Genomic DNA, 72,089 nt, shown 5'->3' on the forward strand with positions numbered 1-72,089 from the left:
CATGCATTGTGTTATGGTGAGAATCTACAAACCACAAGGGGAGAATAAAGATTTCTAGCCATGGAAAGGCATAGAATCCGAAAAGTAGAGAAGACTAAGAAGAAAAAGAGGTTTAACCATGAAACTATGGAAGAAGATGTTGTTGTTTACCTTGGTTTTGACCTTGAGAGAAGTAAGAACACTTCAAGGGCTTCACAATCTCGAAATTTTGCAGAGAAATGAGAGGATTTTCGTGAGTTTAGAGAGAGGGAAGAAGAGAGTGAAGTGTGTGAAGAGAGTGAAGTGAGAGAGTGAAGAGGGAAGAGGTGGAGTAAGGGTTTAAGCTTAATGATTGTGTTTTGGGGAAGAGAGAGGGCATGGGGAGAGGTGATGGCCGGTTTTTGCATGCATTTTGGCCTCCTCTCTCCTAAATTTTAAACTTTATAAACTTCCCTCCTATATTTTATATAAAAACATTCATTTTTATAAAATGTTTATTAAGCAATTTGATTTATTTAAAAATCTTGTTTTCAACAAATAATTTATGATTAATACTTGTAATTTATATTTCTAGTTCATTGGTATAATCCATAATTTGATTAATAAAATTTGATATTATGAAGTTTATAGCCAAATTTTATAAAGTTTTTAAGCTTTATAATTTATAACTTTGGATTTTTGGCTCTTTAGGGTTTTTGGAATATTGTTTGATATTCAACAACATGTTGAAGTATAATTAGAATGTTTTAATTTATTTTTAGAGTTTTATACCCTATTTCAATTATAACAAAGCTTGAAGCTTTATTCTAATTATAGTATTGGCATTTCCTATTGTAGCTAAGCAACTTACTAGAATTGTAAGTATCAAGTATATTAGTCCTAGACCTTAGTTGGATCCTAGTTTATGCAAGATTTTTGACCTAATTTATACTACTAGGTCATGGCATGTTGTGCATGAATGGTTATTATAAAGATGCATGAGTCCAAGAATGACCTGAATTGGCAGTTGTCACATGTACTCACTCATCGAATCACACACAACAATAAGTTTTATAACACCAAGTTACTGGTGTGTTTACCTATCATCAATGTGCAACTGACCAACAAATAACAACTCACAAGTCTCAGTTTCAAAAATATACAATATTATCGACTCACAATCACTCGTGATAAAATCCATGAAGTGAGTCTTATGAGCGTAGGTTTAATCTAATGCTCAAAATCATATTCATAAGCACTCATGAACTTCGTAGCAAACCTTTGCTATGTCTAATACACTTTAGACAATCTACAAACCAATTCATGACAGTCTTTATTCATACCTACTTCCAACATATGAACGACTATGGACCATTCGAATAATTTGATTATTCTGAAATAATTAATTATTCAGGAAGTCAAAACATGCAAAGTGAAATACAAGAATAATACTAATCCTATATGGTCCCAAACCTTTAAGTATAAATAAAACACCTTTTATTTATCACCATATCAATTACTCATTATATGTTGTTTCTGTTAATTAACTTATTACTTGAATTATTACTACAATTGTCCCATGCTCTTAGCATGCACACAATGTTTACTTATGGTCATTACTTTGTGAAATAGATCAAATGAACACATTTCCAATCATACTCATTTCACAACTCCTAATTCTTATCATAAGTATAAGAATATTAAATTCTTGTCACTTAGAATATGCTAGATTCTAACATTTTATGCAATGATCCTTTCGTAAAGTCATAACTCAAAATCATCAAGACTTGGCCAATCTCTATCAGAAACAATTCTATAGATATGATCTCTCTCACTCAAAGTACATTCCTTTGAACATCCTTCTTGCATAAAAGTTTATAATCTAGACATAAATTCTTAATTTCCAACTCCCAATTATGGAAACATTTCCATATTTGTCATATGACAAGTCATTCTAAATAGAATCTTATCTATTCATAATAATGTCGATATAGTCCATCCAATACTATACTTCCAACTACTCACAAGCGACCAATCCTCAACGAACTTTGGATCGTCCTTTGATAGTTTTTTAATTATCTTAGTCAAAACCGATTCTTGTCCTTTTTCCCTCTTAATGCGCTAGACATTTGGAAAATTTTAGAATGGTCAAATATTATAGCACTTGCAATCGATCCTATACCCGAAGTATATGAGACACGATGTATAATGTCTTACATAAAGATACGATACTCTATCAATCTCCTGCCATAATATTTTATGTGTCATGTTCTTACAATTCGAACTATGAAGAGGGATGCCGTAATCATAATCGAAATTTAAGAACACCCTATGTATCCTTTGACTAAATTTATTAAAATTTCTCAATCTAAGCTTTAGATTTTGAAACGAAGTACAATATTCTCTCCCTTAATTATAGCAAAACAACTTTTCAACCCTTACGACTTTGCAAAGTATAACTCTTATTTTATATAATTAATATTGCTAACTTGCAATACTTGCCTTAATAATCATACAAGCATAACATTTATGCTCCCACTATCATGATGATTACTATCATATAAGCATAACACTTATGCTCCCACTAGCTTTGACATGTATTCAAAAAATAGCTGAACTTCCAGAAAACAATATCTATTGAATTTCTTAAGTTCATATTTCTAATACCCAATTGCCAAATCTCACAATTCGAACTATGGAAAGGGATGCCGTAACCATAATCGATACAATTTTCACAATTGCTATCTTATTAAAATCTCTCTTAGTGAAAGCATTTCCTCACAGTCATTTTCATGAAGGAGGGAATCTTATGACACTTAGATTTTATGGTGTATGTATTCCTATCCATGTGAATTTGAAAAAACCAAAGTTTGCGACAAATCCAAACTCATATCGACCGAACTTTCTCAATCTTGATTTCCTGCCTTATGGTAACACGAGTTCCCACCATGTCTTCCAAGTAGTTTAGCAACTTATCCTTACATATCAATGTACTTTCCATTGATCAAGGTGCTTTTTCTTTATGCATTCAAATGAGAACTCATAGAACTCACATGCATAATTAACTCAATTGGAATGGCACAGAAACAAAATAATGTCAACACGATATGTTATAAACCTCAAGTTGTGTGCTAGTGATGATTAATTTGGTTTATTCTTGATTTGTTCTCGAAACCTTTCAAGACCATCATTAAGACTCCCACTGACTCCTTGACATATAAGGTTCTCTTGTCAAGAAACTTTTTCTTGATAAACAAATATTCAAGAGTTAGTGTAGCTTTTATCAAGACAAAACATTTCACAAAATTGGTCCTAGTTGGTCTTTGTCTTATCCAAGACATCACAACTTACCAATTTCAAATGTGCAATAATAAGAAATTTTTTTCCAAATTCCACATTTGATGAATGTTATAAACCTTGTTTAGAATTGTCACTCAATGTCACAATCTTAACTCTAAGACATGTTTTTTGGAACGAAGTATGACTGACTTCTTGATTTAACCATTTCTTCAGTTCTCAATTCCTCTTCTCAGACATACAATTGCACTAAGACTCACTTAGAGGATTAATTGAGATATGGTTCTTAATCATTAAGACCTATCATAAAACATAATAAAAGGTACTCTCCCTTCTTCTTAGAATAGAGAAACTTTTATCTTGCCTACTTGATTCTTCTTATTCGTTCTGTTATTGATTGAAACTCTTTCAATCAACTCAGAATTATACTCAATCTTTTAAGTATAACCATATTCACTAAACTTTAGTAAATCATGACGAATATCTTTGTCACTCTTGTGGTAGACTTGATCAACGTACGACCTAGTGTACTTGATCTCCTAGTCCTTCAATTGACACTTTGTCAAGGAATTAGTTTAAATTTCCCAAATGTGAAAGTTTTTCATTCATCATACAATACTCGTTACATGATTCCAAGTTTCTGTCCAGTTGAAACTTGGGCGATGAGAAACTCTTCCTATTTGGTAAATTCTTGTCATTTCCAAAAATAACATAATTAAGAATCAAATCCATTATTGCTAATAATAGACTTAGTTCTTTCTAAACTTCCGATGTTGCCAGTGTCCATTGCAGTTTGGGAGTTTGACTCACCAGACAAATTTGCTTGACCAGCACGCCGAATCATTGCTGATTCAGCGACTATAAGCAAATAGGTGAGATAATGAGGGTCACATCGTTATCCATCATATAGTACTCTCACTCGTACTCACTATATGATTCAGGAAGTGACTGAAGAACCCAGTCAACAGCCAACTCACCTAAAATCTCGACACCCAACATCCTTAACCTATCAATGTATGACTCTGTCTCTAAGACGTGTACACACACATGCTTCCCATCTTCATGTTTACTTACCAAAAGGGCTTGAGTGAGCTTGAACTTTTCAAGCCTTCGAACTTGTGGGTTAGGGAGAACAATTGGAGGAGGTGGAGGAAGTGAAGCATGATCTCTTGTTCCTCGATCATATCATGGAATATCATCTTCATGTGGAAAGCTTGTTCTATGGGATTTGGGAAGACCATAGTTGTCAGACTTTGACATCTACAAAACGGGAGAAAATTCAAGTTAAGTTGATTAGAATCCTTGATGTGACACCCAAATGAAACATCGAGGCTAGGATCCAACACAATAATCTACAACCTAGAAGAGGGATGATGTAATCCAGTTTCAGGATATTTGAAGGTAGGTAAATGACGATTTACCAATTTCCACCATGAAAAACGAAAAGGAAATTTAAGTTTCAAATCTATTGAAAATTCCTAGATCTTTTGAGATTCATTGAACTTTTCAATGGCATGTTTAAATCTCGATATGCCCCTCTAGTTTGTGATTGGGATACCGAGGATCACAAAGCGGGTGTAAATAACCATGCAAACTTACATGGTGCCCCCACATGTTCCACTCACCTATTCGATGTGCCGGTTAACCACACATGCTCCACCGAACTATGACAAAAATTGAGTCACCCTTTGCTACCTTTGCTTAAAACCATTTAGTGTGTCGGTTAATCACACACGCTCCACTAACGTCTTCACAAGGGCACAAAGTGTAATTTCATGGAATCGCACAAATTCACTTTTGCCTAAAGTAACTAAGATTGGGAATTTTGTAAAACTTTTAGTTACTTTATACTTCATTATACTTTTAATGGAAATGATTTGCCCTATCCTACCCGTTCGGCTAACGACCCTCCACCAATCAAGGAAGCGGTGGGTGAGAGTGGACACCCATTAAACGGCCATTTTATAGGCCATAACCTTATACCCCCTTATAGATCGGCTTCGTGAATGAGGCCTACTAACGGTAAGACTAGCAGTTTAAGTTATACATATATGATATTAAACTTTTAATGTTATATATAGTATAAGGTGTATTTTACACTTTTAAAATACTAGATGGTCTAATTTAATATATTATACTTTTAATTTAATTAAATGTAAACCAAAACATTTATGGGTACTCTTTTAATTATACACTTTAATTAATTAATAAAACCATAAGGGTGTGATTTGAATTTTTCAAAATACTAGGGTTTTAGAATTTAAAATTTCAAAATTAAACTTTTTAATCAAACAATTTAAATTCCAAAACTTGAGGGCAAGTTTTGAAACTTTTCAAAACATAAGCAAGAACATTCTAGATCAAATTACAAATAATAATAATTAACCAATTAATTAGTAATTATCTAAATATGACCTAATTCAAATTCTTGCAAGATAATCTATCAAATAATTCAAATAAATCAAGTTTATCACATAAGGAAATGATTATCTAATTAATTTGACAATTATCTTTTATTTTGGTAAGGATATCCTTAAATCCCCTAGAATTTGAAATTATGGGATGGGATAAATCAAAATCCTTAATTACCAAATTTAAACATTTAAAGGATAATTACAAGATATGGTATTATCCAAATCCCTAAAATTTAGGATCTAATCTTGGGGCAGGAGGAAATCTCGAAATTCTAGGGTTAGACAACCCTAAAATTGAAATCTTGGGGCCAAAGAAAAAGGTTTAGGAAATCTTACCAAAAATTTCGAAATCTAGGGTTTATAAACCCTAATTTTGAAAATCAAGCCTCTAGGGTTTATTAGCCATAAACCCTAATTGTCATATTCATACATTTGTATCAAATCTAACTGAAAACAAAAACCAAAGGTTTTGATACCACTGATGGGTTATGCACAAACAATCATATGTGTGCATGCAACCCTAGAGTTGGATCTATGGTTTCACTATTAGTTATACAACTTTATGAACACAAAAAGAAACCTGACATGCTAGTACTATTTTCGAAATCCACATAGAAGAATAGAGTACATACCTTTTGTTGTTATATAGTAATAACAACTAGTTCCTTGAATCTCCTTAGCTTTGAAAGCAAGTACCACAAGTGTAGTACCTCTAGTGGCTCACAAACACACTAGGTGAAAGGATGAATATGAGAGAGAGAAGAGAAGGGTATCTTGCCCTAGAATTTGTCCCTTTTAGGGTTTCCCAAAGCTTGGACTAAATCTTAGTGCCTTAGGGTGCTATTTATACTTAAGGTTAACTAAGGTTTCAAGGTGTAAACCCTAATCCCTTAGCTTAGGGCCTAAGCAAGTCCATGGACTCCTTTCCTTAAGCCCTTGGATGAAAACTCCTAGATCCTTCTAGTATTTTAAGGTGATCCGATGGCCCAAAGCCTAAACTATTGAATAATTACAAAATAGCCCCTGCACTTTCAGTCAGTTCCTTTAATCCCAAAATTAATTCTAAATTAATTTCTGATTAAATACTAATTAATAATATGATTCCAAATTAATATGTTATACATATAATATATTAAAAAAATCATATTTATACCCTAATTTATTATTTTTAACAATAAACCAGCCTCTCTCCTCAACAATCATCATGTCTAGTCACCAGTGTGAAGGCAACCAAAAGGACCATGCACAATCGGGTCAAGTACATACCAAAATAGTTATGGACTTAGAAACTAATTCAACATTTTGTTGTAGGGGTGGTGTTTCGGGAATTTCTTGGCGAGGTTCGGGGCAAGAACCGGGTTCCGTATCACTTGATGAAGCGGTTTCAACCTCCAAATCCCCGTGTGGATTTGAAGTTTGACCACGTTCTATTCTCTTTTCGTTCGCCAAACGTCTTGCTTCTTTTTCAATTTCCATATTATAAATCAGAGTACATGTACGTCGAGATCTGGGCATAGAGAAACAAATTGATTAAAAATAAACCAATCTCCGGCAATGACACCAAAAATTTTGTGGTTGTCGAGGCTAAAAACATAAATACCCTAAATAAAACACACCAAAATAGTGTATAGTGGTAAAAGGATCGTATCCATGGAGATTGGTTCAATTTAAATCTCTATGTAAATCACATGTTCAAGTACTTGTAAATCAAATGTAAAAGTAAAATGGGGGGCGGGGGGGGGGGGGGGGTGTTTAATTCTTTTTGATTATTTGACAAAATTAAAACTAGGTCGAATGTAGATATGACAAGTAAACAAGTAAAAGATTTGATTAAATTCAATGAAGTGAAATTGGTTGATTTTGGGATACACCACAAGGATGACATAGTTGACTTATCATTAGACTAAATGGAGTAAATCTTGTGAATTATTTTAACTTAGTTATAGCAATTCATAAGCACAAATTACCTCAACTCTTCATTGTTATTAAAATGGTTAGAAGAGCTCTAAACACAGTTCCTTAATTAAAGTCACTAAATCAATGAAACATGTAATATTGTGAAAATCAATTAGCTTTAAGCTCTAAGAGTTACCAAGTCCCAAAGATAATCAAATGCTTACATTATCATTACGGAGGAAACATTCCCATGGTCTAAATGAAATGAAAACAAACATATAAACCAATTGTTTCTTACTAATTTGAGGGTCCATTACTTAACCAATAAATTAGTCAACAAAAATAAGCATTCATTCATCAAAGCTCATGATCAAAGATAAATAAACATAATGAGATGTTTGACTATAAAACATTTCCATAAACTTCAAACACAAGATAATAATAAGTCTTCAAAGCAACTAATCATCCATAGGTTAAACCCTAATCAAGAAAATATGAATCTAGCCAAGCATGGCCAAAATAAAAGAAGTACAAGACGGTTTAGAGATAACAAACATAATTCAAAGTGCAAGATGAAATGAAATTACACCAATCTTCAAAATCTTCAAGTTCTTCTAAAGCCTTCTCTAGAGAAAATAAGTGATTCTCCAAGGTGTTGATAATGAATTCCCTCTTATAATCTCTAGAAAAAGGGCTCATTTCTAGATTCAAAAGCTCTCCAAAAGCCATCCACCAACCTTCCCAAAATAGAGTCAAAAAGTCAGAACTCTGGTTCACCACAGAACGATCCAGGTGGACCGTTTGTGGATCCACGCGGACCATGCGAGTCTCACTGATTGCATGCCTTGGCCCATTTAAAATACAATCCAACATAATTTTCTCATTCATCCTTCAGCCCACATGCACAACTCTTTGGAGCCCAATTATGTTATTCTAAAGCCTCTAATGATGGTCCAATGCCTTCTTAGTTTTCCTTAACTCGAATCCTCGTCCAAAGATTAAGTCCAACGTGCTTCTCGCTTCTACTGACACCAAGCTCAATTGCACCACTTCAAGCCCACGAACAGATTGTAAACCTCCAATAGTCCCGCACTCCTTCCATACCTCCAATGATAAATATTATTCTTTAAATCCTGCAAATAAGATAAAAAGACTGGAAAGCACCCGGCAAAGGAGAAAAATAATAAAAAGAGAAAATATGTATGAAGATTAACTAAAATTAGATGGTTTTAACTAAAAATAAACTATGAGAATTAATTAAAATGAAACTATCAAATCACCTTATTATTAAACCTTACTTGTCCTCAAGTAAGACATGACTAAAATGAACACGGGATGAACTATCCTAAAAAGAAAAAGAATGAACATCTTAAGTAGAAATTCACGAGACACCTTTAAAATAAAAACATATAATCCATTTTTAGAGATAAGAATCGCTTTGAGGGACGAGCCTTTGTTACCTTTCTAGCAAGGGATACATGTTGATCAAGATGCAAAATGAGAATGCATACTTCACTATTATGGTTTATGTGACATTGTTTCATGGTCCGATCTAGCCCACAAGCCATAAGAAAGTGTCCCTCGGTTAGAATGTTCCTCACTCCTCACAACTTTAACCCCATGCTAAGAAATAAAAGCTAGCAAAGGATAAATCAGACCAAAAATGGCAAGGATTGAGCTATGTAAAAAGGCTGGCAAACCACCATCATCTAGAAGAATAAGTGCTTCCACCAAAATAAGATCATGTAGAATGAAGAATCAAGCACACGATGAGAAAAGGCACCAATGTAGTTGCCAACCAAAAACGAAATCTAACAAGAAAAACATCAAACTAGAAACAAATTACATGAAATAAAATCCATAAATGGCTAAAGATCTACCAAAGAAAACAAATGGTTGCAACTCTGTGGCCCGACCTTATTCATATATATTTTTCTTTTTCTGTTTTTTTAATAACAACGAAACTATCACGTACCAAGGTGGTATGCATGGCAAACCGAAGAATGAGGGAATACAAGTGAAGATGGGTCGGGTGCATAGCCTCAAACGCGAGGCATACGTGAAGGTACATTGTGCGTACGAGGTTCAGATTGAAAAACCCTAATCCAAGGGTTGTACCCTATATAAGCATCATTATCTCATTTGAGCTTCACCCTAAACAGCCTCCTTAACTATAACATCCAAACTTTGGTATGTCTTATGACCCTAGAGAATTCTCATTTTGCATTTTTGGTACCTTGAGTACGCTGGGCGTACCTATGGGTACGCTTAGCGTACTCTGCCTAAGTGATCGCGGAGGTGCCCCACATATGTTGGGTGTACGTGGGGGTACGCCATGCGTACGCTTTTGAAAAACTAAACCCTAAACGCCTTTTGGCCTCTTGGGTCAAACCTTATCAGTTTCTTTAGCCCAATTTCTTCCTCCTTCAGCTGAGTTAGAGTGTGTGAGAGACTTTTGGAGCTTAAGAAGAGGTTTTTGGTGGTTACTTTGGACTTCTTTCAAGAAGGAGAATGGTTAAGCAAGCTTGGATTAGTTGGGAGCTTCAAGGATCTACTTTTGGGTCACCTTACAAGGCTTCTGGAGGTAAAAAGCTTGTACCTTTCCTTGAAATCTTTAGATCTAGATAGGGTTTTCTTGTTTGGCCCTTTTGTGGGACTTTAAACCTCTTTTGGCAAGATAAGCGACTCCATGAGAGGAGAATGGCAGATCTGAGGTCCCTTAGTCGTTTTGAAGTATACAAATGGAGTCTTAATGGATTTATTGGTCCCATGCATGGATTAAGGGCTTTAGAAAGGTCTTAATGAAGGTTTTAGGTGTATGGGAGGCATGCAAAGGCATAAAGTTGGCAACTTTATGCCTTAGGACGTATTAATCAGTTCAGATCTAGCTTTTGGACGTAAAGAAATGGAATATTAAGCACTTAATGGAGAAAGTGCTTAGTTTGGAAGGATGCTGGGCGTACTCAATGTACATTGTGCATACCAGAAAGTGCTTAGTACGTCAAGCGTACGCATTGCAGTTTGGGCCGGATTTGTTTTGGGCCTTTGTGCTCTTCGGCTTCATTTGGGTTAATGGGATGGTTGTAGTTTGTGATCTATGGTCCATTTCTTCTGTTATTGGCCATAAATACTTTGGGTGGGCCTTTTTGAGCCAAAAGGACCATTAATGACCTTGGACTAGGACTTTGGGCCCATTAGCAAGGGAAGGGTATTTTGGGCCTCTTGGAAGGATGTGGGTTTCGGTTTTCCTGGATTAATTTGAGATCCTAACATTGATTAATATAAATTGTCTAGTTTGAGAGGTTGCAGATTGTTAGGAGAGCAGTTGTGTGTTCAGCAAACTGAGGTGAGTCTTCTCACCATACCCATGGGTCTATGGCACCAAGGCCGACCCATTATGTGTTTATGGTATATGTGTAGTCACTCTGTTATTTGATATGATATGTGATTGTGTGTTTTGCATGAAGAACATGTGGGGTAGCCCATGGCATTGGATATAAGACCATGTGGGGTAGCCCATGGCAGTCCTAGGTAAAGATCTTGTGGGGGTAGCCCATGACAGTCATAGGTAAAGACCATGTGGGGTAGCCCATAGAATTCTTACTGGTTTTATGTATGCATGGCTTATTTGATATGTGTTTAGCTTTATTAACTACTAGGATATATGTATGTGTGATGTGTGGTGTGCTCTTGGGAACTCACTAAGCGTTTCGCTTACAGGTTGTTGAATTATTTCAGGTACATCGGAGCCCAAGGGAAAGGCCAAGGCGTGATGGCGTGACATGCACTTTATCTTTCTTTCACTAATATGTTTGGGGACACTTTGATGTTTTATATAATGTATGGATGATGATTTTAAAACTAAATGTGGAATCTCATGGTTTTATGTAATTGTGTTTATTAATTTAAATGAAAATTTTTCTTAAAAATTTGGGTCGTTGCATTTTGGTATCAGAGCCTTGGTTTGAGGAATTCAGGCACACTCTTGAATGTGTCAGGACTCAAACTAAGGAATGGTAGAAATTGTTTTCAAATATTAACATAAAAAGGGGGATTTTTAAAAGAAAATGCAAAGATGAGAGTGCAACGCGCGTGATCAGCCGAGCCAAGTAAGTAGTTTCCCAATATGTTAGCCATGTTATACTGACTGTGAACCGTGTTGATTATGTGGAACTTGCTATGTGTATGCTTTTAAAATTGTATACAGTTAGGAGCTTATAGCCTCAGAATGATTGATTTGGCCTTATTTCCTGTTCCTTGTGTGGTTGTGGTCCTTGGGTAGAATCTTTTTTTCGAAAGTCTATTTGATCCCTTCTTTGTGTACAATTTGCATGCATAAAGGCAACCTGTTATGATGAACGTGATTGTTATGAGTAGAGGAAATCATAGGATAGCTTGAGATTGAGATGTGCGGTAAATGCAGGGTATGTTTTGGTTGTGGGACAAATTGGAGTTATCGGATAGAGCAGTGGGGAAAGGTACAGGTAGGTGAGGAAGGTAGTATTGGGCTCGTACTACTGGAAGCACAGGAACTGTACCCGAAGCACTATTGGATCTGACAACCCCAAGGAGGACCGGTGTGGAAGTATCCCTTATATGGAAATCCTGATCATTACAATTTATGAAATTTTAGTTAGATTTGTGGTGATATGATTTGGAGCAGGAGGATCAGGATCGGGATCGGGATCCAGGGTGGGATCTGGAGACACTATTAATGTCATTGATGAGAGGCTGCGAGAGCTCATTGCAGCCGAGGTTACCAGGGGTATCCTTGACGCGACCCCAGTCATTTTTTGGACGTTCAAGGAGGATATTATGGAGATTATGGAGGAGACACTTAGATCTTTCAGGGCGGAGTTGGTAGCAGGACAGATTGGGACCCGAACTCCCTCATTCCAGGATTTCAAGGCGTGTGGGGCACCGGAGTTCTTTGGGGTCAGGGACCCCATTGTCTGCCGACGCTGGGTAGTAGATATTAAGAACGAACAGTGCACGAGCTCATGCCCGGAGATGGCAAAGGTTGGGTTTACTTCATGTATGTTGAGAGACAGGGCTCGTCATTGGTGGGGTGAGGTTACTAGCCAGAGTGGCTGAGATGACGTGGGATGAGTTTGTTCAGTGGTTTGATTCGAAGTTTGCACCGCCTATTGAGGTGCAATGGTTAGTGAGGGAGTTTCATGACTTGCAGCACACCACCGAGACTGTAGCGGAGATCACTGCCAAGTTTTGGGAACGAGCTTTACTGATTCCACAGTATGCTACCGATGAGGAGATGAGGCAGACCTGATATCATTCCATGTTGAAGGACGATATCCGAGAGTTTGTGAGCTTTACAGGGTGCAAGAACCTGAATGAGATGGTGGAAAAGGCTCGTGAGGTGGAATTAGAGTTAGATACCCGCACGAAGCAGAAGACTGAGCAGGCGCAGGTAGCAGGGGGTTAAGCTAAGAAGCCTAAGACCTCTGATTCTTTGGGTAAGGACCAGTAGGGCCAGGGGCGATGTGTCAAGTGTGGGAGATTCCATAGCGGGGTGTGTAGCATGACTGGGATGCTAGGATGTTACTCTTGTGGTCAGCAGGGCCACATGTGTAAGGATTGCCCCAAGAAGGGCTTGATATGTTTCCACTACAACCAGACAGACCATAAAAAGGCTGAATGTCCAAGCTTGTAGGGAGGAGGAGGAGCGGTGGCGATGCCTTCACCCACCACCCTAAGGATCACTGATGGCCACCCTGCTAAGGCGGATACCCCAGCGGTGAGGAGCCGCACATTTCAGCTGACTATCAAGAGGCTTGGGTCGCGCCAGACGTTGTGACTGGTATGTATCTATTACTTCTCTGCTTATTGTGATTGTATGGCTTATGTTTATATCATGTTTGTATAGGGATCTTTTTAGTCAATGGTATGTCTGTGCATGTCATGTTTGACCCGGGTGCCACCCGATCGTTTATGTCTCTTGCACTTAGCTAGAAATTCCAGGACACGCCGAGGACCTTGGATTTCCTAATTTATGCGGGTCGTGTAAACGTAAATGCGGGTTTTAAAGCAGTTTTTCACCATTTTTAAAGGGGGGAACCGACTTTTTACTCAGGGGGTCGACTTTTGGAGTAGAGAAGGCGAATTTCTTGAGGATTTTGAAGTTGATTAACACTTGGGAACATTTGATTTCATTTTGTAAGAACTTTAATTTCATTTTCTAGATTTGTGATCTTGTTCTAGCCATGAGTGGCTAAAACCCTAAATTCTCCAACTTTATGTCTTGACATTTGGATGTGATTTCAATCATATGACTTGATGTTTGCTTTCAATTTTCTATCTAGTGAATTTGATTTTGTCTCAATTGAATGTTTGATTATAATTTTGATTCTTATTGGCCATTTGGATTAGGGTTAGATCATTCAAGTTTTCTAATTGCAAAATCCGTAATTGTTTTGTAAATTGGACTAGGTAACAAGCACTAATATGATTTCTATTGAATGAAATTAGTGTAAATCTATTCACACATTCTTATGCTCCCGAGCTTATGAGGAGTATTGATTATTGTTGGGAACATTCACATAAATTATAATGCAATCTTTCAACCTAATTCTAAGAGCTTGTTTAGATTAGATTGGTAAGGTTAGGATTAAACAAAGAGCTTGTTTTGGTTAATTATTGTGGTGAATGGGAAGTGTTAGAGCTTGTTAACACTTTCAAGTACCAACTTAGATAGAATTAAACAAATATCTTGTTATCCATGGAATCACATTGCTAATTTTTCTTGCATAGAGTTGGAGTTCTCACAAATCCTGAATTTGTTTCATTTAGTTGATCATTTACTTATTGCTTTATTCTTTTGTTTAAATCATTGCATACCAACCCCCCATTTATGTGACCATTATTGTACCTTCCGCAAAAAGGTATAAACATTTGTTCCGTGTCTCTGTGGATCGACCCTACTTACCTTGTATTACATTTCTAGTACAAAGTAGTAGTGTTTAAGGAGTTATTTTACCCCTTTATTTGTTGGGTTTGACACGCTTAACAAGGGTCGTTAGCCGAACGGGTAGGATAGGGCAAACCATTTCCATTAAAAGTATAATGAAGTATAAAGTAACTAAAAGTTTTACAAAATTCCCAATCTTAGTTACTTTAGGCAAAAGTGAATTGGTGGAATTCCATGAAATTACACTTTGTGCCCTTGTGAAGACGTTAGTGGAGCGTGTGTGGTTAACCGGCACACTAAATGGTTCTAAGCAAAGGTAGCAAAGGGTGACTAAATGTTTGTCATAGTTCGGTGGAGTGTGTGTGGTTAACTGGCACATCAAATAGGTGAGTGTAACATGTGGGGGCACCATGTAAGTTTGCATGGTTATTCACACCCGCTTTGTGATCCTCGGTATCCCAATCACAAACTAGAGGGGCATATCGAGATTTAAACATGCCATTAAAAAGTTCAATGAATCTCAAAGGATCTAGGAGTTTTCACAGATTTAAAACTTAAATTTCTTTTTCGTTTTTCATGGTGGAAATTGGTAAATCGTCATTTACCTCACTTCAAATATTCTGCAACTAGATTACGGCATCCCTTTTCTAGATTGTAGCGTATTGTGTTGGATCCTAGCCTTAATATCTCATTTGGTTGATTTATTAAGGACTCAATCAACTAACTTGAATTTGGTTTCTCCTGTTTTGTATATGTCAAAGTATGACAACTATGGTATTCTCAAATCCCGTGGAACAATCTTTCCACACAAAGACGATATTCCATGATTTGATCGAGGAACAAGAGATCATGCTTCACTCCCTCCATCTCCTCCAATTATTCTCCCTAACCCACAAGCTCGAAGGCTTGAAAAGTTCAAGCTCACTCAAGCCCTTTTGGCAAGTAAACATGGGAAACCTGTGTGTACACGTCTTAGAGATGAAGTCACACATTGAAAGGTTAAGGATGTTGGGTGTCGAGATTTCACGTAAGTTGGCTGTTGACTGGGTTCTTCAGTCGCTTCCTGAATCATATAGTGAGTTCGTTAGAGAGTACTATATGATGTATCATGACGTGACCCTCATTGATTTGACCTATTTGCTTATAGCTGCTGAATCAGAAATGATTTGGCGAGTTGGTCGAGCAAATTTGTCTGGCAAATCAAACTCCCAAACCTCAATGGATATTGAAAATGGTGACATTGGAGATCTGGAAAAGGTAGATTCTGAGATAGTTCCATGTGCCATTCCAAGGGAATCCATTTTCTTTTATTGCCAAGAGAAGGGGCATTGGAGACGAAGCTGCCCTATTTACCTGAGAGATCTAAGAGATGGGAGAGTCAAACTGTATGGCTCTGCTTTAGGTAAATTCCATTAACTAACTATTTTAAGTCCCTATTCTAGATTCTTAATACATGATGTGATAAGATTACATTTGATGTTTTGTAGAATCGAAGAAAAGAGGGGAAACTTAAGGGAAGAAGTGAGCAGAATCTAATCGTGAAGAAATGGATTTCGATCACATTACTTGAAGATTAGATTCTTGAGCTACTACTTAGAGTTAGAATAAGAGTGCTAAGAAATATGTATTAGCATAGTTTTTCAAAGAATTGCATTGTAAGGACAAATTTTTCCACAATAAAATAAAATATTGATTTTATATTATTTATTTATCCTTGCGATGGCGTGTATGAAAAATTGATGTTTGAATGTTTCTATTATTAGCAATAATGGATTTGATTCTTAATTATGTGGAAATGTCAAGAATTTACCAAATAGGGAGAGTTTCTCATCACCCAAGTTTCACTTGGACAGAAACTTGGAATCATGCAACTTGGTTGCATGATGAATGAGAAATTTCATATTTAGAAATTAGACTAATTCGTTCACAAAGTGTCAAGTGAAGGACTAGGAGATCGAGTACACAAAGTTGTGTGTTGATCAAGTCCACCACAAGAGTAACAAAGATATTCGTCATGATTTACTAAAGGTTTAGTAAATATGGTTATACTTATAAGATTAAGTATAATTCTGAATTTTTTTGAAAGAGTTTAAATCAATAGCAGAACAAATAAGAAGAATCAAGTAGGCAGAAAGATAAAAGTTTCTCTATTCTAAGAAGAAGGGAGAGTACCTTTTATTATGTTTTATGATAGGTCTTAATGATTAAGAACCATATCTCAATTGATCCTCTAAGTGAGTCTTAGTACAATTGTATGCCTGATAAGAGGAATCAAGAATTGAAGAACTGGTTAAATCAAGAAGTCAATCATACTTCGTTCCAAAACAAGTCTTAGAGCTAAGATTGTGACATTGAGTGACAAGTCTTAAGAAGGTTTATAACATTCACCAAATGTGGAAAGTTGTGATGTCTTGGATAAGTCAAAGACCAACTAGGACCAATTTTGTGAAGTGTTTTGTCTTGATAAAAGCTACACTAACTCTTGAATATTTGTTTGTCGAGAAATGTTTATTGACAAGAGAATCTTATATGTCAAGGAGTCAGTGGGAGTCTTAATGGTCTTGAAAGGTTTCAAGAAAAAATCAAGAATAAACCTTATCGATCATCACTAGCACACGACTTGAGGTTTATAACCAATCGTGTTGATGTTATTTTGTTTATGTGCCATTCCAATTGAGTTAATTATGTATGTGAGTTCTATGAGTTCTCATTTGAACGCATAAAAAGCAAGGACCTTGGTCAATGAAAAGTACATTGATAGAAAAGGGTGAGTTGCTTAACTGCTTGGAAGACATGGTGGGCACTCGTGTTACCATAAGGCAAGAAATCAAGATTAAGAGTTCGGTCCATATGAGTTTGGATTTGTCGCAAACTTTGGTTTTGACAAATTCACATGGATAGGAACACATACACCATTAAAATGTAAGTGTCATAAGATTCCCTCCTTCATGAAAATGACTGTGAGGAAATCCTTTCACTAAGAGAGATTTTAAGAAGATAGTGATTGTGAAAATTGCATTCTTAAATTCAATTATGGTTACGGTATCCCTTTCCATGATTCGAATTGTGAGATTTGGCAATTAGTCTAAATTGTTTAGACACGCATATGAGCTATCTAAGGCAAAGGTGTATAAGCTTAGATAAAGGATTATCAAAGCATTAGGTATTAGAAATATGAACTTAAGAAATTCAATAGGTATTGTTTTTCTGGAAGTTAAGTTGTTTTCTGAATACAAGTCAAAGCTAGTGGGAGCATAAGAGTTATGCCTATATGATAATAATCATCATGATAGTGGGAGCATAAAAGTTGTGCTTGTCTGATTATTATGGCAAGTATTGCAAGTTAGCAATATTAATTATAGAAAATAAGAGTTATACTTTGCAAAGTCACAAGGGTTGAAAGGTTGTTTTGCTATAATTAAGGGAGAGAATATTATGCTTCATTTCAAATCTAAAGGCTTAGGTTGTGGAATGTTAATAAATTTAGTAAAGGATACATAGTGCGTTCTCAAAATTTTGATTATGATTATGGCATCCCTCTTCATAGTTCGAATTGTGAGAACGTGACATATTAAATATTATGGCAGAAGATTGATAAAGTAGCGTATCTTTATGTAAGACATTATGCATCGTGTCCCATACGCTTCCGGTATAGGATCGATTGCAAGTGCTATAATATTTGACCATTCTAAAATTTTCCAAATGTCTAGCGCATTTAGAGTGAAAAAGGACAAGAATCGGTTTTGACTAAGATAGTTAAACAACTATCAAAGGACGATCCAAAGCTCGCTGAGGATTGGTCGCTTGTGAGTAGTTGGAAGTATGGTATTGGATGGAACATATCGATATTATTATGAATAGATAAGATTCTATTAAGAATGAGTTTCCATATGGAAAATATGGAAATGTTTCCATATTGGGAGTTGGATATTGAGAATCTGTATCTGGATTAGAAACTTTTATGCAAGAAAGGATGTTCAAAGGAATGTACTTTGAGTGAGAGACATCCTATCTATAGAATTGTTTCTTATAGAGATTGGCCAAGTCTTGATGATTTTGAGCTATGACTTTACAAAAGAATCATTGCATAAAATGTTAGAATCTAGCATAAGTAACAAGAATTTGATATTCTTACACTTGTGATAGGGATTCGGAGTTGCGAAATAAGCATGATTGGAAATGTGTTCAATTGATCTATTTCACAAAGAAAGGACCACAGGTAAACATTGTGTGCATGCTAAGAGCATGGGACAAGTGTAGTAAAAATTCAAGTAAGAAGTTGATTACCCGAAACAACAAATAATGAGTAATCGATATGGTGATAAATAAAAGGTGTTTTATTTATACTCAAGGGTTTGGGACCATACAGGAATAGTATTATTCTTGTGTTTCACTTTGAATGTTTTGACTTCCTGAATAATTAATTATTTCAGAATAATCGAATTATTCAAACGGACCACAGTCGTTCATATGTTGAAAGTAGGTATGAATGAAGACTGTCGGGAATTAGTGTGTGGATTGTCTAAAGTGTATTAGACATAAGCAAATGTTTGTTGTAACGTTCATGAGTGCTTATTAATATGATTTGAGCATTGGATTAAACCCACACTCACTAGGATCACTTCATGGATTTTATCACGAGTGATTGGTGAGACGATAATATCTTATATTCTTGAAACTGAGATATGTGAGTTGTACCTTGCGAGTCGGTTACACATTGATAATACGTAAACGCACCAGTAACTTAGTGTCACAAAACATATTGTTGTGTGTGATTCGGTGAGTGAGTGCAAGCAAGCATTGAATCAAAGTTTATCCGTTCCTTTTATCCAAAGTGGGATGAAAGCGATATCTGCGGGCCCCTCGATGATTTAGTGATGACACCTAAGTGCTTGGCCAAGCCGAGACTAATTTGATGTGTTCAATTGTAGTCTGTTGTCAGTCGTCGTAAATCGGAAATCGGGAAACAACACATAGACAGAGAGAATGATTTAAATCCATGTCTCAATCTATACGATATCTAGAATTGAGGAATATATGATCTCTTATCTAAAGGAAGCGTAATCGATAAGATTAGAGTTGACAGCGGATTTTGAAAGCTACGATTGCAGATCAGGATCTGAAGTCATACGCAGAATAGTTATTAGACTTATCCAAGTGGGAGACTATTGGATTAGTGTCTAAGTCCATAACTATTTTGGTATGTACTTGACCTGATGGTGCATGGTCCTTTTGGGTTGCCTTCACCAAAGCAACTTGACATGATGAATTATGGAGAGAGAGGATTAATTATGATTTATTAATATATTATGAGAATAATATATTAAAGGAGAAATCATATTGTTTAATTAATATTATTCAAGAATTAATTGATAATTAATTTTGTGGCTAAAAGACATTAATTAAACTTAAGGGACTAGAACTGTCAATTGTATGATAGTTGAATATTGGGCTAATGGACTCCATATTGGAGGGGTGGACGAATTCTATGGGAAAACCCATTAGAAATCGTCCTAGGCCTCTAAGGAGGGAGTCCATGGGTTGCTTAGGGCTTACGCAGTCAAATTAGGGTTTCCTTGCTAGATAACCCTAATAGCCTCACTACTTAAGGATCCCTAGAGCACCAAAAACGTGGCCAAGAGTTTCCTTAGGGTTTCCAAACCTTTTTGGGTGCCTCCTCTCTTATCATTCTTCATCCTCTTGCTCTTGGTGTTTGTGAGAAATTAGAGGAGTGAACTTGTGACTCTAAGCTTTCTGAAGCCATTACAAGGAGGATTTGAGTTGTTATTGCAATATAACAACAAGAGGTATGTAATATAATCTTCTTGGTGAATTTTAAAAATAGTATGATTCATTAGGTTTCTTTTTGTGTTCATAAAGTTGTATAACTAATAGTGAAAACATAGATCCAACTCTAGGGTTGCATGCACACATAGGATTGTTTGTATAAAACTCATCAAAAGTTTCACGAGGAACTGGGTACACAGCTACACTTCAGTACAACATATCACCCTCAGACCGATGGTCAGAGTGAGAGGACGATCTAGATGCTAGAGGATATACTTCGGGCATGCGTGCTAGATTTTGGAGGAAGTTGGGATTCGTATCTCCTACTAGAAGAGTTCTCGTGCAACAATAGTTATCATGCTAGTATTGACCGATCACCATTCGAGATGATATATGGTCGGAGGTGCCAGACTCAAGTGTGCTGGGACGAAGTTGGACATCGGGTCATGGGGAGCACTGAGGTGGTGCTCAAGACTACCGGATTGATTCAGCAGGTGCGCGACCGGTTACGAGTCTCGTAGAGCTGTTAGAAAAGTTATGCTGACCGATGGCGTTCGGATCTCAAGTTTCAGGTGGGATTTAGTTTTACTGAAAGTGTTGCCTTGGAAGGGGATTATCAGGTTTCGGAAGAGGGGTAAGTTGGGGCCTCAGTTCATAGGCCCGTTCAAGATTACAACCTGAGTGGGCAAGGTGACATATCGCTTAGACCTGCTAGAGGAGCTTAGACAGATTTACAACACCTTCCACGTGTCTCAGCTTCGGAAGTGTGTCGCTGACGAGTCTACAGACGTCTCCTTGGATGACATTCAAGTGGATGGGAGCCTGAATTATGTTGAAAATCCAGTCGCTATCTTAGACAAAAAGATGAAGAGCCTTCGACACAAGGAAGTGAAATTGGTAAAGGTGCAATGGCGGCACCAGAAGGGCTCCGAATGGACTTAGGAGTCGTAGGAGGAGATGCAAGAGCATTACCCTGAACTGTTTTCAACGGTGGACTCCGAGGGCAAAGTCTAGTTCAAGTGGGGGAGAGTTGTAAGATCCGAAAGTTAGTATGTATTGTGACCCTAGAGAATTCTCATTTTTTCATTTTTGGTCCCTTGAGTACGCTGGGCGTACCTATGGGTATGCTTAGCATACTCTACCTAATTGATCGCGGAGGAGCCCCACATACGCTCAGGGTATGCCGGGCATACGCGTCTGAAGGACTAAACCCTAAATCTCATACTTGTTCCCTATTTGAACGCCTTTTGGCCTCTTGGATCAAACCTTATCAGTCTCTTTAGCCCCATTTCGTCCTCCTTCAGATGAGTTAGAGTGTGAGAGAGATTTTGGAGCTTAAGAAGAGGTTTTTGGTGGTTACTTTGGAGTTCTTTCAAGAAGGAGAGTAGCTAAACGAGCTTGGATTAGTTGGGAGCTTCAAGGATCTGCTTTTAGGTCACCTTACAAGGCTTCTGGAGGTAAAAAGCTTGTACATTTCCTTGTAAATATTTATATCTAGCTAGGGTTGTCTTGTTTGGCCCTTTTGTTTGACCCTTAGTCGTTTTGAAGTAGAAAAAATGGAGTCTTGATGTATGTATTGGTCACATCCATGGATTAAGGGCTTTAGAAAGGTCTTAATGTAGGTTTTGGGTGCATGGGAGGCATGCAAAGGCATAAAGCTGGAAACTTTATGCCTTAGGACGTATTAATCAGTTCAAATATGGCCTTTGGAAATAAAGAAATGGAATATTAAGCACTTAATAGAGAAAGTGCTTAGTCTGGAAGGACACTGGGCGTACTCAATGTAAGCTGCGCATAGTCCTTAAAGACCCGGTACGTTGCGCATACCAGAATAGTACGCCGAGCATTGTAGTTTGGGCCGTATTTGTTTTGGGCCTTTGTGCTCTTGGGCTTCATTTTGGTTAATGGGATGGTTGTATTCTGTGATCTATGGTTCATTTCTTTTGTTATGGGCCATGAATACTTTAAGTGGGCCTTTTTAGGCCAAAAGGCCAATTAATCACCTTGCATTTTTTGACTTCCCAAATAACTAGGTTATTCAAACCATCCACAGTCGATCATACTTTGGAAGTAGGTATTGAGGCAACACTGCCATGAATGGGTCTGTAGTTTGTCTATGACAAAGTGGCTGAAGTGTTCATGAGTACTCCTGGAATAAGATTCGAGTATTTGATTCAACCCACACTCATTTTGAATCACTTCATGAATTTTATCATGAGTGATCATTAGATGATAATATCTTATATTCTTCAAACGGAGACATGTAAGTTGTAGTTGCGAGTCGGTTGCACCTTGACATATGTAAATGCACTAGTAACTTGGTTATTATAAAACATATTGTTGTGTGTAATTTGATGAGTAAGTACAAGCGAGCATTTGGGTCGAAGTTTATCCGTTCCTTTTACCCCCATGTGGATAAAAGCGATATATGTGGGCCCCTCGATGATTTAGTGATGACACCAGGCCTATACTGATTTGATTTGTTCAATTAGTCAGTCGTCATAAATCAGAAATTGGGAAACAATAGAAGGATAGACAGAATGATTATAATCCATGTCTCAGTCCATATGATATCTACAATGAAGGAATAAATGATCTCTTATCTAATGGACGCGTTATTGACTAGGTCAGAGTTCGACAACGACTTTTAAGAGCTATGATTGCTAGTTGGTGTTGGATTCATACTCGCAATAATAGTTATTAGACTTATCCAAGTGGGAGACTGTTGAATTAGTGTCTAATCCCATAACTATAATTGGTATGTACTTGAAAAAGGAGTAGCATGGTCCATTTGGGTTGCATGGCACCAGAACAATCTGAAGGATGGATAACTGAGAAGAGGTTATTTATGGTTTATTAATATATTATAAGTTCTAATATATTAATATGAAATCATATTATTTAATTAGTATTGATCAAGATTTAATTTGGAATTAATTGTGTGATCAAAAGAGACTAATTAAATATAAGGGTTTAATTTGGTAAATCATTATTTTTATAAAGTGGGCTTATGATCCATAGTTCTTCATGTTGGGCTAAACCCATGTGGTAACCCATGGATACTCCATGGAGGTTTTAACCTATGGAGCATGAGGGATATGGAAAGTCATTAGGGTTTACATGGTGTAACCCTAGTTTGCCATACTATATAAGAACCTCTCTAGCTCATGAAATTGGCACTAGTGGAAACACAAGAGGGCTAGCCAATTTTATGAGTGCAAGTGACCTACTCTCTATTTCCTCCATTGTTGGTGGTGTTGTGTGATTCCATTTGAGGTACAACACTTGGGGAACTGAGTTCTTAAAAGTCCAAGGCTTCCAACTACAACAAAATTTATGCCATCTAACTTGTTTTATTACCCAAGTATCGAAGTTTAATATGGTAGTTAGGGTAATACCTTAGAAAGTTCAAGTTTGCATGTATAATATAGAAAACATAGATCCAAGGTATTTAGGGATGCATGTACACCTTAGGAGTGTTGGAATGCTCAAAACCCATCAGTGGTGTCAGAGCCTAGGCTTGTTTTCAATTATACTTGATGCTACTTGTTGTTTAATCTTTAAAAATCGATTTTCTAATGCTTTGGACAGTGGAATCTCCAAGTCCACTGGAGGACTCGCCGAGTCCAAGCACAAACTCATCCAACTTGCTGAGTTAGGCCGCAAAGGCTACAACACGGAAGGAGGACATGGAGAGCAAGATTTAGTACATGTATGTTCAAACTTGGTACATCAAGCACTTATCCTTAAGTGGTAGGCGTAATTGGATCTTCAAGAAGAGACAAATATGGATAAGAACACACACATAGTCAAACCAAATTAGGTTGTGAAAGATGTCTAATCTTGAGAAGTTCCTTATGGACAAAAACGAGCATCTCGCAATTCACATCTTTATTTCAATGAGAAATTTTAAAAAAGTTTGAATTTCAAGAAATGAAGATGAGTCATACAATTGTCAAAGATAAAGGGAGTAATTGGAATCTTTGTTTCAATGAGAAAGTTCAAGAAGTTTTAATTTTGATAAACATAGATAAGACATATATATATATATATATACACACACACACACACACACACACACACTAGTGGGAGAACTTTTCCATCCTTGTATTATACATAGATATTATACGATTCATAGGAAATTATGCTCTAACTTAGAAAGTGTAAAATATTGGTTTGGTATGAGAATTGTTTCACTATGATATACATGGAAGATACATAACACGTGCAAAATATAAGAATCTATGGAGATAGATCTAAGTGATTCGTCGGATTAAAGAAACATACATGGAATCTTAAAGAAACTCGACATGCATAACTAAAAAAGGAGTATGTGCTTAATAAAATATGGCATGACATTGAGCAATGCTAATGTCCTAGTTCTACTATTGAGTTAAAGCTAATTAATCATGTACCACATGTTTCTACTATGGGATCGATCATATATGCCACAAAATATACCAAATCTATTGGATCGTATGCCTTGTGCACGACAACTCAGATTAGATCAATTTGGAAAAAAAATTAAAGAATCAAGATTAAGAACATTCCTTAGTGTCCTGCGAGGACAGGTGAAAGGATCTTGTTAGTATAGAAGATATCAATGTAAAGGTTAAACTGATGCTAATTTCAACACTGATAAAGACGATTCTATTTATAGTTGGAATTCCTGCTATTACTGAATGGTGAAGTATTAACTTGTAAGAGTACCAAGTTAAACACCATAGTGGATTTAAAATACTTAGAATAAATTGAAGTTGGTTAAATTACAAATAAAAATAATGTGACTAAAAGAAATTCATTAGTAATATCATTGTTCATTGATGGTCCTTTTGATGGTTCTTGTGACTATAAGGGTGAACTTACCTTGAGTATGGATTCCAAGTCACAAAATCTCACAAGACACATACTCAGTAAGTACCAACACATTTGATAGTAAGTCAAATGTAAATACATCCTAGTCAATAATGCATATCGGAAGATAATCTTGTCGATCCATTCCCTAAGTTAATGTCACTGACCAAGTCTGACAGTCAAACAAACATCAAGATACATTAGATTTGGAAATAAGTTGTCTTGAACACTGTTAGTTTAGCTTATTTTAAACTTTAGAACTTATGTAGTCAAGTCTTTTTGATTTGGTGATTATTAGGTGAAAATCTTAATATATGATGAAGATTAGTCATATTAATTAGGTTGTCACTGTGTTCTCCTTTTGTATGTTTGGAACTCACTTCCCGAGTATTAAGTTACTCAAACTTCCATAGTCGGTCATACTCTTGGAAGTAAATAGTGATTCAAGACTGTCATCGGTATTAATAGATTGTCCATAGTGACTAGACATAGCATATGTATTACACTAGCATTCATGAGTACTTATGGAGATTTAAGTAATGGATCAACTCATGCTTAGAGATTACTTCTTGGATATAGTCATGAGTAATTCTAAGATGATAACATCTTTTATTATTCAAACCTAGATACATGTAAGGTTTTTCTTTATGATTCTGTTATGCATTGGTTTACTCCAACGTTATCCATAACTGGTAGTAATATGTCCATGTGTGATATGATGAAGTAGATAAAAAAATATGTAGTTGAAGTTTATTTGTTTATTCTGCCTTAATAGAAGAAGAGATATATTTGAGCCCCACGATGATTTGGTGTTGAAATTTAAAGTGCTTGGCAGAGACCTGACTGAAATTGATGTGTATAATTTAGTAGTCAGATGCAGTCGTCAAAAATATATATTGGGAAATGCAATCTTGAATTATGAGATTGAACATTATCATTGTCTCGAGTTTATATAGATATCATAGAACTTAGGAATAGTTTATGACTTATCTAAAGGTTGAATCTTCATTAGATCAAGAGTTCAGTAGTTGCATTGGATGACTAACTTTCTGTTGATTATTGGAGAAGTATTAGACCTTGGATAGTTTGATGATTTGTCCAAGTGGGAGACTGTAGGAAAGAGTGTCCAATGTCATTAACTATTGGTAATATTTATAATAATAACATGGTCCTTTTGGGTTGACATCAATACCCAAATTAAGTAGAATAAATAAAGGAAAATTTAACTTATTATTTATATGGTTAATAATTATTTAGAAAATAATTAGAAATATTTGTTGGGAATTCATTAACAATTTAATTAATTAAAGGGTTGAATATTCATTAATCAATAGTTTATTAATCAATAATGTTCCAAAACCTTATGGAATTAGGGTTTGGAAAAAAATCCCTCTTGGATAAGAGGGAATTTCGTTCTTGGCATCACATCCCACATAGGATGGAGTACAAAACCCTAAGAAGGGATCCAATGCTATAAATCAGGCCTTAGGGATCACATCCTTCCTTGCCCAGTTGCTTGATGTTTCACCAACACTTCTTCCTCCCCCCATATGGATGTTTTCAAACCCTATTAGGGTTTGTGAAATCACCCTTCTCCTACTTATTTGTATTCCATTATTTGGTGTTATTGGGTATGATACTATTAGAGGGATTTTGTTTTGGATCTTCTAATCCAAGCAACTTCGAGGAGGACAAGATCTCAAGCATGAATATCAAGAGCTATATAAGAGGTATGCTTTTCTTCTTTATGTTTTTATGTTTTACATGGTAACAATAATTGGTATGAAACCTAGATCCTAGGGTTAATGTATACTTAGGTATACCATAGATTATTTTTTCAGCTACCTAGTTTAAGTGTATTTGATGCATAGAAAACCCAACACAATGATGCTAAGAAGTTAAAGATGCTTAAGGATTATTTCTTGATGTGCCACCACGATGGTTAAAAAGCCATGGTGATCTTGATGTACCACTTCTTGCATCATGATGAACCACTATAGATCATGATGCTCTATCATGTGTGTTCTTGATGCTCATGCAATGTATATCATGAATGAATGTTCCAAAAGCTATTGTATTACGGGATTGTGATTTGTTGACACCGTTCATGGGCCTATGGGCCAATAGGCTTGTACCATTGAGGTTTTAGGTATGATCCTACACTTTAAATAAGAATGTCTGCTAAGTCATTTGTAAGTGTATTTTGTATCCTTAGTGAGTAGGTCGAATCTCTATTGAGTTGTACTTGTAATATCTATTTTAGAACTTTGTGAATAAAGAATACTCCCCTCTTGCCCGTGGATGTAGGTCACCTTGACCGAACCACGTAAATATTATGTCTTTGTGTGCTTTTAGTTTTGTGTGTTATACGTATTAATTCTTAACAAGAGTTATCAGTGCTTGACAAGTGGAATCAGATCTATTTTGATGCTTGACAAGTTTCATCTAATTTTGTAACACCCTTTAAGTTCTTGCCTCTGTTATTCTTGATTTCCCCTTCCCGAATCATGAACATTTTAGGGATTTTTTAGGAATGTTCTTCGCAGTAGTTTCATCATTGAATGTAACTCCGAGATAAATTTATCCTAATCATTCATATTATAGTTCATTATGAAGGTATCATAAGATTTGTGCAATGAGTTCATATTAAACTTGTTGAAAAGTTATGTGGACAAGGAAAGCCCAATCTCTCCAAGTGATCCATATAACTCTTAATTTTAGAACATGTGTGCTCATAATACAAGTTTCCTCCATTCTGTAACTATGAAGGGATCAAATAATTTCGAATATCTTGGTCCTTTCTTGCTGACCAACCGTTTCTTTTAGATGTTCGGTCATGTCATAAGCATCATGATGCTCCAAATCTCTATGAAGATATGGGATCATGGTGGCAAGTATAAGGCATGCAACATTGATTGAGTCATCAGAATGCTTAATCGAAAAATCATGTGCAACCTTAGGAGTAGTATTTGGTTCCTCGGGAAGTAGATCCTCAAGAACATAGTCTTTCTTTTCTTATTTCAGTACGATTCTTAAGTTTCTGTGTGAATCCAAAAAAATGGAATGAAAAAATCGGGCCGACCTGAAAAAAATCGGGCTACCTAATTACCTGATACCAAATACATGAAAAAGTCGGAAGAGTAATTTGGGTATCGGGTATCTTTGATAGGGCTATGCCTTGCATTTGCAAGCTATGTTGCATAACCCCCTTGTGGTCACCCTCAAATGAGCATGCGAAGATTTGAACCCATGACCATCATATGAGAAGATTCACTGTATAGGATATTAAATTTAAGTTATGTGAATATGACCGGTTCTCATCATTACACAAATGATTTATGGGTTCTTGGGTTAATCTAACAACACACCAAACTGTAAACTCGAATCTAACCCACAAACCCATGAACCCGTATAATTAAACAGAACGTATCAAAGTTAATGTTTCTAACCCGCCAACCCATAACATGGATAATTATATAGGTTGATTCATTCTAACCGCTAACCCAAAACGATACGATTGACACCCTTAGCACTAACACTTGAGTTGCAGTTGCTTTCACGAAAGATTTCGAGCATTTATCTAAGGAGACAAAAAGGATATGTTATTCGAACCCTAGATTTTTTCGATTTCGTTTTTGCCTTATATTTTTTTATGCCACGTCATTACTAATTTCACTTTTTTCTTTTTAATATAATCTAAATTTATGTGTCTTTTCAGTTATTTTAACTCCAAAAAAATGAACGTATTTAAAATCGTATTATTAACTTACGAATGACGTACACGAAATCGGAAAACCAATTTGGGGGAGGGAGCAGTTGTTTCTATTCCCAATTTAGAAATTTCTCTGTAACCCTAAATTGATTTACGGAATCTGAGGTACAGATTATTTAATGCTTGAAAATACCTTTCGAATGATAATTTGGGATAGAACTGTTGAATCAAGATTTTGGGGATCGAGGCATAAATCACATCCCTGATCCCCACCAATCGGACCCATACGCAGAAACGTACTGGAATCTCCTCAATTTAGGAACTAGAAGACAGAGTGATCCGTTTTTGAGGAATCGATGGTCTAGGGTTTCGTTTTTCAACGAATCCCGAAACCAGAATCTCCTCTTTCTTCGTCAACCTCCGTAGCGACGATGGATTCTTCATCCTTTTCAAATCGGCTAGACATATTCGAGATTTACCGGCGCTATTGCGGTAACCTCCGATCAAATTTTTTTACTTTATTCTGAAACCACAATCATTTCCTTGATTCAGCGATGGGTTTTTTTGATTTGTTACCTTGTGAATGATGCGTATGAAAGAAAAACAATGTTTCTCCTATCTCCTGACATCTAACATCATCCAGAATTTCAGCTGGTTAAAGATTAAAAGTAGATTCAGTAATCAAGTACATTAAACTTGGAATGATGTTCATGGATTCGCTTTAACCCTTTCGATCCTGAAATTACTTAACTATTCCGCGTTTTAATCCACAGGCTATGCGATTCTGATGATTCAATTTCAATCAGTTAAATAACACACAACCAAACACCCTTTAATTCTTCCATTGGCTTTCTTTTCCAGAAATCACATCAGAGGCATATGCCTTTGGAGAAGATGGTTACAGACCAGCCAATGAGTCAAAGAAAGCCAAACTATACAGAGATGCATTATCCCAGCTCCTACAACTAGTTGAATCAAGAGTGGACAAAAGGTATTTATATGTGTTTCTTCTTTCTTTTCTTTCCTGATATATGATATTATGTTCATGGTAAGTAGTTATTATTATTCCTATTACTTTCATCTCATGGATTTTTTGAGTCAAGAGTAGACAAAAAGTTGTGTTTCTTACTTTCTTTGATAACAGAATGCCAATACTTGAAGAAATTCCTATGCTTATGTCAAGGCTTGATTTGATGGTGAGATTTGAACAAATTTTTTTTTCAATATATATTTATATGTGTGTGTTATAATATTATATGTTACCAATGAATACTTTTTTTTTTTTTTTTTTTTTTTTTTTTTTTTTTTTTTTAATACGTGTAGGTAGACTCATGTGAATTCTCACGTTTCTATAACTTTATGTTCTTCATATGCCGAGAAAATGGTCAAAGAAGCATAAGTAAGTTTGCATATCTAGAAAATATGGATAATGAATTATTTCATGCTACTTCTTTAAACCACTTTTTTAGATTTTTTTTTCTGTGAACTTTTCTCAGCTGTAAGCAGAGCAATCATTGCATGGAAATTAGTTTTATCCGGAAGGTTCCGATTACTCAATCAATGGTGCAGTTTTGTTGAGGTGCTTTTAGTTAATAACAATTTGGTTATTTGGTTGTTTACATCTTTCTAGACATGAATTTGGTATTTTTCATGTCGTATATTTCGAATCAACTAATTTTGTAAGTTTAATTGTAGAAAAATCAGAGGCACAATATCTCAGAGGACACATGGCGACAAGTTTTGGCATTTAGCAGATGTGTACATGAAAATCTTGAAGGATATGATCCTGAAGGCACTATAACTTTCTCCATTAAGTCATTTTTTCCAAGTGCTTACAAATTATATAAAAAAATGATGATTAAAAGATATTCCAATTTTTTGAATAATTTTTCTTTATATGTCTAATGTCCTCTTTTGTATTTGTATGTGTCAGGAGCTTGGCCTGTTTTGATTGATGAGTTTGTGGAGCATATGTATATCATAAATGGATCTGAAGATGCTCGAAATTTCTCTTGCAGTTGTGGTGACCTAGAAACCGAACCAATTGTTGATTCTCTCCCTGGTATGTGCATACAGATACTCCGGTACAATACACTTTTTTACGACTGATCCAGACTGTCAGTCCGGTACAATGCACTTTTTTTGGACTAATCCAGACCATCGGTCCGGTACAATACACTTTTTTTGGATTGAACAGTCCGGTACAATACACTTTTTTACGATTGATCCAGACTATCAGTCCGGTACAATACACTTTTTTAGGACTGATCCAGACCATCAGTCTGGTACAATACACTTTTTTAGGACTGATCCAGACTATCAGTCCAGTACAATACACTTTTTTAGGACTGATCCAGACTATCAGTCCGGTACAATACATTTTTTTAGGACTGATCCAGACTGTTAGTCCGGTACAATACACTTTTTTAGGACTGATCCAGATTATCAGTCCGGTACAATACACTTTTTTAGGACTGATCTAGAGTGTCAGTCCGGTACAATACACTTTTTTTAGGACTGAGAGTTTGGTACAAATAATTATTTAGGAATGTATGGTAGTGGACTGACAATGACAATATTTGGACACATTTTTTTGAAGGATTGAAAATTCTTCCTGGGGTGAAGAGGAAATTGGGTGAGGAAGAATATAGGGATTGTAATACAATTTTGAATTCAAAAAGAAGGCAAACTGATTTTCGGGAGGGATGTGGAATGAGTAGTAGTAGCCCATCGTGTGCTGTGGAGGGCAGCCTTTCAAAAGGTTTTGCAGAACTTTTCTCTGGTCTTTCTTGTTTGCAGTTTGATCGTGAAACCAGGGTTCCGTTTACATTATAACTCTTTTTTTTTTTTTTTTTTTTTTTTTTTTTTTTCTTTTTTGTGTTTTAGCTCTATGTGTGTATGTGTGTGTGTGTGAATTCATATATATTTCGTTCGTATCCCCGATTTTTCATATTTTTGACTTTCTTTTTGGGGTAGGCGATGGTTTAAAGTGTATTGTGTGATTGATAAATGGAATAAGAAAATCACACCATTTATGTGGTAAGATCGTTTAAAGTCGTGTGATAAGTAATGTTATATTGGGCTGATGAATGTTGTCCACGTGTTTGATGAAATGTCTCAAACAGCTTTGTGAACAGATAGATAAACATTATGGTGTTTGATGAAATACCTCGAATAATGTTTTTTTTTTTTTTTTAAATAACAAATTGATGGATTATGATGCGTTTCAATACCTCAAAAGGAGTCTTAAAGAACAAATTAATGTCATTTAAGTATTTGATGTAATGCCTAAAATTATATTAAGAATAAATTGATGCCGTTTATGTTTTGTGGAAGGAATTGCTTGAAAGGAGTTTTTGAAGGTAGAAAGAACACTATAAATTGAAAACAACAAAGAACAAATGGTTGCCTTTTAGGTGTTTGATTAAATATAAATGCCCCAAAAAGTATTGTAAACAACAACAGAACAAATGCTTGCCTTTTGGTGTTTAATTATATGCACGAAAGAGTTTTAAAGCAAGAAACATGAAAGCTATACATACATTTATATTAGATGTAGCATTCAAGAAGGGGGAAATAGCAAAGGACCAGAGCATGATCTTGCGATTTTGCCATTGTTGAGATATATGGTATTGAGCTTGTGTTGGCACCAATGGAGTTGAGGAGTGGATATAAGTGACATCATGAGTACTCGTGACACAAGCTTCAACTCGATCATGGCAAACATCATGTCTTTCTTCTGAGAATCTTCTAAATCTGTCACTTTGTTTCTCAACCAACATTTGTTTCTCAACCAACATCTCTTTTTTCCCTTTAAATTCTTCATCCACAACTCTTTCTATAAAAAAAAAAAACAGCTCAAATTAATTCATCTCTATATCAAACATAGATTAGGCTCCTAAGCCAGCAACATGGGGTTGATGAGAATTTCAATTCAAATGTGGATTGCTCTTGGATATTGAGCTCTTATGTCGGACACTTGCACGCCACAATGTGAGTTTTAATTAGACCTACACATTGATGGTCTCAGATCTGTCTCTAAACAGTCTGGTTTTTTTTTTTCAGAAATGTATTTTTTTCCGTCTGGTATTAATGTGGTCCGGTCTTTTTTAGACCAATCTTGCGGTCTTTGCCAACGCCTTTTCTTGGTTCGGATTTGAGGTATTTCGGTTCCATTTTTTTTTAATCCTATTTTTGTTTTTTCTGTTTTTTCTATCTGATTATGGTTTCAACCCCACATTTATTTTAATTAGATTTAATCATGTATAATAATCAACAAGACTTATAATTAAGATTTAAACTTTATATTAAGTTTAAATTTCATAATTCACTACATATATTTTAAATATATTATTGAAAGTTTGTTCACACATATGTTTCATTTTGAAGTTGGTTTTTGTATTTTTATCAATCAATAAAAGTTATGTTGGATAAATTGTAAGTAGGACTTAGTTAATTTCACAAATAAACAAGTTAGACTGTTGAATGATTTCATAAATGTAGTTAAGTAAGAGTTGGGTGGTTCATAAATGCGAGTATGAAATACCCATATGCATGTAGTATAAATAGGTGGTGGTTGGGTTGATGTTATCACATTTACAAGAAAACAGTTTTAAATATTTGGCTGCAAATTCTTAATGATATTGTTGTATCTGTTTTGCCTAAATCCCGACTTTTGAGTTGATTGTTGTGGGATGCAGAAACCACGTTGCAAAAATTATGGTGCTTTGTTTGCAAATGAAGGGAATTATGAGTAGTTTTCATTTGTACTTGTTTATTTTTATCTTTTCCTTTTATGTTTCTATTGATTGTTTTCTTTGTTGTAACAAATGTGTGAATAAATGTGAAACTATTTTTTTTTTCCACACATTTTTTACAAGAAAGAAAACAATATGAAAGGAAAGGATAAAGAGAACCATAACTAAAACGATAAAGATAAACAAGTACAAATGGATGCTACTCGACGAGGGTTTGGCAAAATAAATACAACAATATCCATTTTTAAGTTAACACTTACTCAACCATCACCTCTCTCTCTCTCTCTCTCTCTCTCTATATATATATATATATATATATATATATATATATATATATATATATATATATATATATATATATATATATATATATATATAAGGGTATAACTCGGATATTTATAAAATTATCCAGCTCCAACCAAACTTCTCTATTTATGAAATTAATCGACTCCTGCTTACAACCTATATATCTAACATAATATTTTTATCCATCGGTAAAAATACAAAAACTAACATCAAAATGAAATATATGTATGAACAACCATTCAATAACAACCATTCAATAAAATATTTAAAATATTAAACTTAATAGTTAATATAAATATAAAGCTTTAAACCTTAAATATAATGCTTGTTTTACAAAGGGAAACCATAAAGTTCCAATAGTCTAGAGTTTAATCTTAACATTTATTTTTTAACAGAAAAATATCAATTATTTTATATTTTATCCAAATTAACTAAACAGTCTTTATTAGTTTGCTGAGCTTCGGCTCTTTCCCAAAAAAACTAAACAATCATTATTATTTTTTTTCCAACAAAAAATGACAGATTAGTGTATAAAGTTAGATAATCAGAACTTTTATGTTTAAAAAATAAATTTTGTAATTAAACCCTAAACTAACCCAAAATATTATAACTTTATTGGAGATCTCTCTTTTATAAATGAGAAAATATTATAACATGATTAAATCTGATTAAAATAAATGTAGGTTTGAAAACATATTCAGATTATAAAAAATTGAAAATGGGAACCAAACCTTAAAAAACCCGATTCCAAACCGAAAAAGGCGCACGTAAAGACCACATTACCATATCACCAAAAAATGAGATATTTTCCAAAAAAACAGAACTGCGTTAAGACCGAACCGTAGTGGCGGAGCTAGATGGGGCGTTGAGGGTACTACAGTACCTCCCAAAAACTATTTTATATATATAAAATATATTATTTATAAACATTTTTCATGTTATTATACCCCGATATTTTATAACTACATATCATATATATTAACAATATTTGTACTTCTATATCAAAATTTCTGGTTCCGCCACTACCAAGCGTTATCGCTATAGATCGTCCATATGAGTTTGAGATCACCAATTATATCAAATTTTAAGTCATTTAGTGAGTTGCGTGGGAGTTTCAGTTTCAGTTGATTGTAGAAGGCCACTATACCTTATTTATAGCTCCTGTAATATACTTGTAAATTAAGTAATCTATATGGGTTTATTTATAACGAGTGTTTATGTTGAGTAAGAATGATCACCTGTCGCAATGTACGTGTAAGATCATGCAAGAGATTGAAGTCTCGTGGGTCTTCTAATGGTGAACGAGTCCATGAAAGATGGTTACTTGTTCTCCACCAAGGTTTCTTCTTGTCTACTTCGATAAATGACTTGAATGTCTTCATGCATTTCTCTATGGTTTTCAACACGTCAGTCGCCCTCATCATTAGCTCTCCGTTCCTTTCTTCTTTCTTGTGGTTTGCTTTTTCTTAAAATGCACAAAACATTCGATTTTTATTAAACAAAAGGCACCAACATATTTGATAAAAGTACCCTTATCCCTTATGTTAAGATATAATATAATACCCAAATCTGGAAAAAAGAAAATCCGTAGATGTAAAAACGTCTAACTAACTTAATTTTTTTTTTGTTCAAACCATCAACCATGCACACTTTATAGTTTATAATAGAACAACAAACTAACAACTCGAATAAGAAGCCTTTGTAAAGCCCAAAATCCAAACTAGTAAAGTGACCCTGTAACCCCTATAAAATCAACTTACAATCTATAACTTTTATCTTTCATTGTATAAAACAAATTCATAAGAAAGCTTTATATAGACGTTACGGGTAGACGGCAACAAGCTATACTGCAATCCTTTTTTAAATGACAAAACTATTTTTTTTTTAAAACAATATTTATAGATCTTGAAGTCATAACTTACAAAACTATTTTTTTTTTTAAAACAACATTTATAGATTTTGGAGTCATAACTTACAATGAAAAAACTAATAGTAAGTTGGCAATAAAGTTTCATAAATCCATTATATTTTGACGTTTTTCTTTTAATCATCAAATTTTTTGATTCAACTAAGTTTATTTCTTTTCTACCAAACCACTACATAAAAACCACTATCACGGAATTTATTAGATTTACCATTGGAAGAAACTCCTTTTTAATGATTTAACCAATAAAACTTTGAATATTTAATAAAAATACTATTTTTAAGCAAAACACATATTCTTCCGTTTTGCAATTCAGTATTGGAAAAAGCATAGAGCGGTTAGACTAGAAAATTTTGTGGTTTAAAAAAAAACAAATTATATGGTTTCTATGGAATTTGGACAATTATTTATGTACTAATTTTTTTTCTAGTGAAATTTAAACTTCGGTCAAACTCTGTTTTTCAAAGTGTTCATAACAAATGATCACCATTAAAACTCATTAATATGTTTGTAAAAAACAAAGACTTTGATTATTTTTTACATACTAACTGAAAAACTTGAAAGCTAGTTGTTATATAAAAAGTCAGGTGATAAAAATTACGTTTTATAAAACTAGCTGAAAGATGTAAAATGATATAAAATGATATTTAAAAGAATATGTTTTTTAAAAATAATTAATGCTATATTTGAAAAATAAAAAAAAAACTCATAAAAAGCTAGTCTAAATAATTAAAAAAAAACCAACCTATAAATACTTTTTAATCTGTTAAACATAACAATCTAAAAAAACTCGAAAAGTAAGTTAACTTATTAGCTAGTTTTAGATAGGACTGTAAATGAACCGAACGAACACGAACGAGGCTTGTTCATGTTTGTTCGTTTAAGTTAGTCAAACAAACGAACATACACGAATGGATAAACAAAGGAGTTTTATTGTTTCTGTTCATTCGTTTAACAAATTACATTATCCATGTTAGTGAACATGCTAAACGAATATAAACAAACAAATATAATTGAACATAAACAAACATATAATATAGTAATGTAATCACACATAATTAAATTAATTCGGATCCTCCATCATTTTGGTTAAACTTACACGTTTCATATCTCGTTAGTTTAAGTTTACATGTTTCATCCTTTCGAGACATAAAATGACTATAATATCTTTTTGATTTATTATTATTATATATATATATATATATATATATATATATATATATATATATATATATATATATATATGATCATTTTTAATTAATAAAAAATCTAATTAAATAAAAAAAATTCACCGACCCTCTTTCCCCTAAAATTTTGATAAATATCAAACATCACTAGTCACCATCGGTAATCAAAATCTTCTACAACAACCACCACCGAAAATAACATTGGTATCGATCCCCAAACAATACTTTGACAATGAGACCTGACCACAAACCTGCATTGTAACACCTAGAATCAGAAAGACCAAGAAAGGAAAGAAAAGCCCTAAGTCGAAGGAGTCAACTCGTTGAGTCTAAGGAAGAACTCGACGAGTCGGAGCGGGCTCCTATGGAAGATTAAGTGACCGAATCGACGAGTCGGCGAGTGGACTCGGCGAGTCTGGTCTGAGTTGGGAAACCCTAATTCCGGGACTTTGTACCATATTTAATCATCATATTATCTTCCATAGGCTTCATTTGCGCCCCCTATAGTCCAGAACTCGAAACCCTAGCCACCCAACCTCATTCTTGAGCTAGTTTCTTGCCTTGTGAGTGAATTGAAGCTTGGAGAAGGAAGAAGGACCTTTGTGGTGCAAGAAGGAGATATAGATCCAGAGTTGGAGTAGCATTTTAGACCATTTGGAGGTAAAAAGCTTATGCCTTGACTATTAATCATCTAGATCCCTTTCTAGCATATATTTTGTCACATTTGGACCATTTCCAAGGGCAATCCGAACTTTGAGCATCGCGGACGAAAAGGACTTGAGATCTGAGCATTTTTGAGCTTGAGGAGCTCTGAGGGGGTAGCTTTACCCAACCATAGCCTCATTCCATAACCTAGACCTTCATATTAGCTTGGATTTGGTGTTCTAACTTCATAACACCTTGCATGCACGTAAAGTTAGCAAATTTACCTGCAATGCTAGCATTTGGAGTCCAGATCTATGGGTTGGAGGTGTTAGAATGAATTGTAATCGATAGAATAGAGATGTCATAAGGAGGACTTGGCGAGTCGGGTCGTAAACCTAAACCCTTCTGTCTATGAGTCGGACCAGTGAGTGGGGTTAGTGAGGATTCAGTCAGTCTGGACCCATAATGATCATCAAGATCATAACACTTGACGAGTTCAATGAGGAACTCGGCGAGTCCAAGACAATCTTCTTAGTTATGAAGATGAACTCGAAGAGTTGTTCACACAACTCGGTGAGTCAAAGCCTAGACATTCATGCGATGATGATGAACTCGACGAGTTCAAGGATGAACTCAGCGAGTTGGTTGAAGATGGTCCCGAAGTGTTAGTTGAAGGAGAACTCGTCGAGTTATTTCCGGACTCGACGAGTAGAGTCGAGGTTGTTTTGAGATAGAAGTGCATGGACTCAGCGAGTTGGTAGAACAACTCGGCGAGTCGGGTCAACTGGAAGGTTGACTTTGACCAGAGTTGACTTAGTTGACCTTGGGAGGACAATTTAGGCTAAGTGTTATTATTGGTATTGGTAGCTCAGGGAGCTAGAGGAGCAGCGTTTCGGATAGTTGTCAGTTAGCAGCCAAAGGGTTATTGGCCGAGTTCAGCAGTTCAGGTGAGATTTCCTTACAGTAGGAACAGGTCTATGACTACAATGCGGACCCATTTAGTTAGTAATAGTTTTCAGACTTCGGTCCGAAGCAGTAGTAGTATGTTTGATGTCTTCGTGGCTCAGGCAGGATTATGTGTTATGTGTTCCGGACTACGGTCCGATGCAGTATGCAATATATATGTTTATGTTCTATGTTATGCTTATGCTATGCCATGTTCAGTTAGTTCCAGACTTCGGTCCGATGCAGAGGGCAAGGCCCTGGTTAGTTCCGGACTTCGGTCCGATGCAGTTTTCGGACTTTGATCCGACGCAAAGGGCAAGCCCCAAGTAGTTCCGGACTTTGGTCTGATGCAGTGGGCAAGGCCCAATATGTGCTTATATGTTATTGTATGGTATGTGGTAGATTGTGGGAGCTCACTAAGCTTCGTGCTTACAGTTTCAGTTTTGGTTTCAGGTACTCAGTTTTCAAAAGAGGAGCTCGGAAAGATTACAGTGCACACACTATCCGAGTAGTTTTTGACTGTCGATTGAATTGATAGAGAGCAATTGTAAATTTTCTTTTCAGTTGATAAATAACTTTATTGATTTATAAATGAAATTGGTGATTACATGATGAAATATAAATGAAATGACATCAGGATTCTTGAGAGAAGACTAAAAGTATAGAAGTTTGAGTTCGAGTCCTCTAGTCCTGTGTAAAAACAATTTAGTCTTTGGCATTTTCTCCTTGGACTTTCGATTTGAATTTAAAATAAACTTTATACATTATAGAATATAAATGTATAATTATAAAATTTGTATGGAGCGGGTTATAAACGGAACGGATCGGCGATGATTCATACCCGACCCATTTAATAAAATGGTTAATGGGTATGAGTCGTTAACGGGTAAACGGATCAAAAACTATACTCCAAACCCGTGTAATTATTAAGGGTTTAGATCGGATTAGGATCAAAACGGGCTTCATTTTTCTTCATTTTCAAATGTAACTTGATATTTTTTTCCATTACTTTTTTCATATACACTCATTTTTTTAAGAAAAAAACATTGACCACATTTAATAATGCTAAAAATATTAATAAACAATGTTTTAGTGTACCTGAAACTTGAGGAACTAGTAGTAGGCTCTTAAGTGAAGACCTTCTCTGATTAAAATTCCAATACCTTTTGCCATTTTCAGACCTTTCATCCTCCATAAACCTCTCTAGCAGAATCTGAAACCTCTGAAATTTAAGTACCAAAGTACTACTACACAATGCACCATAATCCGATGTACAAGTATCATGATCACAGGAATCAGCAATAGCTTCAAGCTTTCTATATTGATCATGGAGTGCTTCCCATGATAAACATGATTGAGCCACATACACCATCTCAAAATCACTTTCCATGCTCTTTAAAATTCTTTCATCGCCACTCAAACGCCGTTTATTATTCCCCACAAGCGCCTCTAAAACGTTAATCAATAAATATATATCAAGAAAGATTAATATTTCATTGATGGATTAATTGAATTAATGGTGAAATTATGAGAAAAGAAACTCACGAAGTGCACATGTTCGTTCTTGGTTGAGAAGATCAAACCAGTTCACTCTTTCAGTGTAAGATTTGTAAAATGAATCTTCTTCTTCTTCATCAGGTTTAAAAAAAGCTGTAAATATGAGGGAATATTATCTGATTATGTATTTACCAGAAAACCAGGAATAAACGGATTTAACGACGTCGTTAAGACCATGTTGAGAGTGACACTGCACCTGTTAACTCCGGTGTGGCTCCATCGTAGTCAGTGTCTGCTTGATCTTCTTCTGGTAAAGTGCATGAAGATGACGGGGTGTTTGAAATTACCTCCATGTCCCTAAGGGTATCAAAAGAGTAAGAACTAATAGGTGAACTTGCACCAGAAAAGCTTGTGCTTTCATCATCAAGATCCGAACTTGAACATATAGACATGGTTTCTTGATCAACAGACTCGATGTGAACGTCACAAAAGGCTATTTTAGTAATTTCAGGAGAACTACACTCATGGCGTAAAAGCAAGAACTCATGAGTATTGTTTGAGGAGCTTAAAGAATCACCAACTTCATACCACAAATCTTCATCTTCTTCTTCTTCTCTTTGTGCTTCGGTGTTGCAATGGTTGAATCTTGAAAACGAGCGTGTTATGATTATTAAGACTCCATTGACATGTGAGAATAGAGAGTGATTAATGAGAAGGATCCATGTTTTTAGGGTTTTGATCCAGAGGATAATTTGACAGAAGAAGAGGAAGAAGGGATGGATATAGAAGCTTAGATAAAACCACTTCATAAATCCATCTGGGATCAAGAAGACTTCAATAATAAGCCAACAGTTTGCAAGCAAAGCCATGAATAAAAGACTCTCGCAAGCCTTAGTAAACACATATAAAGAAAGTAGTGGTTTGTTTGTCCAAAATATTATGTATCTAAAATATGAAAGATATGTAAAATTGACCATTTAAACAATTTTTTTTTTATCTTCTTTTATATATAGTTTTATGAATAGTTGACATATTAGATATGATTATCTATCGAAACTTAAAAATGACACGTGAGTTTTTTTTAGAATGACTCTTTAACACATGATATTTTCTATGATTTTTTTGGTAACAAATCAAATTCAATTCAAATTTTAAAAATACAAAATCATATCCTAATAACATTATTATGTTTATTTTGTTTAACAAATTAATTCATAATTATTTACAATCAACAACATCTTGGTTTTTTTTACATTTATTAATTTTTTATTTATATAAAAATTTAAATATACCAACCGTGGTTTCCGTTTCCACATGTTATAACTTAGTTACAATAATAATACTATGTTTTTAATAAAATGATTTAAAAGATTGTAAATACCTAAGAGATTTAAGTTTTTTTTTTTTTTTTTTTTTTTTTTCATTTATTTTCTTAAAATAGCAATGAAAAACCTCTCTTTACTCAGTTTTCAAATCAAGCTTACACATTTACATGCTTTTGGTTGAAGCTTTTTCAATTATTATGACCAAACATTTTGAAGAATTTATTAAACCAAAAGGCTTTTGAAAAAGCTCCTGCTGTGAATGTTCGAAGTGTTGAATTATAGAGTCTGATTGTTTCTAGATCAGCTGACCATTGTTATAGTGACTAAGCAATGGGTTCCTAGTAGAGTACTTAACAAGCATATATGTGATGCCTATTTATCATCAAAAGAGGGTTTCCACAAGGCTACACATCGAAGTATATATAAGTTTTCGGGTTCTATGGAGGGTTTTACCGCCATTTGGTTTTCGATCGATGACCTTTTCGACCAGCTTCATGGAGCCAAATATTTCTCCAAAATAGACCTCAGATCAGGGTACCATCAGCTGCAAGTCCAGGAGGGTGATGTTCCTAAAACAACATTCCAGACTCGATATGGTCACTACGAGTTCGTAGTAATGCCCTTTGGTCTAACCAACGCACCGACAATATTCATGGACCTGATGAATCGGGTGTGCCGTCCTTTCCTGGACAAGTTCATTACCGTATTCATCGACGATATACTTGTTTATTCCAGAAGCGAGGAAGATCACACACAACATTTGAGATTAGTGATGGAAACTCTAAGGACAGAGAGGCTATACGCTAAATTCTCTGAGTGCGAATTCTGGATTCGAAAAGTAACCTTCCTAGGTCACGTGGTAAGTGAGGAAGGCATACACGTGGACCCATCCAAAATCAAAGCAATAGAGAACTAGCCAACATCGAAGACGCCCACACAAATCCTTCAATTCTTGGGTCTTGCTGGCTATTATCGCAGGTTCATCCAAAAAATTTCTAGAATTGCCAAACCTTTAACCATTCTGACACATAAAGGTATACCCTTTTGTTGGAGTGAGAAACAAGACACTGTATTTCAGACGTTGAAGCAGGCCCTATGCAGTGTACCTATCATGTCTCTGCTCGAAGGGACGGAGGAATTCGTTGTTTACTGTGATGCATCCAATCATGGCTTAAGCTGTGTGCATATGCAGCGATGAAAAGTTATTGCTTATGCCTTAAGACAGCTGAAGGCACACAAAGTCAATTATACAACCTACGACCTGGAGTTGGGAGCAGTGGTCTTCGCATTGAAAATATGGAGACATTACCTTTACGGAACCAAGTGCACGATCTTCATTGACCATAAAAGCCTACAACACATCTTCGACTAGAAGGAGTTGAACATGAGACAACGGCGGTGGGTAGAGCTGCTTAGCGATTACGAGTGTGAAATACATTACCATCCCGACAAGGCCAATGTGGTTGCAGATGCCATCAGCCAGAAGGAGTACTCAGGTAATAAAGTGAAGGCGCTAACTATGACCATCCATTCCCACTTATCCTCACAAATCAAAGATGTCACACCCCAAAACCGGAACGGAGGAAATGTTCAGTGGTGGGGGACGTCATGTACAGTATCACAACACAGATAATAGTAAACAAGCAAACAACATCATCCACTGCATTAATAATATAATTTAATACCAGTGTGTTCTGTATAGTTTATAAGACACCAAAAATGCAATTCAAAACATACGACGAGTCTTGAATGCGCTCCATTTTCTCAAAAGCTGACATCGGTACCTGTCTACTGATGTCTTGAGAATACAAGTTATTTTGAAAGAGTTTGTCAACTTTAAAGCTGGTGAGTTCATAAGTATTTTAGTGTTATTGTTTGTATCAAAATGTTTGTAGTAAAAGTATGTTAATGTTTTGTAAATATTTGTAACTCCTAGAAAATCCTATATTTTCTATTAAAAGTAGTCTTCTACCAAGACACGACTATTTTGTATGTTTGTTTTTTGTAAAAGTGTTTGTTTTTCCCAATTGTAACTATCATTATCAAAATATAGTTTGTACATTATTGTATAAGTGAAGTGATCATAAAATAAATGTAGAGGGGTAAATTTATGTAGTACTGTAGTGTTGTATTATAGTAACTACTGTTGTACTAACTACCTTAAACCGAATTTATATTAAGGTTTTATGTGATTAATTGTACCATGCTATCGACTATAAACACGACGATGTAAGATGTCGAAAGTAATGACATTTGGCACCCGAAGAATTGCAGGTTCCACTGTAGCTAGCAACAAGGTGTAGGATAGTCAATCCAGTATAGATGTATACGCAAACTCACACTCTCCCTCTAGGAGATTCTGGTTACAAATCAGGCCATGGCAGTGAAGACATGCCCCAATACAGTGGATCACATTTATGTTATAGTATACTTGTATATGTACTAGTGTAGTGAAGGTATTGTTTCTCATCATAGTATCGTTGTATAGTTTCTCATAATAGTATCGTTGTATAGTTTCTCATAATAATATCATTGTATAGTTTCTCATAATAGTAAGTATTGACTCATGAATGAACTGACTCTTAGTATGCTTCATTGAACTAATAGTAGTGAGTAGTATATCCCTAATTATACCTATTATAGTTACTAGTAGAATCGTTTGAATGACTTAATGTATTGAACTAAGATAAAATTCTTTATATCTATACATATGTACATAATATATAACTAAGGATCCAACGATACTCAGACAAACAACATGGTACTCTAAGTCCACAACCAAACAAGGAACATGAAATAAAGTGAGTTGGCAGTCCTAAGTCCTTCGATCTTTACTTATATAACTATATATGTAATAGACATGCTTTTAACAATATATAAGTTTGATAGCTATAATCGAAAAGGTTTGATACATAAAAGTGAGCTTGATAAGAAGTTTGAAGTCATTTTTTTAGAGAAACAGTTTGAAAGTATAGTAAATCCATATGTTTGATAGTTATTAATCACATGTGATTGATATAATAACTGTGATATTCAACTTGTATTCCACCCTATAAAAGCATTTAAAATCATTTAAAAGGTTGATTAACGGGTATGAACTCACCTGCAGTGATTGGTTTGGATGAACGGATGTTATAGGATGCTAAATGTCAAGTGAAGACTTGAGCACACACACGAATCCTATTTATCATATAATAACACATATATGTGTCCAATTAGTCATTTAACAATTAATTAACCAAGTTAAGACACCATAGGATATGGAAAAACACTTTGATTCAAGTGCTAAAAGTACCAAGAGTTGCATCTAAGGTTTGTATAGCCACTTAAGGGAGTTTTCGGTGCAAGTGGTACGTTTCTTGTGGTTTTCGTCCATATGGTTTTCGGTCCAAGAGGTTTTCGGTCCAAATGGTTGGCCGAAAACTCATGATCTTTGATGCATAAGGTGATTTCCAAGGGCTTTCAACAATCAAAGAAGTGTTCTAGACTCAATACCAAGCATTAGGAAAGGCTTAAGGTCTTAAAGGCACCTTTCTTTAGGGTTTTCGGTTTAAGGAGATGCACTAACCAAAAACCCCTTTTGTTCTTGGGAAAATGAAGATTTCAAGGCTCTAAATCCAGTATCCTTACTAGATAATAATTATAAGGGATAGATATTTATAATATGGAAGCAAAGAAAGGTGTTTTCGGCCCAAAACACTAGTGTGTGTTCTTGGTGTTCTTGGTGAACACTTGAAGATCTAAGAAAACGGATTGATTTCATGGATGAAATCATGTAAGATCACTAGATAAAGGAAGGTATCGACTAAACAAGGAAGGAAACACTTACAATCTTGAAGATCTCGAAAAAATATTTGGATGATACTTGAGAGAGAATTGTTCTTGACTTGGAAATGGTAAAAATGATAAAAATGACTAAGTGTCATTTATATACCCTTTAGGGTTTTCGGCCTTAACCCTATTTTGTGCCGAAAACTCCAAACTCATGGAGTTTTGCGACTCAAATGATGCACAAAATAATCCTACAGTATACTTCCTTTCGTTTATTCTTTCGAAGAATAAATATTTAAAAATATCCAAACGGACTTTAAACCGAGCTAAAAATTAGCATAAATGAATTTGACTTTTAATTAAAGTGTTTGACTGTAGAGCTCGTACAAATGAAAATTTCGTGTTGTCACATCATCCCCCCGTTAGCAGGAATGTGACAATAATTAACTTCGGGTCAAGTCAAAGTTAAACAAAGTCAACAAGTCAAACCGAACGACTCAATTAGCCCTTGTATATTAGGGTTTACATTGTGTAATAACTAGACAACTCACCATTTTAATGAGAAAACTGTTGGATAAGTTGCCTAAGTCCATAACTATTTCTAAGTAATACTTGACTCGACCCGATATGATCCATTTGGGTTGCATGGCACCATGCAATTGGATAAACTAAATGAGAAAAATAACACATATGGTTTATTAATATATTATAAGTTCTAATATATTAATAATATTATTTAATTAGTTTTGATCAAGAATTAATTTAGAATAAATTAAGTGATCAAAAGAATAACTAATTAAATATATGGGTAGATTATGTAAATATTCCATATCTTATATAGTGGGCTAAAAGGCTCCATGGATTATCAAGTTAGGTTCCACCCATAGGATGCTCCATGGAGTTAACCCATGGATTGAGAAATGAAGAGTCATGTTACATTAGGATTTTACCTAATGCAACACACTATATAAGGACCATGTCTCTCCCCAAAATCGGTTACACTAGAAAAAACAAGAGGGCTTGGCCGATTTTGAGTGTGTTAGAGTATTCTTTCAAGCTTATACTTTGCATTTGGTGTTGTGTGAAACATTTGAGGCATCACACTTGAGGTGCTAGGCTCACAAGGTTTCAAGGAACACTTACAACAACATGGTATGTAGTTCTATCTATTATTCAAGTTAAAATTGTTCCCCATGTATGCTAGATAGGATCATAGCCTTGGAAATCAACTTTGCATGATAATTAGACAAACATAGATCCAAGGTTATTAGGGTTGCATGTACACTTAGGAAATGTTAGAATGCTCAAAACCCAACATTGGTACCAGAGTCTAGATTTGTTTGTTTGTTATTTGTGCTAAATAGTTGGAAAAAGTCGATATTTTTGCAATCTGACTGATGAACTCGCCGAGTCCATGGTGGGACTCGCCGAGTTTGTCACACCCCCAAACCAGACGGCGGAAACGTCCGAGGGCTGTCGTGACTTAATTGAATACCATAACATTGAATATATATGAAACATAACATCGTTCATCACCATGCATTAATATAGTACAACTGGTAGAGTTTACACTGAGTACATTGTTTTAATATTACATTCCCAAAAATAAATTGTTCGATCATAGATAAACAAACTGCAAGCCATCACTGAATACATTTCCTTCGGTTTACTTGTTACTTGAGAATACAAGTATTTTGAAAAACGTCAACATATGAAATGTTGGTGAGTTCATAAGCGGTATTTGAAAAAAAAAAACAACGTTTTGTATTGTTTTGAAAACTACCAGAAAATCCGATATTTTCTGAAAAGAGTTTATAAAAAAAGTTTGTGAAGATCCATAAGTATGCTTGTTTGTTTCTATAGTTGTAAAAAGTGTTCATTAAACTTGTATACATTTGGAAACTGTATGTATAAAAAAAATACCCTAGGAAAACCCGATGTTTTCCTAACACTTTGAATTCCATGTAGTTGTTGTACCATCGCGGCATGTGAAATCATTGATTCCCGGCGACGTCAGATTATTGCGCACGGTGAATTATTATAAACACGCGTTACACAAACGACCAGTTTACAATTATACTAACGATCCCGTAGGCGTCGTTCGTACTATTCACGTAACCCAACCGCCCTGACTTCGTGTAGCCCCACGACCGAGGAGAAGAGAGGGCATGAAGATCTCAATAATCCCATTAGTCGGTCGAGGCTATAGTGAATGCGAAGAACCCTTGGCCCGACTCGCATTTGGTGAACTCTCGACTTTAATAGCAGTACCAAAGGACCCTTGGGGACCAATAGTATAAAAGCCATTGAAAGTCCTTTTACGCTGTGTTGGATCATGCAAGACCCAACAACTCGTAAGGTTGAAGTCTTCGGACCTAAAGATCAGGTCATTGGGCTAGCTAGGCCCAACAAACAAGATTTTACACTTTGGGGCCCAAAGATGGTGCGTCGATGTCTGTGCACTCTCACGTGTGTATTGAATTCCCGAATATTACTTGTATGAATCGAGTGATTGTCGTGTTAGTAGTTTCGGGTTTGTTATTGATTCGAGACCGAATCAATTCGTTTGATAATGATTTTTGGTGTTGTTGTGTATTAAAATTCGTCGATAGTCGTAGTGCCATTATTTGATTACAACGGATGTATTGAATTAACATTGAAAATTTTCTATTTACAACTCCTCTTTGTTTGGTAAATTTACTTTTTCAACCCTTGGAATAAATAAATTTTCGGTTTAGTCCTTAAACCATTTTTTTCTTGTCATTTTAACACCAAAACTTATTGCAATTGACATTTTTCCGCATATTCTTAGTTGAAAACAGCTTTAGTCCCTGAAAATGTAGTTTTCTCGGTTGTAGCCCCTCTTTTTCGCAATCTTTACATTTTTGGCCCAAATTGGAAAATTTTTACAACTTTGGTCCTCTTTAATTATGAAAAACATTTTTAACCCTTGAAAAGGAATTAGAACACTAATAGTCCACTGTTTTATAGAAAAACACAATTTCAGCCCCTCAAAACAGAAAATTTTGCATATTGGGCCCTATTGGGCCGAAAATCTCATTTTTAGCCCATTAAACTTGAAATTTATATTTTTAATCCTCCAAAAGAGTATATTTCCAGAAAATACAATATTGCAACTGTTTTGACTCATCTCACCCATCAGAATTCGTAATATGTCATTTTGGGCCCTTTAACTTTATATTTTTAACATTTTATGTCCAAAAATTGAGTTTTTAGCCCAAAGAAGATGTTATTAAGCCACTTAGCTATTTTTCTTGGAATAATTTGTATGTAGAAATATGTTTGGTGCTAGTATCATTTAACATAAAGTATATCTCGATTTTTAGGGGCTTATGGTTAGATCCAACATCATAAACACACAAAAACACACGTATAAGCATAGAAATCATACAAAACACATATAGATCTACACTTTCACTTGTATTTCCCCCCCCCCCCCCCCACAAAACTTATAAAACCGAAATATAGGGAGTATGAAGCTCACCTTAGGGTGTGGTTTCGGTTTTGGAGGAGAAATGGAAGAAAATTTGGTGATTTTCGGCCTAAGCAACCTTTTCTTGATGATCTCGAGTTTGAGAGGTTCTAAGACACAAGATTATGCTTTCATATGAGTTAAGGAGAGATGTTTGGATATAAGAAGAAGTATAAATTATGGATCCAAGTTTCAACTTACCTAGATGATGATTTTTGTGAAGGATTCTCCTTGGAATGCTCTTGAATCTTCGAAATTTAGTGAAGAGAGTGGAGGGTGTTCTTGAGAGTGTTTGATAAGCAAAAATGATGGAAGTGTGTGTGTGTGTGGGTGCTTTCGGCCGAAGGAAAAAGAGGGAGGGAGAAGAGAAGTGAGTGAGGTGATGTGTGCATGGAGACATGAGTTATTGCATGGAGATCCAAGGGGTAATAATGAGGTGGCAATCCATAAGTCAACTTCTTCCTCTTGGGCTTGTCTTGGGCTAAAATTTGGAAAGAAAAGAGAGTATTGGGCTTTAATGCCCCTAAGCCCAATATTAGAGTTAGGTTTGATGATTGTAAGATATAAGTTGATTTCTATACTTTGTTGGGCTAGTTTAAGTTAATTATGGTTCATAATATTTAATTTATTTCATCCTAGGCCCAATATGGCCCAAAATGTTGAAATAAATGAATGTGGGTCCATTTAGAGCCCAGTTAAAGGTTCTAAGCCCATGATAGTCAAATTGGAAGCTTATTGGTCCATTGAGTCCAATAAGGAAGTCCTAGTCCAAAATTGACCTAAACAAGAACTTCTAGGGTTTCCAATTACTTGTTGACTATTTGTAGTACTTGTATGAAGCATTTGATTGAGGTTTTTGAAGGCATCACACATGATCTTAAGTTTTTGGTTCAATGTTTTACTTAAGTGTAGTGATTACAACACACAAAATTTCTAGTTGTGACATCATCCCCCCGTTAGAGGGAATTTCGTCCCGAAATTCTGTTTGAAAGCTAGATTTGAGAATGCTAGAATAGGTGAGGGTACTTTTGCTTCATTTGGTCTTCGCGTTCCCACGTGAATTTTGGTCCACGCTTTGCGTTCCACCGTACTTTCACGATCGGGATGCGACTTTGCTTAGGACGCTTCACCTCCCTGTCCATGATTTCAATTGGTTCTTCAACGAACAGAAGATTCTCATTGATTTCGATCTCGTCAAGAGGAATGACAAGGGTTTCATCAGATAGGCACTTCTTCAGATTGGAGACATGAAACACGGGGTGTACACCGTTTAGCTCTGCGGGTAGTTGCAGTCTGTAGGCTACCGGACCTATTCGGGCGACGATTTCGAAAGGTCCAATGTATCGTGGGTTCAGCTTTCCCCATTTTCCGAAATGTACAACCCCTTTCCAGGGTGAGACTTTCAACAGTACTCGATCCCCGACCTGAAATTCTAAGGGCTTTCGCCGTCTTTTGTCGGTCACGCGATGCTTGCAATCGTGCTCTGATTTGAATGATCTTTTCCGTGGTTTCGCGAATGATCTCCAGTCCCGTTAGTGCTTTGTCCAACGTATGTGTTTTTGCTAGCTGGGTGTCACCTACTTCAGCCCAACATAACGGTGATCTACATTTACCCCCGTACAGTGCTTCGAAAGGAGCCACCTTGATGCTCGAATGATAACTATTGTTATATGAGAACTCGATTAAAGGTAGGTGGGTATCCCAAGACTTCCCAAAGTCTATCACACATGCGCGGAGCATGTCTTTGAGCGTTTGGATGGTTCGCTCGCTTTGACCATCCGTTATGGATGATAAGCGGTGCTCATGTCGAGGTTTGTTCCCATCGCCTTATGGAGTGATTGCCAAAATCGTGATGTGAACCTACTGTCCCTATCCAAAATGATAGATACTGGTATTCCGTGGAGTCTCACGATCTCTCGAATGTATAGACGTGTCAATCTTTCCATCTTGTAGGATTCTTTTATAGGCAGGAAATGGGCAGACTTCATCAGTCGGTCGACTATTACCCATACAGTGTCCAGTCCGTCCGACGTCTTGGGTAGCTTGGTCACGAAATCCATAGAAATCCCCTCCCATTTCCACTCCGAGATTACCGGTTGCTGTAACAATCCTGAGGGTTTCTGGTACTCCACCTTTACCTTGGCGCACGTAAGGCACTTACTAACGTAGGTCGCAATTTCCGCCTTCATGTTAGGCCACCAATAGTGTTGCTTAATGTCCAAATACATCTTGTCTGAACCGGGATGAATGGAGTATCGTGTCTTGTGGGCTTCCTTCATAACAACTTCTCTAAATCCTCCGAGTTTAGGGACCCAAATACGGTTCATGAAATAGTATACTCCATTCTCCTTTGCCTCTAGGTTCTTCTCCATTCCGCGCAGTGCTTCACTTGCTCTATTTTCCGTCTTCATGGCCTCCGACTGGACTACTGCAATTTGAGTGGCCAGGTTATAATGAATGGTTATTGAGAGAGTTTTCGCACGACGATTAGAGTACTCCTTCCGACTTAATGCGTCAGCCACCACGTTGGCCTTGCCTGGGTGGTACTTGATCTCGCACTCATAATCGTTTAGCAATTCAACCCATCTTCGTTGCCTCATGTTCAGCTCCTTCTGGTTCAAGATGTGTTGGAGACTCTTGTGATCTGTGAAGATGGTGCACTTCGTACCGTAAAGGTAATGCCTCCAAATCTTTAGAGAAAAGACTACAGCTCCCAATTCTAGGTCATGGGTCGTATATTTTACTTCGTGCGTCTTTAGTTGGCGGGATGCGTAGGCTATCACCCTCCCACGTTGCATGAGAACGCAACCTAAGCCCTGATTTGACGCGTCGCAGTAGACTACAAAATCTTCCATTCCTTCCGGTAGAGATAGTACAGGGGCGCTACAGAGAACTTGCTTTAAGGTCCGAAACACAATCTCTTATTTGTCTGTCCATTTGAATGGTACGCCCTTTTGCGTAAGCGAGGTAAGTGGCTTGGCGATCTTAGAGAAGTTTTGAATGAATCTCCTATAGTAGCCTGCTAGACCCAAGAATTGACGAATTTCTGTGGGTGTTGTCGGGATTGCCCACCCTTCAACAGTTTTGACCTTAGAGGGATCCACATGTATTCCTTCTTGGCTAACTACGTGACCTAGGAAGTTCACACTCCGGAGCCAAAACTCACACTTGGATAGTTTTGCGTATAGCTTCTCTGATCGCAGCGTTTCTAGGATTTGTCGGAGATGTTGGCCATGCTCTCCTTCGCTTCGGGAATAAACGAGGATGTCATCAATGAAGACAATGACAAAGTTGTCTAGGAATGGTCGACAGATCCGGTTCATCAGATCCATGAATGTAGCAGGTGCATTTGTTAGACCGAAGGACATTACGACAAATTTATAATGTCCGTAGTGGGTTCGGAAAGCGGTTTTTGGAATATCATCTTCTCGGACTTTGAGTTGGTGGTATCCGGACCGTAGATCTATTTTTGAAAAATAACTAGCTCCTTGGAGCTGGTCGAATAGATCATCGATTCATGGGAGTGGGTAGCGATTTTTAATAGTGAGTTTATTTAACTCTTTATAGTCGATGCACATCCTAAAGGATCCGTCCTTCTTTTTGACAAAGAGTACTGGAGCTCCCCATGGCGAGTAACTAGGTCGGATAAATCCCTTGTCCAGAAGCTCACTGAGTTGGCTGGATAATTCCTGCATTTCAGCAGGAGCCAACCGATAAGGTGATTTAGCGAGAGGAGTTGCTCCTGGAATGAGGTCGATTCGAAACTCAACCTGTCTCTCTGGGGGTACTCCCGGAAGATCTTCAGGAAACACGTCTGGAAATTCACACGCTACCGGAATATCTTGAATGTTAGTCTCTTCCTTGGTTTTATCCACTATGTGAGCCAGAAATGCCGAATCCTTCTTTCATAGGTGTTTTTGTGCCTTGATGCACGAGATGAGGCGAAGGTTCATGCTAGGTTTGTCTCCGTAAATTACTAGGGTTTCGTGATTTGGGAGACGAAGGCGAACGGCCTTCTCGTGGCACATAATTTCAGCATGGTGGGGGCTTAGCCAATCCATGCCGATGATCGCATCGAAACTCCTAATTGATACTGGCATTAGGTCTATTCGAAAGACGTGTTGATTAAGGGTTAGGGTACATCCGATGTAGATTTCCCCAGTGGATTCGGTTTTTCCATTGGCCATTTCCACCATATAGGTTTCATTTAGCCCTTGGGGCTGTTGTTTTAGTAAATGTTTAAACTTATTGCTTACGAAACTTCGCTCCGCTCCGGTGTCAAATAGGATGCATGCATAAGTGTGATTTAGGAGAAACGTACCGGTAACAACTGAGGGTTCCTGAATCGCCTCCCCCTGTCCCATGGTCAACATCCTTCCTGTTCCTCCATTTCCTGAATTGTTGTTGTGAGGGCAGTCTCGGCGGAAATGCCCAGTCCTTCCACACCCATAGCAGGTGTGGCTAGGTCCTGCATTGCTGCCGCCGGTGATGATGTTGTTGTTGTTGCGATGGTTGTTGTTGTTGTTTCCCTGATTTTGGTTCTAGGGAGGGTAAGTCCTGCAGTACCTTGCAGTGTGTCCCTTTCGGTTGCAACTGGTGCACTGAAAATCCTTGCATTCTCCATTGTGATGGAAGCCGCACTTATTGCACTTGGGAAGATTACCGGAATAAGGTCTTGAAGCATTTGTAGCCGCTGAGGCTAGAGCATGTGGTGCGGCTGGAGCCGGTGCGGTGACAGCATTAACTACCACTGTTTGCTGCTTTTTAGAGGTCTCGGGGCCCTGGCGCCCATTCCTCTTATTGTTCTTTCCCTTCTTGCCATCACCTTCCTTCTTTTTCTCAGTCTCCATTGGCTTCTCGCCCTTCTTGTTGTCATGGTCATACAACTTCTTTGCCAATCTTTTTGCACTGTCAAATGTTTCGGGGTTTGCAGCTATCACATTCCCTTGAATTGGTGCTGTTAGTCCCCAGATGAATCGCTCAATCTTCTTCCCTTCCGAGGTGATCATACCCGGGCACAACAGAGATAGTTCACTAAATCTCGATATGTAGGCGTCAATATTCGCGTTCTGCACAGTGAGGTTCCACAGCTCCTGCTCCATCTTCTGTATCTCGCCTTGCGGGCAGTATTCAGCCATTAACATTTCTTTCATCTCCGCCCATGGCATAGAGTTGGCTACAGGGAGCGTCATGGCTTCTACATGTCCGTTCCACCAGGTGAGCGCTTGATCGACAAGAATGCAGGCTGCGAACTTCACTTTCATCTGCTCAGGACAATCGCATATCTCGAATACCGACTCCACCTTCTCGATCCATCGCTTTAGAGTGATCACCCCTCCAGTGTCGTTAAAAGTTCGTGGTTTGGCGTTTGTGAAGTCCTTGTAGGTACATGTTTTGGTGGGTCCTTGATTCGTTCCGTTGTTCGAACTTCCGGCTCCTTGTCCATTGACTCCTCCGTTGTTCCCTTGAGGAATTTGCGCCATTGCTGCAATGACCGCAGCAGATACAGCTGCCTGGAACGCGGTTGAGTCAACTTCGGGTGGAGTTGGTCCTGGGTTTCTGCGAGTAGGTCGGAAAGGCATCTTTCTGTCACGAAATGGAAAGATGTTGAGTGTATGTGGTTTCCGTGAGGTTGTGATCCTACTGACTAGGTGCATGGTACGAACTTAAACACTACTACCATTGACCATTCAATCATAATTTCTCAACACATAGCAATTTGTAATATCATAACAAAACACGTAAAAGTTTATTAATATTATCCGCATTTGATACATGAAAATTTTGCTCGTAAGAGCATACATGAGTGACACTAGTTCGACAGGATAACGGCTCTATGAGTAGTGTAATCACTTAAACATAGAGTCGGGATACATAGCATAGTTCCTAACGACCTACTAAGATAAGTCTATCCCTAACCGTGATGAGTTGCGTCCGGATTATAACGGTGAAATCATATGCCGAAGTGCTGAGCCAACAGCTGAGCCATCTCAGTCATGTCTACAATGACCTCATCCCTCTGATGCTCTGCTTGTACTGCGCGTGCTTCCATGGCGAACAGTTGTTGCCGCAAGTCGGCAATCACGGCTTCTGGGGAGCGATTCTCCCTTGCGGGATTCACTGGTGGGGTGTGGTGATCCTGTTGCACTTCGCTAACAGGAGATGTGACGTGATCCATGTCCGGGGCCTGATCCTCCTCCATGTCATTGTCGGTCTCCTCGAACTCGTAGTCGGTGTCCATGTACTCGTCAGGTTCGACGCCGTGGACTCCCTCATGATTCCCTTCTGGTTCGTCTTCGAGTATCCCGTGTGCCACTAGGGCTTGATGAAACTGAATGCCCTGATGCTCTCCCTCCATGAAGACTGGGAGAAGGTATACGAATAAGCTATCACTTTCCGATGACTCTACCGCTATTGCACAAGCTAAACAGGCGTCCTCTTTTTGGTGGTAGAAGGGTATAGTTTTAGGTTCCCTAGATATCATGATTTCATCGGGACATGTATTAGTTATACCTTGGAGGGAATGTAGTTGATCAGGCTACATCCACCCCTTGATACCCCTAAGAACAGTCCTGAATTTAACTGAGATACTAGTATTATTTTTGTTTGATTCGGCGTTATGTTCCTTGTTCCTACTGCAAGCAAAGATGTTTTATTGTTCTTTTTTTACTTTTTTTGTTCAGAGTTAAGTTAGTCCCTCTTTTTGGGATTATAGTTGCATATCAATGTGTGGCTAGATATGCTAGTTCACTATAAACAAAACTTTGATACCAACCTGTCACACCCCCGAACCAGACGACGGAAACGTCTCAGGGCTGTCGTGACTTAATTGAATACCATAACATTGAATATATATGAAACATAAAATCGTTCATCACCATGCATTAATATAGTACAACTGGTAGAGTTTACACTGAGTACATTGTTTTAATATTACATTCCCAAAAATAAATTGTTCGATCATAGATAAACAAACTGCAAGCCATCACTGAATACATTTCCTTCGGTTTACTTGTTACCTGAGAATACAAGTATTTTGAAAAACGTCAACATATGAAATGTTGGTGAGTTCATAAGCGGTATTTGACAAAAAAAACAACGTTTTGTATTGTTTTGAAAACTACCAGAAAATCCGATATTTTCTTAAAAGAGTTTATGAAAAAGTTTGTGAAGATCCATAAGTATGCTTGTTTGTTTCTATAGTTGTAAAAAGTGTTCATTAAACTTGTATACATTTGGAAACTGTATGTATAAAAAAATACCCTAGGAAAACCCGATGTTTTCCTAACACTTTGAATTCCATGTAGTTGTTGTACCATCGCGGCATGTGAAGTCATTGATTCCCGACGACGTCAGATTATTGCGCATGGTGAATTATTATAAACACGCGTTACACAAACGACCAGTTTACAATTATACTAACGATCCCGTAGGCGTCGTTCGTACTATTCACGTAACCCAACCTCCCTGACTCCATGTAGCCCCACGACCGAGGAGAAGAGAGGGCATGAAGATCTCAATAATCCCATTAGTCGGTCGAGGCTATAGTGAATGCGAAGAACCCTTGGCCCGACTCGCATTTGGTGAACTCTCGACGTTAATAGCAGTACCAAAGGACCCTTGGGGACCAATAGTATAAAAGCCATTGAAAGTCCTTTTACGCTGTGTTGGATCATGCAAGACCCAACAACTCGTAAGGTTGAAGTCTTCGGACCTAAAGATCAGGTCATTGGGCTAGCTAGGCCCAACAAACAAGATTTTACACTTTGGGGCCCAAAGATGGTGCGTCGATGTCTGTGCACTCTCACGTGTGTATTGAATTCCCGAATATTACTTGTATGAATCGAGTGATCGTCGTGTTAGTAGTTTCGGGTTTGTTATTGATTCGAGACCGAATCAATTCGTTTGATAACGATTTTTGGTGTTGTTGTGTATTAAAATTCATCGATAGTCGTAGTGCCATTATTTGATTACAACGGATGTATTGAATTAACATTGAAAATTTTCTGTTTACAACTCCTCTTTGTTTGGTAAATTTACTTTTTCAACCCTTGGAATAAATAAATTTCCGGTTTAGTCCTTAAACCATTTTTTTCTTGTCATTTTAACACCAAAACTTATTGCAATTGACATTTTTCCGCATATTCTTAGTTGAAAACAGCTTTAGTCCCTGAAAATGCAGTTTTCTCGGTTGTAGCCCCTCTTTTTCGCAATCTTTACATTTTTGGCCCAAATTGGAAAATTTTTACAACTTTGGTCCTCTTTAATTATGAAAAGCATTTTTAACCCTTGAAAAGGAATTAGAACACTAATAGTCCACTGTTTTACAGAAAAACACAATTTCAGCCCCTCAAAACAGAAAATTTCGCATGTTGGGCCCTATTGGGTCGAAAATGTCATTTTTAGCCCATTAAACTTGAAATTTATATTTTTAATCCTCCAAAAGAGTATATTTCCAGAAAATACAATATTGAAACTGTTTTGACTCATCTCACCCATCAGAATTCGTAATATGTCATTTTGGGCCCTTTAACTTTATATTTTTAACATTTTATGTCCAAAAATTGAGTTTTTAGCCCAAAGAAGAAGTTATTAAGCCACTTAGCTATTTTTCTTGGAATAATTTGTATGTAGAAATATATTTGATGCTAGTATCATTTAACATAAAGTATATCTCGATTTTTAGGGGCTTATGGTTAGATCCAACATCATAAACACACAAAAACACACATATAAGGATAGAAATCATACAAAACACATATAGATCTACACTTTCACTTGTATCCCCCCCCCCCCACAAAACTTATAAAACCGAAATATAGGGAGTATGAAGCTCACCTTAGGGTGTGGTTTCGGTTTTGAAGGAGAAATGGAAGAAAATTTGGTGATTTTCGGCCTAAGCAACCTTTTCTTGATGATCTCGAGTTTGAGAGGTTCTAAGACACAAGATTATGCTTTCATATGAGTTAAGGAGAGATGTTTGGATATAAGAAGAAGTATAAATTATGGATCCAAGTTTCAACTTACCTAGATGATGATTTTTGTGAAGGATTCTCCTTGGAATGCTCTTGAATCTTCGAAATTTAGTGAAGAGAGTGGAGGGTGTTCTTGAGAGTGTTTGATAAGCAAAAATGATGGAAGTGTGTGTGTGTGTGGGTGCTTTCGGCCGAAGGAAAAAGAGGGAGGGAGAAGAGAAGTGAGTGAGGTGATGTGTGCATGGAGACATGAGTTAGTGCATGGAGATCCAAGGGGTAATAATGAGGTGGCAATCCATAAGTCAACTTCTTCCTCTTGGGCTTGTCTTGGGCCGAAATTTGGAAAGAAAAGAGAGTATTGGGCTTTAATGCTCCTAAGCCCAATATTAGAGTTAGGTTTGATAATTGTAAGATATAAGTGTGATTTTTATACTTTGTTGGGCTAGTTTAAGTTAATTATGGTTCATAATATTTAATTTATTTCATCCTAGGCCCAATATGGCCCAAAATGTTGAAATAAATGAATGTGGGTCCAATTAGAGCCCATTTAAAGGTTCTAAGCCCATGATAGTCAAATTAGAAGCTTATTGGTCCATTGAGTCCAATAAGGAAGTCCTAGTCCAAAATTGACCTAAACAAGAACTTCTAGGGTTTCCAATTGCTTGTTGACTATTTGTAGTACTTGTATGAAGCATTTGATTGAAGTTTTTGAAGGCATCAGACATGATCTTAAGTTTTTGGTTCAATGTTTTTCTTAAGTATAGTGATTACAAGACACAAAATTTCTAGTTGTGATAGAGTTCATGTGAATCTTCAACCTACTCGCCGAGTAGGTTCATGCACTCGGTGAGTAGGAGCCTCAGATTGCAGTTTTTCGACTTTAGTTGCTGGAAATAGACTAGAAACATTACCTTAAACTGTTTTGGTACTTGAAAACCTGTTTTAGATGGTGTAATGTCTTTACTAATCCATTTACAACAACAAAATTACAAGTTTTAAATGTAATTTTTGAATCATGAAAGTGTTCATATTCGTGTTCTTGATCTTTATGATGTTTAGATGATCATAGGAATTTTTGTAACCTATGTGGTAGATTAATTCATGACCATTATGTGTTTTAACTGAGTCCATAACTTGTCTTCAAGTTATGGAAAACCAAAAGTCACTTTGCTTTAAAACCATTAAAAGAACACATGGGTTATAAAAATGAAGAGACTTCATTTTAATACCCTAATAAACTCATAACTTGCCCTCAAGTTTTGGAACAAGTAAAGTCTTGATTAAAACTTTAGTTCCAACCCTTAGAATTTTAAAATTTAAAATTCAACCCTTATAATATTATAAGGTAATAATATATATATATATATATATATATATATATATATATATATATATATATATATATATATATATAAGATCAAAGTCGTCTTACCGCTAGTATGCCTCATTCACGAAGCCGGTCTATAAGGTGGGTATAAGGTTGTTGCGTATAAAATGGCAACTTAATGGGTGTCCACTCTCACCCACCACTTGCTTGACTGGTAGAGGGTCGTTAGTCGAACAGGTAAGACAAGGACTTATAAATTCTCATTAAAACTATGATGAATATTATAAAGTAACTAAATGTTTTATTAAATTCCCAATCTTAGTTACTGTAGGAAAAATGTGAATAAGGTGATAATCTATGAAATTACACTTTACACTTTGTCTAAGTCGTTAGTGGAGCGTGTGTGGTTAACCGACACACTAACTTGGACTTAACAAGGTAGGTAAATGGTGACTTAATATTTTGTTGGATTAGTGTCTAAGTCCGTAACCATATTTGGTATGTACTTGACCCGAATGTGCATGGTCCTTTTGGGTTGCCTTCACCAAAGCAACTTGATAAGGTAATTTAATATGAGAGAGGAGATATTATGATTTATTAATATATTATAAGAATAATATATTAAAGGAGAAATCATATTTATTTAATTAGTATTAGTCATAAATTAATTAGGAATTAATTTGGTGACTAAAAGAGACAAATTAAATAAAGGGGTATAAACTGTCAAATGTGTGATAGTTGAGTTTTGGGCTAGGAAACCTAATGGACTAAGGGGGAACGAAATTATGATGAAAGATCATCATATTTTCGTCCAAGGCCTCATTCCAGAAGGTTCCTTGGGCTGCTTGGTGGCTAAGCTGTCCATTAGGGTTTTTGACTGAAACCCTAGTACCCTATACTATAAATACATGCCCTATGCTTCAATTTAAGGCCACTTGATTCCAAGGGAACCCTAGGGCCGAAATTAGCATCATCCTCTTCTCTCTCTTAGTTGCCTTCTTGCTTCAAGGTGTTTGTGAGCCATTAGAGGCACTACAATTGTGGTGCTTGCTTTCAAGTGTTCTAGAAAGTTCAAGAGATCAAGGAAACTAGTTGTTATTGCTATATAACAACAAAGGTATGTTTTTCTACACTTCTATGTAAATTTCGAAAATTATAGAAGCATGCCAGGGTTTATTTTGTGTTCATATAGTTGTATGTCTTATAGTGAAAACATAGATCCAAACTAGGGTTGTATGCACACATAGGATTGTTTGTATAAAACCTAACAGTGGTATCAGAGACATTGGTTTTTTGTTTTCAATTGGATTTGATGCATATTATGAACTTGACAAATTAGGGTTTAAGGCAAGTAAACCCTAAGGCTTGGTGATTTTCGCAAATTAGGGTTGCAAAACCCTAGTTGGCGATTTTTTGATAGGGTTCTTAAACCCTTTTGCCTAGCCTCCAAAATTTCGAAATTAGGGTTATGAAACCCTAGGGATTTCGAAAATCCCTTGTCCCCAAGATAAGGTCCCAAGTTTTTAGGGATATGGATAATACTATCTTTGTGATTATCAATTTAATTGTTTAAACTAGATAATTGAAGATCTTGTGTTATCCTTTCCATATATTTAAAAATAAAAGGATTAAATAAATTAATAGTTTAATTTTATGATAATCCCTAAAGATTTAATAATTCAAATTAATTGTTTGATTTTGATAATTATTAAATCAAAGTATTTTTGGTGTTTAAAATTTTAAATTAAATTGCCTTAATTTTCGAAAATTTTAATACACATTAAGATACTAGTATTTTTGAAACGTTTTAAAATACACCCTTATACAATTATGATATTATAAGATTAATTATTATATATGTATAAGAATAAGCTAGTCTTATCGCTAGTAGGCCTCATTCACGAAGCCGGTCTATAAGGTGGGTATAAGGTTGCTGCCTATAAAATGGCGCTTAATGGATGTACACTCACATCTACCGCTTGCTTGACTGGTGGAGGGTCGTTAGCCGAACGGATAGGATAGGGCACTTAATTCCTCATTAAAAGTATAATGGAAATATCAAAGTAACTACATTGTTTTACAAATTCCCATCTTAGTTACTTTAGGGTAAAATGTGAAAATGATGCTAATCCATGGAATTACACTTCGTGCCCTTGTCAAACGTTGATGGAGCGCGTGTGGTTAACCGACACATCAATTTGGGGATGACATTGGTAGTGAAGGGTGACTCGATGTTTGTCATAGATCAATGGAGCGTGTGTGGTTCACCGGCACATTGATTAGGTGATAATGACATTGAGTGCACCACGTTGATTCGCATGGTTATTCACAAATTTGTTTGCGATCCTCGGCATCCCAGTCGCAAATTTGAAATGCATATCGAGATTTAAACATGCCATTGAAAAGTTCAATGAATCTCAAAGATCTAGGAGTTTTCAATACATTTAAAACCTAAATTGCCTTTTCGTTTTTCATGGTGAGAATTAGTGAATCGTCATTCACTTACCTTCAAATTATTTACTTTTAGAGTACGGCATCCCTTTCTAAGTTGTAAATAATGTTGTTGGATCCTAGCCCTAATTACTCATTTGGGTGTTTAATTAGGGATTCATTTCTAATCAAACTTTGTTCCTTTTCAGATGTCTACAAACAACAACAACAACGCTTCTGGGTCATTCTCATTGATGAACTTGTGTCAGAAAGTGACATTTGATGGTTCAAACTTCAACGAGTGGATGAGGTATATCCGCATGATCACACGCTACGAGGACAAAGAATATGTCCTCGATGAAAAACTTGAGAAGATCATCCCAGATGTTGCTACTCCTGAGGAATTGGCCGCCTTTAAGGCCCACGAGCGTGATGCCACGAAAGTTCACTGCATCATGCTGGCCACCATGAACCTCGAACTCCAAAAGTCCTATGAGGACATGTATCCCTATGAAATGCATCAGGATTTGCTGGAAAGGTATCACCAGAGCGCGAGGCAAGAGTGCTATGAGATCATTACTAACATGATCACCGCTAAGATGGGGAGTGGAGAATCCCTAACCTCTCATTTGCAGAAAATGCAGAGGTATGTTGATCGTCTTCTCAAACTTAATGTTAAGTTTGATGAGGATTTGGATATCGACATAATCCTCCACTCCTTGACCTCCTGCTACAATCAGTTTAGGATGACCTACCATATGAATAAAGAGGAGGTCTCCTTGAGCAAGCTCCAAGGACTTTTGAGGACTGCTGAGAGCAACCTCAAAGACAAATCCGTTGCACCGTCCCCTGCTGTGGCCGCTCCTGTGATGGCGATAGGTCAAGGAAAGGGTAAAAAGAGGAAGGCTCCATGTAAGAGCCACCATAAGGGGAAACCCCGTGATGGTTCGTCCTCAAGTGGGACCAAAGTAGGCCCCGCTAGACCCTCTTCCGATCCTAAAGAAGCAGAGTGCTTCTATTGCCACCAAAAGGGCCACTGGAAGCGAAGCTGCCCACAATATCTGCAGGACATAAAAGATGGGAAGATCAAGCCCACATTTGCAGGTATGTATTCTATTAAATCTAATAACTCATCATTTGCTACTTCATGGGTTCTTGATACAGGATGTGGTTACCACATTTGTTCTGATTTGCAGGGCCTAAAAAGAAGTAGGGAAATGGAGCATGGGAAGATGAACCTGATTATGGGAAACAGAAGATCATCGCCTGTGACCAAAGTCGGTGTTTATTCTTTAGTGTTGAGAAATGGGTTAGGAATAGATTTAGAGAATTGCTGTTATTCGCCAGATATGGCAAGAAACATTATTTCTTTTCATGGGTTGTTTAGACAAGGTTTCAGATATTCTTTTGATAATAGTAATGGTTCTATTAATGTTTATTTGAATGGTGTCTTTTATTTCAATGCATTACCTTGTAATGGGATTTATGAATCTGTGATGATTGTTGATAATTTCGGAAATAATGTTTTGAATATTGATTCGTCTACTAGTCTAGACAAAGCATGCTTGTGGCACTGTCGCCTTGGCCATGTCAACAAGAAACGCATAGCCCAACTCCAAAAGGATGGAGTGTTGGAGTCATTCGACCTTAGGGACGATGATACGTGTGAATCTTGTTTACTTGGGAAGATGACCAAGTCACCCTTTACTGGCACTTGTGAAAGGGGTGAGGGTTTATTGGATCTCATACACACTGATGTGTGTGGGCCCTTTAGATCCACCACAAGGGATGCTTGCCGCTTCTACGTGACTTTTATAGATGATTATAGCAGATATGGATATATCTACTTGATCAAGCAAAAGTCGGAAACCTTTGAAAAGTTCAAAGAGTTTAAGAGTGAAGTGGAGAATCAGCTGGGCAGGAAAATCAAGATGCTTCGGTCAGACCGAGGAGGAGAGTACCTAAGTCTTGAGTTTCACGACTATCTAAAAGAATGTGGAATCGTTTCACAATTGACGCCTCCAAGAACGCCACAATTGAACGGTGTGGCTGAGAGACGTAATCGGACCTTGTTGGACATGGTTCGTTCTATGATGAGTCGGACTTCGTTACCAATAGCTTTCTGGGGGTATGCCTTAGAGACTGCCGCCCGTATACTTAACTTAGTTCCCACTAAGAAGGTTTCCAAGACTCCTCACGAGATGTGGACAGGGAAGGCTCCCTCGTTGGCACATATTAAGGTTTGGGGTTGCGAGGCTTTCGTACGACGAGAGACTCACGACAAACTAGAACCTCGTAGTGAGAAGTGTTATTTCATCGGCTATCCGCAGAAGTCTTTTGGCTACCTTTTCTATAGACCAAGTGACAATGTTGTCTTCGTTGCTAGAAGAGGAGTTTTCCGAGAAAAGGAATTGATAGGCCAAGAAGACAGTGGGAGGCAAATTGAACTTGAAGAAATTCAAGATCAAAGCGATGAAGGAACCTCTGACACTGGCACTCAACTTGAGGAGGAAACTCCTGTTGAACCTGTTGATGTGTCCTTACCTCTTCGACGTTCCTCTAGGGCTAGTGTTCCACCCCAGTTTTATGGTTTTCATATTACTACTGAAGGGGATACATTTATTAGTGATAGTACACTAGTAAATTTGGATGAACCTAGCAACTATAAGGAAGCCATGGCAGGCCCAGAGTCTGCAAAATGGAAAGAGGCTATGGATAGCAAGATTCAGTCCATGTACGACAACCAAGTTTGGAATTTGGTTGATAATGTACCAGGTCGTAAGACAGTCGGGTGCAAGTGGATCTTCAAGAGGAAGACGGACATGGATGGGAAAGTGCATACTTATAAAGCGCGATTGGTTGCGAAGGGCTTTACTCAAACTCCCGGAGTTGACTATGATGAGACCTTCTCACCAGTTGCGAAGATAAAGTCTATTAGGGTGATGCTTGCCATAGCTGCGTTTCATGATTATGAAATATGGCAGATGGACGTAAAGACCGCTTTCCTTAATGGAAAGTTGGCTGAGGATGTCTACATGAATAAGCCAGAGGGTTTTGTCGATGTGAAGCATCCGAATAGAGTATGCAAGCTTGAGAGATCTATTTATGGATTGAAACAAGCATCTCGCAGATGGAATCTTTGTTTTGATGAGAAGGTTAAAGAGTTTGGCTTTCTGCGAAGCGAAGATGAATCTTGTGTGTATGTCAAAGCCAGTGGGAGTATAATAAGCTTCCTCGTATTGTATGTCGATGACATATTACTCATAGGAAACGATGTCTCAACCTTGCAGGAGGTCAAGTCCTGGCTTGGGAAATGTTTCGCTATGAAGGACCTCGGAGAAGCTGCTTATATTCTGGGAATAAGAATAGTAAGAAACAGGGAAAAGAGGCTGATAGGACTCAGTCAGGATACATACTTGGAAAAGGTGCTAAAGCGTTTTAGTATGGAAAATTCCAAGAAAGGGGAGTTGCCAATCCAAAGCAATACCAAGCTGAGTAAGACTCAGAGCCCGAGTACAGAGACAGAGATAGCTGATATGAGCCGAGTACCTTACGCTTCCGCAGTAGGCTCTATCATGTACGCTATGACTTGTACTCGCCCTGATGTGGCCTTCGCTTTAAGCATGGTCAGCAGATATCAAGGGAATCCAGGTAGAGCACATTGGATTGCAGTTAAGAATATTCTTAAGTACCTTCGGAGGACCAAGGAATGGTTTCTAGTCCTCGGTGGGAGTGATGAGTTAAGGGTACGAGGGTACAGTGATGCTAGTTTTCAGACGGATCGGGATAACTTCCGATCGCAGTCAGGCTGGGTCTTTACCCTAAATGGAGGAGCAGTGACTTGGAAAAGTTCCAAGCAAGAGACCGTAGCTGATTCAACGTGCGAATCAGAGTATATTGCGGCGAGCGAAGCGTCAAAGGAGGCTATATGGTTGAAGAACTTCATTGGAGACCTTGGAGTTGTGCCATCCATAAAGGAGCCCGTGGAAATTTTCTGTGATAATGAAGGAGCGGTTGCCTTAACCAAGGAACCAAGGGATCATGGCAGATCTCGACATATCGACAGAAAATACCACTTTATTAGACATCGGGTAGAAGAGGGACTCCTCGTTGTTAAGAGGGTATCGTCAGAGGATAACCCAGCAGATCCCCTTACGAAGGGACTGAGTAGGGTCAAGCACTTGTAGCACGCTAGGAGTGTAGGGCTGAAGGACGATATTAGTTTAGATTAGATAGGTAGGAAACTTGTAATAGATAATGTCGTATTCAACGATTGATGATTAAATAAAAGTGTGTTATTTATAAGAAAGTTTCTATCTCGTGTTGATTATTTATCTATTGTTTCGATTTTGCATGTTTTGACTTCCTGAATAATGAGATTATTCGAACAGTCCACAATCGCTCATATGTTGGAAGTAGATATGAAGAAAGATTGTCATAAATTTGTTTGTAGATTGTCTGAAAAGTTTTAGACATAGCAAAGGTTTGCTGCAAAGTTTATGAGTGCTTATGAAATTAGTATTGAGCATTGGAACAGACCCACACTTGCTGGTATTACTTCATGAATGACATCATAAGTGATCGCAAGATGATAATATCATATAATCTTTAAACCTAGAGATATGGTTATTGTTTGCTAGTTGATTGTACATTGATAATGCGAAACCGCATCAGTAAATTGATGTTATAAAACGTATTATTGTGTGTGGTTTAACTAGTAAATAATAAAGGCATATTAGTCGACGTTTTTCTGTTCCTTTTATTCTATGAGGATAAAAGCGATATCTCGGCCACTTGATGATTTGGTTTGACTTATGTACCGGGCCCGGTCAAGATGAAGTTGATGTGTTCAACTGAGTTCTATGTCGAACAAATCAGAGATCAAGAAATAAAATGCTAGACAATAAGTATTGTTAGCATGATATCTAGAACAGAGGATTATACGATCCCTTATCTAAAGGACGGATTATTGGTCAGAGTTGACAGCGGCTATTGGAAGCTACGATTGCTATTGGGTACGGAAGTCATATGTGAGATATAGTTACTAGACTTATCCAAGTGGGAGACTGTTGGATTAGTGTCTAAGTCCGTAACCATATTTGGTATGTACTTGACCCGAATGTGCATGGTCCTTTTGGGTTGCCTTCACCAAAGCAACTTGATAAGGTAATTTAATATGAGAGAGGAGATATTATGATTTATTAATATATTATAAGAATAATATATTAAAGGAGAAATCATATTTATTTAATTAGTATTAGTCATAAATTAATTAGGAATTAATTTGGTGACTAAAAGAGACAAATTAAATAAAGGGGTATAAACTGTCAAATGTGTGATAGTTGAGTTTTGGGCTAGGAAACCTAATGGACTAAGGGGGAACGAAATTATGATGAAAGATCATCATATTTTCGTCCAAGGCCTCATTCCAGAAGGTTCCTTGGGCTGCTTGGTGGCTAAGCTGTCCATTAGGGTTTTTGACTGAAACCCTAGTACCCTATACTATAAATACATGCCCTATGCTTCAATTTAAGGCCACTTGATTCCAAGGGAACCCTAGGGCCGAAATTAGCATCATCCTCTTCTCTCTCTTAGTTTCCTTCTTGCTTCAAGGTGTTTGTGAGCCATTAGAGGCACTACAATTGTGGTGCTTGCTTTCAAGAGTTCTAGAAAGTTCAAGAGATCAAGGAAACTAGTTGTTATTGCTATATAACAACAAAGGTATGTTTTTCTACACTTCTATGTAAATTTCGAAAATTATAGAAGCATGCCAGGGTTTATTTTTTGTTCATATAGTTGTATGTCTTATAGTGAAAACATAGATCCAAACTAGGGTTGTATGCACACATAGGATTGTTTGTATAAAACATAACATATTTATCATAGTATCGATGGAGCGTGTGTGGTTAACCAGCATATGGATTGAGGGGTAATTTATTAAGGGTACCAAGTAATTTTCATGGTTACTTCACACCTCATTTTGTGATCCTCGGCATCCCAGTCACAAAACTTGGAGGGCACACTCGAGATTGAAAGATGCCTTTGAAAAGTTCATTGAATCTCAAAAGAATCTAAGAGTTTCTGTCACAACTAGAAATTTTTGTGCCTTGTAACTACAATACTTAAGTCAAATTATGAATCAAAGACATAAGAGCATGTATGATGCATACTCTATGACAACAAAATTTTAATCAAACACACCATGCAAGCATTTCAAGTAGTCAATAAGCAATTAGAAACCCTAGAAATTCTTGTTTAAGTCCATTTTGGATTAGGACTTCCTTATTGGGCCCAATGGACCAATAAGCTTCCAATTTGACCACCTTGGGCTTAGAACTCTTAGATGGGCTCTAATTGGACCCATTTCCATTTATTTCAATATTTGGGCCATATTGGACGTAGAATGAAATAAATTAATTATATGAACCATTTTGGGCCATAATTACTGTTGGATTAGTGTCTAAGTCCATAACTATTTTGGTATGTACTTGACCCGATGGTGTATGGTCCTTTTGGGTTGACTTCACCAAAGCAACTTGATTGGAGAAATAAATAGAGAGAGAGGTTATTATGATTTATTAATATGTTATAATAATAATATATTAAAGGAGAAATCATATTTGTTTAATTAATATTGGTCAATAATTAATTAGGAATTAATTTTGTGATCAAGTGTAATTAATTAAACTAGAGGGGCTGAATTGTAATTATGTGATAGTTACAAAATAAGGTAAGGATTATCTTATTAATGGGTTGGACGAATCTAAGGTGATAAGGCCTTAGAATTCGACTAGGATAAGGGTTTCTAAGACTTATCTTATGGTTACTTGGTGGGCAAGCAAATAGATAAGGATAAGGACTAAAACCCTAATCTTTACACCTATATAAACCCCCTAAGGCTCATGAATTCGTGAATCCCTTCCCAATAGGTCCTAGAGACGAATTGTTATACCTCTCCTCTCTCTTTATAATTTCTCCATTTGCTCTTGGTGTTTGTAAGCCATTAGAGGAGTGACACTTGTGACTCTAAGCCTTCCAAAGTCAATTCAAGGAGGAATTAGGATTGTTATTGCTACATAACAATCAAGGTAATATCTTAAACCTAATTATATGTTAATATCGATTTCCATATGCTAGAATTAGGGTTTATAGTCTTGGATTCAAAGCATGTACAATAAAGAAACATAGATCCAAGTTTTAGGGTATGTATGAGCACATAGGATGTCTTATGACCAAAACCCATCAGTGGTATCAGAGCCTAGCTTGGTTTCAATTGTATTGATGCATTACATGTTCAAAAAAATTCGTTTTTTGGTGTTTTGGAGGCTGGACTCGCCGAGTCCATAGCTGAAGTCGCCGAGTCCATGCAGACTCGACGAGTCAACTCGTCAGATGGAGGGTATCTCGGGTTTTCTTGCTGGTTTTGCTTATGGATAGTTACCTTATCATGTTAGATCAATATTAATCCGATTATATGATATATTTGACCATAATTTTGATCTAATTGAAGATATTTATCAATTAATAAGATAATTGTTTCCTTATGAGATAATTGATTAATTATTTTGAGTAAATTGATAAATTGTTTTGCAAGAAATCATTAAATAAATCAAATATGGATAATTATGTGATTAAATGTTAATTTGAATTATTTTTTATTTGATCCTTGTTGTTATGAAAAGTTTCATACTTTCCCCTTTAGGTTTTATAGTTTAAATTTGAACCCAAAAGTTTTGTTGTTTTGAAATTTAAATAGTTGAAACCCTAATGTTTTGAAAAAGGTTTCAAAACTTGCCCTCAAGTTTTGGAATTTAAATTTTGATTAATAGTTTAATTGTGATGTATATTTAAATTCTAAACCCTAATGTTTTGAAATGTTTCAAAACTTGCCCTCAAGTTTTGGAATTTAAAAGTTGATTAAAAGGTTTAATTAGGAATGTTAAATTCTAAAACCCTAGTAATGTTTTAAAAAGGTTCAATTACACCCTTATGGTTTTATTAATTAATTAAGGTGTATAATTAAAAGAGGTTTAATAAATCCATAAAAGTTTAGGTTTACAATTTAATTGAATTAAAAGTATAATTGTTAAATTAGACCACCTAGTATTTTAAAAGTGTAAAATACACCCTATACTATATATACCATTAAAAGTCTAACATTATATATATGTATGAGTAAAAGTCAGTCTTACCGTTAGTAGGCCTCATTCACGAAGCTGGTCTATAAGGGGTGTTTACGGAAATTGCCTATAATATGGCGATTACCCACCGCACTCTTGACTAGTGGAGGGTCATTAGCCGAACGAGTAGGATATGACGAAACCTTCCATTATAAGTATAATGAAATACAAAGTAACTAAATGTTTTTCAAATTCCCAATCTTAGTTACTTAGGCAAAAGTGAATTGATACAATTCCATGAAATTACACTTTGTTCCCTTGTGAAGACGTTAGTGGAGCGTGTGTGGTTTACCGGCACACTAAATGGTTCTAAGCAAAGGTAGCAAAGGGTGACTCAATGTTGTCATAGTTCGGTGGAGCGTGTGTGGTTTACCGGCACATCGAATAGGTGATTGTAACATGTGAGGGCACCATGTATGTTTGCATGGTTATTCACACCCGCTTTGTGATCCTCGGCATCCCAATCACAAACAAGAGGGGCATATCGAGATTTAAACATGCCATTGAAATGTTCAATGAATCTCAAAGGATCTAGGAGTTTTCATAGATTTAAAACTTAAATTTCTTTTTCGTTTTTCATGGTGGAAATTAGTGAATCGTCATTCACTTACCTTCAAATATTCTGCAACTAGATTACGACATCCCTTTTTCTAGGTTGTAGCGTATTGTGTTGGGTCCTAGCCTTAGTATCTCATTTGGGTGATTTACTAAGGACTCAATCAATCAACTAACTTGAATTTGTTTTCTCCCGTTTTGTAGATGTCAAAGTTCGACAACTATGGTCTTCTCAAATCCCGTGGAACAAGCATTCCACATGAAGATGATATTCCATGATTCGATCGAGGAACAAGAAATCATGCTTCACTTCCTCCTCTTCCTCCAATTGTTCTCCCTAACCCACAAGATCGAAGAATTGAAAGGTTCAATATCACTAAAGCCCTATTGGAAATGAAACATGAAGATGGTAAGCCCGTGTGTGCCCACGTTCTAGGAATGAAATCACACATTGATAGGTTGATAATGTTGGGTGTGTCATTCCCGAATGAGTTGGCTGTAAATTGGGTTTTGCAGTCACTTCCCGAATCATATAATGAGTTCAAAAGAAAGTATTATATGATGGATCATGACGACAACCTCAATGACCTAACTTACATGCTCATTGTTGCTGAATCAGAAATGATTTGGCGAAGCAATTTAGCGTATTTTTTTGGGAGAGTCAACCGACCATGCTTCCGAGGACGTTCTAAGAGAAGCGACCTGCGTTTGATGCCAAGAGAAAGGGCATTGGATAGAAGTCTGCCCCAAGAGCCTGAAAATTCCAAAGATGGTAGAGTCAAAGAGTATGGTTGTGCTTCAGGTAAAATCCACTATCTAACTTCATTAAGTTCCTATTCATTGATTCAAAATACATGATGTGATAAGATTGCATTTGAATGTTTTGTAGGATCGGTAAAAAGAAAGGAAGCTTGGTGAAAGAGCAAGATGAATCTAATCACAAGAAATAGATCTTGATCGCATGGACTTGAAGATTAGATTTTGAGCTTAGATAGTTATGATAGAGTTGTTAGAAATTTTCCTTTTGAAATACATAGTTTTCAATGGATTTTGCATTGTAAGGAAAAATGTTTTCCGCTGCTTTTATAAATAAAATAAATTTTGGTTTGACTTATTTATTTGTTTACTTCCTTGCAATGAAATCGTTATGAAAATTGATGTTTGAATACTTTTTTTAACAAATGGATATGATTCTTATGGAAAAAGTCGAGAATTTACCAAATAGGGAGAGTTTCTCATCACCCAAATTTCAATTGGATAGAAATTTGGAATCACGCAACTTGGTTGCATGATGAATGAAAAATTTCATATTTGGAAATTAGACTAATTCGTTGACAAAGTGTCAAGTGAAGGACTAGGAGATCGAGCACACAAAGTTGTGTGTTGATCAAGTCCACTATAAGAGTAACAAATATATTCGTCATGATTTACTAAAGGTTTAGTAAATATGATTATACTTATAAGATTAAATGTAATTCGGAATTGATTAAAAAAGTTTAAATCAATAGCAAAACGAATAAGAAGAATCAAGTAGGCGGAAAGATAAAAGGTTCTCCATCCTAAGAAGAAAGGAGAGTACCGTTTATGCTTTATGATAGGTCTTAATGATTAAGAACCATATATCAATTGATCCTCTAAGTGAGTCTTAGTACAATTGTATGTTTAAGAAGAGGAATCAAGAATTGAAGAACTGGTTAAATCAAAAGGTCAATCATACTTCGTTCCAATAACAAGTCTTAAAGTTAAGATTGTGACAATGAGTGAAAAAGTATTAAGAAGGTTTATAACATTCATCAAATGTGGAAGTTGTGATGTCTTGGATAAGACAAAGGCCAACTAGGACCAATTTATGAAGTGTTTTGATAAAAGCTACACTAACTCTTGAATATTTGTTTTGTCAAGAAATGGTTATTGACAAGAGAATCTTAT

The 72,089-nt window shown here is 36.5% G+C and overlaps 2 protein-coding genes across 2 annotated transcripts; one reads left to right on the forward strand and one right to left on the reverse strand.

The window, feature by feature from the left end:
- The first annotated feature begins 28,914 nt into the window (after positions 1–28,914).
- On the forward strand, positions 28,915–31,886 carry AAR3 (defective in cullin neddylation protein (DUF298)). Its single transcript, XM_078985758.1, has 8 exons — positions 28,915–29,335; positions 29,705–29,834; positions 29,988–30,039; positions 30,167–30,242; positions 30,340–30,422; positions 30,539–30,635; positions 30,777–30,905; positions 31,443–31,886. Exons 1-8 carry the CDS (start codon positions 29,275–29,277, stop codon positions 31,676–31,678), a joined length of 864 nt encoding a protein of 287 aa, XP_078841884.1. The 5' UTR covers positions 28,915–29,274; the 3' UTR covers positions 31,679–31,886.
- Positions 31,887–32,307: 421 nt separating this feature from the next.
- LOC145037166 (uncharacterized) lies at positions 32,308–41,000 on the reverse strand. The gene is made up of 5 exons (XM_078985759.1): positions 40,361–41,000; positions 40,153–40,257; positions 39,706–40,056; positions 35,145–35,371; positions 32,308–32,681 (listed from the first exon to the last, which is right to left on the reverse strand). Exons 1-5 carry the CDS (start codon positions 40,971–40,973, stop codon positions 32,406–32,408), a joined length of 1,572 nt encoding a protein of 523 aa, XP_078841885.1. The 5' UTR covers positions 40,974–41,000; the 3' UTR covers positions 32,308–32,405.
- Between the last annotated feature and the right edge of the window lie 31,089 nt (positions 41,001–72,089).

Source organism: Lactuca saligna, chromosome 3 (genome assembly GCF_052625555.1).
Source record: "Lactuca saligna cultivar CGN05327 chromosome 3, ASM5262555v1, whole genome shotgun sequence".
In the NCBI taxonomy this organism is placed as follows: Eukaryota; Viridiplantae; Streptophyta; class Magnoliopsida; order Asterales; family Asteraceae; genus Lactuca; species Lactuca saligna.

Bases quoted from the DNA above. Each gene is read 5' to 3' on its own strand.
- AAR3 (XM_078985758.1), top strand. From the start codon at position 29,275: ATGGATTCTTCATCCTTTTCAAATCGGCTAGACATATTCGAGATTTAC. The intron at 29,336-29,704 runs GTAACCTCCGAT...TTTCTTTTCCAG, and splicing joins GATTTACCGGCGCTATTGCG to AAATCACATCAGAGGCATAT. The intron at 30,040-30,166 runs GTGAGATTTGAA...TAATACGTGTAG, and splicing joins TGTCAAGGCTTGATTTGATG to GTAGACTCATGTGAATTCTC.
- LOC145037166 (XM_078985759.1), bottom strand. From the start codon at position 40,973: ATGGCTTTGCTTGCAAACTGTTGGCTTATTATTGAAGTCTTCTTGATC. The intron at 40,057-40,152 runs GTGAGTTTCTTT...TTAACGTTTTAG, and splicing joins AGAACGAACATGTGCACTTC to AGGCGCTTGTGGGGAATAAT. The intron at 35,372-39,705 runs GTACACTAAAAC...GTGCATTTTAAG, and splicing joins ACTAGTTCCTCAAGTTTCAG to AAAAAGCAAACCACAAGAAA.